Source organism: Euphorbia lathyris, chromosome 1, assembly GCF_963576675.1.
Source record: "Euphorbia lathyris chromosome 1, ddEupLath1.1, whole genome shotgun sequence".
Lineage (NCBI taxonomy): Eukaryota > Viridiplantae > Streptophyta > Magnoliopsida > Malpighiales > Euphorbiaceae > Euphorbia > Euphorbia lathyris.
The window spans coordinates 75,807,887-75,879,975 of NC_088910.1; the positions used below are offsets into that span (position 1 = coordinate 75,807,887).

Here is a 72,089-nt window from a genome sequence, read left to right on the forward strand (position 1 = left end):
TACCCATTCATTTGAGATACGCTTTCCTAGGCGAAGGCGATACTCTACCTATAATTATCTCTAACAAATTGACAAAAGAACAATAAGAAAAGTTAAAAGAGATTGTTATAAATAGGATAGGTAGTATAGGATGGCAAATTTCACACTTAAAAGGAATTAATCCTAGTATTGTAATGCACAAAATTCACTTAGAAGAAGGTAAGCCCCCTAAAGCGGATAGGCAAAGACGCATAAATCCGAACATGAAGGAAGTAGTCAAAAATGAGATTACTAAACTTTTAGATAATGGAATCATATATCCGATTTCGGATAGTGAATGGGTTAGTCCAATCCATTATGTACCTAAAAAAGGAGGCATGACTGTAGTAAGGAATGACGAAGGTGAATTAATACCTACACAAACCACCACAGGTTGGAGGGTTTGTATAGATTATAGGAACCTAAACAAGGCAACCAGGAAAGATCATTTTCCTCTACCTTTCATTGATCAAATGATCGAAAGGATAGCCGGTCATGCATTTTATTGTTTCCTAGACGGTTACTCCGGATTCTTTCAAATTTACATTTTTAAAAAATTGTGCACAATGCGCTTACATTATAAAGAAGAAAGGAAAATCACTACCCCACCCCGATGTGATTCGAACTCATGACCTCCCTAGTCATAGGTAAGCTCTCAACCACTAGGCTAAGAGCTTCACCACTACTACTTGATTTGATATTATTAATGAAAAAAAATTAATAAAAGAACATGAGCCTTTAGAAGCCGTTGATCCAAATTGAGTTGTCGAAGAACCCAGAGATCGGTTAAGGAGTTAAACATAGTACACCTCTATTCAACAAATATGCCTCCCTCATCGCATACCATATATCAACACAAAGCCAAATGACCGGAAAGTGGGATGTTTTCAGATTCGATTTCTACTTGCTTGTGTTGAATTAACCTTAATATGGTAAACATATTTAATCATTCAAATCAGTGAGGGAAAAAGAAGTTGAAAGAAAGGGAAGAGTGCCATTAATGGCTAATTAAGGAATGGCTCCTCATCAGAAAGTTAGTGAGAGGCTGCAACTGGGTTTAGAGAGATAAAGGAATTAAACAAAAATTGTAATCAAACTCCCATTGAAATGTGAAGGAGTTGTAGCAGATGGTTGGATTTGAAGAGAGAGAATGAAGGATCTAAAAAGTTAGAGAGAGAAAAATTTAATGATATGAAGTGAGGAATTTCATGGGAATAATGAAGGAGGGGAAAACCATAAAAGGGTATTTTAGTAATTGCACATATAGTGGGTCCACTTTTATTAATGAGTGGAATGAAAATTGATGAAGTGACGCATTGACCGATCATTTTTACCTGATATACATCATAGTGTGAGGTCATATGTAAAGTTGTACATTTTAGTATGACAAAATAAAGGTTATACACCAAAGTGTGAAATGAGGGAAACATTATACACCACGTATGAAGTTTACCCCTATTTTTCTTCTTTGAGTATGGAATTTCGAGAATTTCTTCTCACCCTACCCCTTCCTTAACCACTTTCTACTCTAAGCATAAACTTCAACAAACTACCAAATCCAAAATCAATTGTTTCTCTTACCACGATAAACTCATTAACAGTTTAAAAATATTCTCATTCGTGTTACCACTATTAGGAAGTAACACAAGTTTTAATGCAAAAGCTTCAAGGGAGTGGCAAAATCAAGATATAAATTGAAGCAGTAACAAATTTCTGATTATACATTAACTACGTACACAACAGAGGCAGCGTTATATGGCATGTCCAAGTCGGAGTCAAATTCAGTTTTTTAGCGAACCAACCTTTAATTCTCAAAGTAAGTTTTGTGAGATGCATATTATATCGTCTTTTTAAATTTCTAGATCACTTGGATCGGTATTAGTATTCAACGAATTCCCATCACGAATACCTCTGAAATCGAGCGAAGAAGAAGAAATCTGAGAGTAATTTTTGTGTAGAGTTGATACTATATTATTAACAATTTTTTAAACTAGCCATGCCACTATTGAACACATTTAGCAATGATTTTGAGATTATTTACAGCCATATAATTAACTAAATGTGAAAATCAACGATGTACACAAATTCAATTTTAGCATTGAGAGAATCCAAGTTCACTTTTAATAGTTGCACACTTCTCTAGAACTAGAATTTGATAACCATCCCTAAGTTTAGTGAAGATAGATGTGATAGTTTTTAGAGCCAAACTCATATAATATTTAGTCGACGTGATCTAAAATTGTGGGCAACGTTAGGATCAACCAACAAAAAGATGAGTATCCCATAAATGAGGACTTGAAGCTTCAAAGTGTCCGATAATTGCTTCATCTATAAGTGTGTATTTGAGAATGAAATCACGCCGTCAACAATAATTCCCTCTTATTGTGAACCAATAAGAAGAAAGAGAAATAGGAGAGAGGAAATTAGAGTTTAAACTTATTTTATATATATATATAGTTTGAAATTATAACTTCAAAAAATAAATATTGGCATAGATAAAATATATAACTTTATTAACACATATATAATGCTTGAAATTATGTACAAATGATGCGTTTACTTTTTTTCTAATGAGAATATGAAAGAATATTATAGCACCAAAACCAAATACAACCCAAAAAATGACAACTAAACCATGTTAACATATATACCACAAAATAAAAAATATGCCTACCATATCTACAATAACCCAAGAACTAAAAAGTCGCCCAAAAAACAAAACCAACAAGACAGAAGCAAAAAATATTGATGTTAATCAACCCACATCTAATAAACATTTGCATAAAAGTACGCCTCATTTGATAAACCACTAAATGACTTAAATTAAAATATTAAGTACTTATTTAATCTAAGGCCTTGTTTGGATGAAGTGTAATTAAAGTAAGGTAATGTAAGGTGAAGTAAATGGGGTGTATAAAATAATTTGTTGTATTTGGATGGAAGGTAAGATAGGTGATGGTTTAATAACGTAATTAAATATAAAATTACTCTCATATCCGTTCATTGGTATAAATAAAATAGAAGACAAAGGGTAACTTTGGACGAAAAAATATCAAAACCATGATTCTCCTCCAATTTGGGGTGTAAGGAAAATTAGTCAAAATTCACCTCACCTCACCTACCCTCACTCACTATACTCTTCAATTATACCGCAAAACAAACAAAGTTAGCTAATTACACTTACTATCACCTACCTCCAAATACAATCATCCATATATTTGATAAATGTTATTTCTCCATCAGTTAAATTATTCAATTAAGTTAAAAATTACTTATTTTGATAAGTCAAAATATTTAACTTAAAATTTTAAGTCAAACTTTATCAACTACTAATTTTTATATTCGTTTTTAATATTTATTAAACAGTTACATCATTTAATACTTTCAACACTTATGATATTTTCTTTTTTGAAAACCAACGAATTATATTAAAAAGAACATGAATAAAGCTTCAGAAATAAAAACATGAGGTTAAACAGACCAATCCATAGGTCTTGATATAGAATAGGTTGCTCGGGCTAAGAGATGAGCAACCTTATTCGCAAAACGACTGTCAAAACTGACCCTAACATCATTAAATGAGAAACAAAAACTTTTGCAATCATCTAACACAAGTCTGTAGGCTGATTGGAAAGAATTTTTTTAAGATGCTAAATGACCACTTATGTATCTGATTCAACCACAACATAATCAAACCCCTTACTCTTTAACCAACTAAGGGCCTCATGAATCTCTATTGCCTCACCTTCTTTTGGTAAAAAGGACTCTTACAGGAGACGAATGAAACCACCATAGAATGCCCTATTGTCATTACGAAGAATAGCTCCAATACCAAAATTATTCGACCTCGGTGTCTGTTGGGGATTAATCATCAAAATTCAACAAAATGCAATAGAATGCTACCGTTAAAATTTTCTATAATCTAGTTTGAACCGTGTTAGACTACCACATATTGAACCTCAAAAAAAAAATTTAGAACTAAGATGAGGAACTCACGGGTTTACCCTATCCTAGAGACGGCCGAAGAGTTCCACAAGTCGCAAGAATCTCTAAAGAGCTCGTGTACCAACCGTATAGGAACCAAACAGGTACTAGCCAAGATCCGGGAATGTAAAACGAAGAACAAGAACAATGTTTATAGGGGCTGGCCGAAATTTGCAGTGTCAAAAGGAGGCTAGGGTTTTAATTCTTTTAACCTGATCCTTAAATACCTTTCCTGGTTAGGCTTAGGTTAAGCGTGGTTAATTTCTAATTAGTCCCTTCCTGACCTCTAATCATAAATATAACCCTGCAGTTTATATTTAATCAATTAGGATCAATTAGGTCTAATTCAATTAACCCATAATTATTATTGAGTCCCTAAAGAATTAAATTGCATTACGGGTTAATTAATAATTTATCCCATGCAATTTAATTAATCCATTGATTAATTAATTAACTATAACCAAATTAAATACTAAATTGATTAACTTGTTACTTAACAAATAATCAATTAATCTCCCTTTAGTTATTAATTGACAATTAATTAACATGTTCCATTCTTACACATGAAACTCAATATATGATCTCTCAGTATCTCTTACCACTATGCCAAATAGCCTATCAGATGACGGTTAAAAATCGTCGTCCTGCAAGAAAAAAAACTATCATGAGGCTCGTGATAGGCATATAATTGTTCCTAAATAAACATACCTTATGTGAGATAAATGGGGCTAATTAAGGCTGATGATTGCATAAATTAAGGACTAAAAAGGGTTTTATGCAGATCTTGAATAGAAGAGTCAAAACAGCTGTCGTGCAACCTGTTTTGTAGGAAAAAGGCGAAAGCACCCATCGGACCAGCGGATAAAGGTGAGAACTGGCGAGGACAGTGAGGATAGGGAGCGGAAGCAGGAGTAGGCGGCCTAAAGCAACATGATGATATGAAGTTTCTAACCTTGAGTGTTCAAGTGTCAACAAGTAAACACCCATTTCTATGAAAGAACAATTCAACCTTTTTAAAGAATAATCCTTTTTTGTAATATTTTAGTTTATTTAATTCTCGGGGCCTCCCTCCTTTAAATAGAGAACAATGGAGGGAAGATAGACTTTTTTTGGATAATTTTGAGAGAGCCAAAAGCTCTCTAAGAACTTCAAGAACTCCATTGATGAAGTATCATTACTCGACTTCAGGTTGTTCACTCTTCGCCATGAGTGAGTAGTCATTTGAATGGGCTAGGCCGGCTAAGGGTTGGTACTGTAAGTTATCTTGGTCTTTTTATGAATGAATGATGTTATTGTATGTGGTGTTGAATGACGCTTTAAAATGCATGCTTTAGTATGTATATCTCAATGTTAATGAATGATGGGGAACTGCTTTCATTATCATGTATCTCTCATTAAACATGCAAAACTCGAAGTAGGGATACAAGGGGTTTGTATCAAGGGTTTTCTAAAAGATGAAATGTTGTTTCATGCTTAATGCAAGAAAGAACCAACTTTAAGGACGCTTGAAGCTGTAGTAAATCTTAGAATCTTAAGAACACACGGAAGTTGACTTAAGTGAATCTAAAGCAGAGACTTTGACCTCACCATATTTCATTCATGAATAAATAAACAAAAGTGGTACTTTCAGCAGCATGTTCCTGTCGTAGCTTAGCCTGTTCCACCTTTTTATAGAAACAAATCATCATATTCTGATTATACTTGTTAACGTCGTTCGCTTTTAGTCATTCTTAATCAATCACACGAAAACCATTTTCCAACCAAAGAAAGAAGTTACGTCACTACGAACACCCTATTCTATAAGGTTTTTCTGTTAAAATTATTCATCAATCCCTTAGGAGACGATACTTTACTTACTGAAATATTACTAGTATCTAGTGCACTTGCTAGAGTCTACTTTTAGGACAATAGCTCGCTGCTGTCTGATGGGCCTTCAAACGACGGTTGTGTTTTGTCATGTGAAGGCACATCACATGACATAGGTCTATTTGTAGGCTGTCATATTAGTCGTGTTACAATGACAGTTTATTTATTATTATTGTCACTTTTAGGTAGTGGCGGAGCCAGTAATTGACAGTTGGGGTGGGGGGCTAATTTTAGTCCGACGATTGGGAGTAATTTTTCGAAGTCTAGCCCGTTAGGGCTGGACAAATTTTTTTAAGCTTTCAACGCACTGAAACTTTGTCGTTTTGGTTTGTTGACTAAAAATTATAATATTTTCACACTTTTTTATTTTTAGCTATAAATTTTTTTATATTTTTTATAAAATTTAATTTAGAAATTAAGTTAATTGAGTATCAAAATTAAGAAGTTGGTTTTTTTATAGATAATAAATTATTAAAAAAATAGATATAATAAAAATAAGTTCAAATAAAACAATAAAGAGTCCAATTGAAAAAATAAAATTCAAATAAAACAAAAAAATGAGCTTATTGTGGTTTGAACCCATACATCTCACCTTAAAACAATACTTTTAACCAACTTAACCACTTCAAACTATTGAAATAATATTACATAGGTTAAACATATACCAATATTAGGGGGGCTACACGAGATAAAACTAACGGTACTTAAGGGCGGAGCCGGTGGCCGAGGGGGCTTCAGCCCCCGGGCTCTAGGTTGTCTCCGCCCCTGCCTTTAGGGTCATCGCATGACATCCTAATAATTAAAAATGTTAAGGAGATATATGGAAAATTGGCATGTTGGTATTTGCGATGATAATTTGTATAATAATTTATGTCATTGTAGCTTGTTTCAGATGGCATAGGTCTTAATCAATCATGTCAATGGTTTTGTTTTTAGATGACAGATTCGTTTATTTTAGTGTCTTCCTATTGTTGTTTAGATGACATTTTTTTAATTAGATGTTGCACTTTGCTTTCTTCTTCGGGTGAATTTCTGGTTTTTACCTAAATAATGAAAAATATTCAAATGAACATGAAATACGGTATATCATTGGTTTCAAATTAATTAGAGAATAATGCTCACAATCTGTTTACATTTGTACAAATAAATTCCTGGATGTGATTAATATAAAAAAAAGCAATACATGTCGAATTGGGAAACAATATCGAACTTGATCTGCATATATTAAAGTTATTATTAGTCCTATAATTCTCAAGTCTTGATATCTGCAAAACCAAATGCATTTCATTAATTACGTACAGATCATCTTCAAACCTAATAACTCATTTACCCTTTCCCCTTGCTAGACCTTTCACTTACCCACCCATAGTATAAAATAAAGCTTTTACCACATTCTTCAAAAGTCCATAACCTAAGTATATGTACCCTAGTTATACCAATCATGTCTGGTCTTAGGCGCCTCCATCATCGGGTTGAGTTGGAGTTGACCAAACTCTGGCAGGAGTCACCCATGTGGCTTCTCAATATCTCAGGTATGTATCATACTCACCCAGAAGTTGTGCATTGTTCTTCCTTCTCTATTTCTGCTAACTCACATACGCTTGTTGCTATATATATGCATGTTCTAAGAATGGCGACCATTTGAAATGGTCTATCGTGACCAAGGGCCCTCAATACACCCCTTATGAAGGAGGTGTATACAAAGTCGATATCCATTTCCATGTCTAGTTCCTCTTGACACCTCTAGTTGTAAGAACATAAACTTATTAATACATTGTAATCAGTTCATATATATATGCATATACACTCATGAAATTACTATTATCCTTGGTTCATATTCAGGACTAGGATTTATCATCCTAATATTAGTCCTTTGGGGAGGGTATCTCTTCCCCAGCTACTTGCTCGCCCTTTATTTCCTGTTGCCATGGTAAGATGCTGCTATTTATACATCAGTAACAGAGCAGGTTATGTTTCAACTGCCAAGAGATGGAATCAAGAGCAGGCAAGGGGGCATGATGTGTGAATAGCATGCAAGAGGGGCATGATGTGCGAATAACAACCAGGGAGGTCTGCATGCTAAACAAACATTGGAGTTGGATGGTGTGGAGTACTAAAGAGGCATGAAAGGCAGATTGAAGATCGATTTGATTACTAAATCAACTTGATCTTCAATTTGCCTTTCATGCCTCTCCAGTACTCCACACCATCCAACTCCAATGTTTGTTTAACATGCAGACCTTTTGGTTGCTATTCGCACATCATGCCCCTATTACATCATTTCCTTTTTTGTAACACAAAGTAAACAACTTATTACTATACATATGTATATTCAAATGACACAGAACATGATATATATCAAGTAGACAACTTATTCATATATATAAGTATATTCCTAAATTGATATAAAAGTTCACAATCCTTGATAACATGCTTCATACAAGTAGCACTAAGTAGGTTCTGTTGCTCCCTTGTAATGTGAGAACTAGTTTCTAAGGGGAGGGGGGGGGGGGTTAATGGAACTATTGAGAGTTTAAAAATTTAACTAAGTAAAAGTGCTTCTCATAGTTCAATAGCACGGTAAAGAGGGTGAATCTTAAAGATCGGAAGCAACTTTAGTTGACTAGCAACTAAGATTGTTCCTGCATTTGGTTCAGAAAGTAGCACCTCAGAGGGGCTTATGAACTTAGTACGTTTTAAAGGCAACTCTAACTAATTTAGATTTAATACTTCTAAAACCAAAAGGCAAGCAATAATAAAGAGTAAGAGTTAGAAAATGATACTCAACAATTTTATCCTGATTCAGCCTCCTGCCTACATCCAGTCCCCGTAATACCCTTTTTCGAGCTTTAATCCACTACTGAGCTCTTTGATGGTAGAGCACAAACCCTTACAACAAATATCGAGATATTATATAATACCTTCCTCTATAACCTACACTCAACTATTGATGCTCGTAAAGTATATAGCAATAAATAGGACAAGTGTATCCTATCGCAACAAGTAATACAGTGCTTAAGCACGAGATCGAACCACAAGGACTACTATCCTAATTAGTATATTTAATTGGTAATCTATCTATTTAACAGGGTTAGAAAGCAATTTGTTTTGTAAGCTATTAAAATAAATAACTAACCTAGGAAAGCAGTAAACAGAACTAGCTGCAGGGTGGATTGTGATTAATGGTAGTTACAACCTAGAAAGGGGAATCCATTGGTTAATTCCTATGAATGGGTTTATAGGGGTTCAGGTTTAAGTTCAACTAATGATTGAAGGTAATTGCCCTAAGTGAAAAACTAATGTGATCAGTATTGTCCTTCCTATTCACATGCATTCGGGTGATGGCTCGATTAGGCATATACCCTAGGTCATGCAAAGCATTAGGTTCTTTGGCAATTAAGGCTAAAGTCGTAGCCCAGCCACAAAGCCTCATTTCTAGTGGTCTCTAGCGAAGTCAGGTTAATGAAAATTCGGTATAGATGATTCCGTGGTCAGGATTTCATCTATCTATAATCCTATTTAATATCAGGGTCACAGGCATTAAGCAAATTATATACATAAACAGGCTAGTTGATCATTATCAATGCTCATTCTAGCATAAATCCTATTCCTAACATCATCTAGGCATAAAGCATGCGAATTCCTTAAACCCTAAACCCTAAACATTCATAATAATTCAACCAATTTCATCCCCATCCTAGATTGGATGGGGATTAATTCATAGACAAACTAATCATAATAAACATGCAATTGAGGATAAACGATAGCATTCTTGAATGAATGTAATAAAGATTAAGGGAAAGAGAAAAGAGATTCTAAAACCCGTTTGTCTGATTACAATGTAAACAAGGTAGATCCTCCACCCTTTGAGCTGTTCTTCAAAGAAATAAATCTAAACCTACAAACTGATTGAAACTAAAATGCTAAAATGGAATGTAAAGTTTGCTGGAAATATAATCTATGTAATCTCCCCGAAGAACTGAGTTAAGCTGCCTATTTATAGCCGCAGCCAGAAAACCTAGGTCTCCGGGGGTAAATATGTCTTTTCCTGCGCTAAAATATGTGTTCCAAAGGCTTAAATTCGAGATTCTAGCAGGGGAGACGCGTTTTTGCGGCCCTCCCGCCTCGTCTTGTCGAGACAGTCTAGTGTCTCGATAAGACAGTGCCTGTCTCAGCGAGACAGGCCTCTGTCTCGACGAGACAGTCATCCAGATAGTGCAAAAGAGCCGGTTTTTCTTCATTTTGGTCCTTAGGCTTCCGAATTTTGCTCTAATGGTCCGTGATGAATCCCAAAAGTGCTCTGACGGTCCCTGAATTGTCCGGAATTGCTCCAAAAGGTTCGGGTCTGGTTCGGGAATGCTCAAATAGGCCTAAAAACACCTGAAAACTCAGAAAACGCCATAAATACTAGAAATTACTTATTTTAACTAAAAGCTAGCAAAACTATACTAAAACTGAAAGGAAATAAAGCGAAAATGAACTAAAATAGGTCTAAAAACCCTATAGAAATGGGAGCTATCAACTATCCAACTCTATGTTTGCTTAATATTGAACAAATAGAGGAGCTTTTGAACTATTCTAATTGATAATTTTGTTCTGACTAAGAACACTATGAATGAGCTTAGAAATTGTTGCATAGATGATTACAATGATTGTGTAAATGCTTTTGTTTTGCTTTTCTTTGCTTGGGAACTTCAAGAATGATTCACTCAGAATTTCAACGTTGAAGATCAAGTTCTAAAGTTGCAAATGATGGGGCTTTTATAGTGACACTTCAAGACATGGATCATTTCGAATTTTGAAATAACCGAGAGAGGGAAATGGCTCTTTTGTCACTTTTACCCTCAAAGCCTAATGTCAAGAGCTAATGGTCTTCTATCTCTTTTTCGTTGATTTGTCTGTTTCACTGTGCTTCAGAGCTTGGTTAGAAGCAGAGTGGTTGTCTAACCAAATTAGGCAAAGTCTTCAGGTTGACCACGAGACAGACCATCTGGAGCTTCTGAATCTTTCCTTATTTGGTGAGGCTTTGTCAGTTGCACAGAGTCAACTCTTGATCTTGTCTCACGTGCCTTGATCCCTATCTTTCGAGTTTGTCTTATCTTTGAGACATCTATTCTTGTGCTTCTGGATCCTTCTAGCTGTTGGGCTGAAGTTGATCCAAGAGCCTTTGGCTTATTGGCTTTTGATTTAAGGCTTAAGGCCTTTTTCTCATTTCTTCGAACTTATATTTAATTCATCAACACACTTCAACAAAGACGTTAGTATAAATAAATCAACATTTAAATTTAATGTGTTACTAATTATGGAGATATTTATTTCATTTAATATTTTTGTCATAATCAAAATTAATGTGGAAATTGTGTTTCAACAAACTCCCTTATTTTGATGTTGGCAAAAATATAGAAATTCATAACACAATATTAAACTCCCCCACAATGGTTGAACTTAGGGATGGCAACGGGTAGGGTACCCGCAGGTAATGTCAATCCCAAACCCTTATCCTTTTATTTTTTAATTATTCGTACCCGTCCCATTATCCTAACGGGTATAGTTTTTGCATCCCATACCCGTCCCATTTAATTCGCGGATACCCTTACCCGTTAATAATCAATAAATAAAAAAATATTACAAATTTAACAGAGTATAAATTTAATAAATCATTTGTCTAAAAATTGAATAAATTAAACCTTAATTAATAAGAATAAAGTACCTTAGTGGTATTACTCAATGGTCGAAAAACAAAAGATTGCAGTTCAAATCTCACGCCTTACATCTAAAAAACAATGATATTTATCAATATATATAAAAAAATTATGGCGGGTAACGGGTACCGGGTACACTAGGGGGTGTTCCCATACCCATTCCATCACCCTAACGGGTAATGGTTTTGATCTCATACCCGTCTCATACCCTTTTATACAGGGTACAGGTAGACCCATTAGGGTCGGGTAGTGTCGGGTACCCGTGGGTATAGTACCCATTGCCATCCCTAGTTGAACTTACTCAGCTTCTGAGTTCTCCCCCGTGAGGGTTGAGCTACTGAAAAATAATTTTACTTTAAGAGAAAATAATCGTTAGACATTTTAAAGTTCAATAGTAAAAATTAAGTTCGGAGTCAGAAGCATGTTTGATCAGAGTGAAATACATCAAAGGAAGTACTGATACTTAGATATAATCTTTGTGAAACAAAAATTAAGGAAAAACAATATTCAGAGTTTTTTTGTTAACGTCCTTGGATTGATTCGTGTATTAGAGCTTTACGTGAATGATTCTTAGAGTCTTAAAGTGATTTAGTATTCAGAGCTTGTTCAATACTCAGAGGATCATATGTAGTATATTTATCTTTGATCTGTTTTTAGGTTAAGTGTTGATTGATTAGAGTCAACAACTTATGTGTTAAAGATAAGAAAGTGATATGATTGAGTATGTTATAGTGTTATGAGTAAATTGTTGGTCCCGTGTAATGTAATAGGATTAGTTCCAAGGAGGGGGGGGGGTTAGGAACTAATATAACTTTTTCGCTTAATAAGGCTGACTTAATTTAATGTTTGATAATTTAACTCAGCTTTAGGTCAGCAAGGCTGAGTGAAGTGTGAGACAGTTTTAATCAGACACTGACTAGAGCTGTTTCAATTGTGAGTTGAGATATAACACTTTAGGTCAGCTTCCAACTCAGCACTCTGATTACTCAGCGTCGGCTTATACAAATTATATACTGAGTAATTTAAGCAAGCAACACAAACATATATATATCAAGAGAAATGGTTAGAGATTACTCAGCAGACTTATCCTGGTTCGGCCTCACCGCCTACGTCCAGTCCCCAGAATCCTTTCGGGCTTTTTCAATCCACTACTGAGCTCTTTAAAGGCAGAGCACAAACCGTTTACAAAGCAATTGAGTATGCAAGAGTACCATCCTCTATTCGCCTACTCAATCCTACTGAGTGTTATAACCGAACACTCAGATTTTCTCTACTGCTGAGTACTAAAACCGAGTACTCAGCTCCACTCTTCTAACCTTTATAGTTGATACAAGATTATTCTCTCTAAATGAAGAACACTTTAGATAAATACAAATTCACTCTAGACTTTTACACAATGATTGGAAATTGGGTGTAAGAACTTGCTTTTTCTAATCAGACGGCTTCTTTTTTGGATCTTTTAACTTAGTGAAGATCTTGCTTGTCTTTTCTCTTTTTGTAATTCGGCAAAGGATCCAAGTGATGAACTTGTCCTTTTATAGCAAAATCTGAAGCTTCAATGATTTGAATTCGGACATATCCGTTGAATTCAAACGGTCTTCTTGCATCATTCATTGGCCAACATTCAAAATTGCAGGCCAATCATGTCGTCTGAATTTAGCAGGCGTCAGGCTTGCCAGTTTCGTCTTCTAGCGCCAGGTTCATCTTCTAGCGCCAGGTTCATCTTCTTACGCCAGGTTCATCTTCTAGCGTCTCGAAAAGGCCTCTTGGTGTAATTCCGAGGCTTCTGAATTGGTGCAGACCTTTGTCGGACTTTGTCTTCTAGTCAACGGATCATTGGCGCTATCCAGACAAATACTCAGCTTGATTGTTTGGCTTTGCCTTGGAGATTTCCTTTTTCGGGGCTGAGTTACGTTCTACTCAGCTTCTTCTGTCGGCTTCGCCTTCAAGCGTTATTCTGTAGAAGACTTTTCTTTTATAATGCTGAGTTTGTATTTCACTCAGCTTCTGTGACTTATGCTGACTTCGTTCTGTCTTACTTTTGGTTCCTGTTCTCGTTAATTAATATACTCAACATTGAACAAACACATTAGTACAATTAAACCAAAGCACTTAAATTTAATTGTCTTAATCATGGGATTAACTTAAATAATTTTGTCAAATCAAAATCTTGTGGAAAGGTGTTTCAACAAACTCCCCCATTTTGATGTTGGCAAAAGTATTTAATTATGGAACTCAGTGTTGAGTATCCCTCATGATTGTTTACCTTTCTTATTCTTCTGAGATTACTCCCCCATAAGGGTTGCATCTATTTACTTAATTCAACTTTAAACCTTCTAAGATCTAATCGAGTAAAATTAAGACATGCCTTTACCGACCCAGTTCAATTCTAGACCTTCCAAAATCTAATTCAGATGAGTCTAAGGTCAGTTTTCAGAAGTAGGTCAATGCTTGGAACATTTAGTTATTACTCAGGTTCAAATATAGGTGTCAGAGTTTATGCTGAGTATGTTTTACTTGTATATTCCTTATGTTCACAAGTTTTAATTTGTTGTTCAATGAATAGTTAAGTATGACAGATCAGCATATGAACATAGCAAGTAAGCATCGCATAAATATAGACAGTTTAGGATAGAAGATGCTTATATATAAGAGTACTCAGCTTAACATGAACATGCCATACAATATAAGTTACAAGCAAAAGACTATAGACTATTGCTAGTACTACTTCTTAATATTGGCTTGAACTTGATTTAACTTGGGTTTAGTTTGGGCAGTTCGGTGTTGGTGAGTGTTGGTGCTCGGGACAGCAAGAGTTGAACTAGGCTTCTGCCGAGTTTCGGCAGCTGGCATTTTGGCTTTACCTTTCTCCCCCATTTTCTGTTGAGTTCCACCAGCTTGCTTTGTTTGATCTTTCTCCCCCGTTTTGCCAGCATCATAATATGGAGGAGGAGGATAGAAAGTCCCTTGGAGAACAGCACGAGTCAGTATCGATGAATACTGCTGCATTTGGCTCGTACTTTCCCTTAGACCCTTAAAGACCTACACGCCATTGGCCATACTTGAGGCGGGAATTTTGATGTTGGCACTGAGCATGCTCAGCAAATACTCTAAAGATTTCCCGATCGAGGTTATCGATTAAGTCATACGTGCATAGGATTGATAGTACATCCTGAGCAGCGCAGTATCATAGGACTGACGTTGAACGTTCGTGTGCCGGACATGCGCAAGTGTGGATTGAGTGCATTGCAGAATCTCGTTAGTCTTGACTTGGTCAGTGTCCATTTCCTCTTTACTCAGGTTGAGTAGGCGAATTGCTTCACCAATCTGTTCGATGGAGCATTGAGAAGAAGAGGAGATGAGGTCACGAGCTCCGGTCGGCTCAGAGGACAGCTAGGAGAAAAGATGATTGACCTCAGTAGAGGTTGCAGATGTTGAGTTCGCAGCTGATAAGGCATTAAACTGACTTTGGATGGAGTTCATGTGATTTACCATCATCAGCTGGAGTTCAGGCAGCTTCACTATTGACTCTTGCTTGGGCTGTTGAGAGACGAAAGATGTCATGACACTCATCAGTTCTTTGAGACCCTTAATTTCGGTCAGAAGTTGAGTGACATAGGATAATTGGGTTGGCTCAGCAGGAATAGACCCAGCAGCATCGGCATGAGACTGATGAAGATCTTGAAGTAGAGCTTGAGCGGAGTCAATGATTTTCCTTCAAGACTTAGACGCATTCAGATAGGCGTAGGATTCATTAGTGTTATCCTCAGGGGCCGGAATTTTGTCAGCACCGAATGGAGGAGGTGTTTGGTGCTACCCAGAAGCGGAGGTGCCAGCTTGGTCAGCAGCTGCACTTTTATTCAGGCCAGTAGCATGTGCTGACTGGTTTTCATTCTGATTGGTAGGAGTAGGAAGAGGTGCATCAGTAGAGTTATTAACCTGCTCAGTGTCAGTCTGAGGCTAAGTAGAATTTGGAGGTTGAGGCAACTCAGAGCTGGCTTGAGCAGGAGGAGTTTCCTTTGCTAACTCGTTAGGTTGAGCAGCATGGACTTCGAGCACTTGCTCAGTGGAAAGATGAGCAGAAGTGTCGGCAGAAATTGGACCCTTAGAAGCTTTCGGGTCGGCTTGTTCCTCAGCTCGAGAAACAGACGCTTGCTTTTCCTTAACTTGGTCGGGAGAAGGTTCAACGATGTCTATGAAGAACTGGAATTGAAGCCTAGTGAGATCAGTGATAGGGTCCCTCAGCGGAGATTCATCCAATAAGTCTATGACTTGGGGTTTCAGAGCTTTGCGTTTGAACCGCTTTCTTGTGCTGTCCTTGTGAGTGTGAGTTTGAGGAGAAGGATCAGCAGCAATAGAGTCAAGGGACTCTGAGGAAGAGTTGAGTTCAAGGTCAGCATCAAGGCCTTCCACAACATTGTCCTTCACTGGTGACTCAGCTTGGTTCTCAACAGGTTGCTCAACAGCACCTGTGTTACTTGGCTCAGCAGAACCCATCTTGTCAGCTTGAGGCTGACCCTCAGTATCACCCTGTACTTCCTCTTGATCACACGGAGTCTTTTCCAGATCTATTTCTTGACTTCGCACGAAGTGTGATTCCTTTGTAATCACAAAGTCAAGTGGGTTAGCATCGATCGGCTGCAACCCAGAGGTTTTCTTCCTCTTCAAAGACTGATCAGGTGTTTCATCACTTTCTTCCTCAGGCTCAACTTGCCTTTTCTATTTCTCAGCTGACTTAGGTTCCCCTTGAGCTTGCTCAACAATAGCAGCTTTCTTCACACTGGATATTATCCTAAGCTTCTTCGGAGCTATGTTAATGTCTTTGGTAGAGGCTTGGTCAGTTTTCCTCTTTTTGTCCTGCCTAATGCGCTCAGCGGGTGCTTCTTCAACCCTAACTTTCTTCCCTTTCTTGGTCAGTGCATCCTGTGCACCTTCAACCATATTATCCCCTTCAACCATATTATCCCCTTCCATATCTTCCTCAGCGGTTTCTTCTTCAACCATAGCCCCCTTTCCTTTCTTAGGTTTTATAGGTTGGTTGTAGGCTAAGCCGAACAACACTACTGCGGTGATTTCCGTACCCGAAATCTCAATTTCTTCTATTAAGCTCACCTGGTGATCTTGAAGTATCTTTGTGATGAGAGAACCCATCCTGAGGGTCCCAGTATTGCGTTGGAAAGCGCCGATGAGAAAGACGGGCATGTTGAGCGGCTTGTAGTTCAGCATGTGCCAGATAAAACACTGCTCAAAATTGGAAGCTGGGGAGGAGGCGTTGATCTTGGGGAACAGGAAGTTGGTCAGAATATAGTGGGCCATTTTCTGAGCTTGACCCATGCAAGTACTGGCAATTTCTCCCTTGTGGTTCTTGGGTTTATAGAACTCAATAGGGTAATCAATGCGCAGGTAGTCGTTCGTGCACCTAAGTTCTGATCCTTTTGCCTTCAGTTTTAGCAGTTTAGCGAGATAAGACGGATTGATGACGATATCCTTGTTTTTGACCTTTGTAATCATGTAGTCATTATCATCATCGGCTACTCTGAGGTTAGTGTAGAACTCCCTCACTAACTGGGGGTAAGTGGTTCCAGGGAGAGAGAAGAGCTCGATCTAGCCATTTTTTGAGATCCACTCGCAAAAGGGCTTCTCCGCTTCTACGAATCCTTTGGAGAACCAGCGGGAACGGAAGACTTTAAGATTTTTTACGTTCTTGAAGACTGGGTAGAACGTCCTTTCCTTAGTTTTCTCCTTCTTCTTTTTCGATGGAGTTGCTTGGTCAGCTTTAGGGTTTTTACGAGGCATGCTGACCTCGGGAGAAGATTGGTCATGTTGACCGTGGGTTTGTTCTTGAGACTCTATAGAAGTCTCTGGATATTCTTGCTCAGCGGGAGAAGGAGGATTAATGTCGGAGCGATTATCATCGTATTACTCCTCGGACATATTTTGAGAATCGTTTGACATGATGTTCTTGAGAACTTGAGAAATGCAGAAGATTTGGGAATTTAGAGAGAGAGAAATCGAGTGCCAAAGATTTCAAGTGTAAAGAGAAGTTAGTGGGAAATCGTCCACTATTTATACTTGTTTTGAGTTGATCTGATAGGTTGGAATGGCAGTTTTCACCTCGAGTTAATCAATCGACCGTTATCTCTGGCATTAATGACACATTTGGCACATGGTTTTCTAATTATTACGCTTACGTCATCCTAAGTGGCTACTTAAATGCACGTGCTAACATTAATTGTGCAAGTGGATTTACTCAGTATCTAGAATATTAAACGTTTGAAGTTCTGAGTGCTCAGTTTTGCGTAGAGAGGATTTTTAGCATGCTTAGTAACTCAGCACATAGTAATCACTCAATATGTATGTCTACTCAGCATAAGGTGATTTTATATCATTCATATTAGCTCAGCATACGATAGTTACTCATTAAGCAATAATCACTCGGCATATTATAATCACTCAACATTCATTTAGCGCATAAAACTTATTAAAGAGGATTAGACATACCGATAGCTTCCTTTAGTATGTTAAACTGCTCACGAGCCAAGGGCTTCGTAAAGATATCCGCAAGCTGTTTATCCGTTGGAACATAGGTCAGCTTGATCTCACCCTTGAGTATATGGTCTCTGATGAAGTGATGCCTAATGCTGACATGCTTCATCCTGCTGTGTTGGATTGGATTTTTGGATAAGTCCATGGCACTTTTGTTGTCGCATTTGACTTCGATTGTCTTCGTTTGTACTCCAGAATCCTCCAGCTGTTGCTTAATCCATAGGACTTGAGCCACACAGCTTCTAGCAGTAATGTACTCAGCTTTAGTGGTTGACAGGGCAACTGACGACTGCTTCTTACTGAACCAAGACACTAGACAGCTTCTAAGGAAGTGACATCCTCATGAAGTGCTTTTACGCTCCAGCTTGTCTCGTCCATAGTCAGCATCAGTGTATCCAATGAGTGTGAAGTCATTTGTGTTTGGATACCATAAACCTGCATTTACTGAGCTCTGCAAATATCTAAAAATTCTTTTCACAGCTATATAGTGAGATTCCCTAGGGTTAGCTTGATATCTCGCACAGTAACATACTGAGTACTGAATGTCTGGCCTACTAGCAGTTAGATAAAGTAGAGAGCCAATCATACCTCGATATAACTCGCTGTCTACTGACTTACCTTTCTCATTAGCACAAAGCACAGTGTCAGTACCCATTGGGGTAGATATGGGCTTACATTCTTCCATATCAAATTTCTTCAATATTTCTTTGGCATACTTGGTCTGACTAATGAAGATGCCATTCTTTCCTTGTTTAATTTGAAGTCCAAGGAAGAAGTTGAGTTCGCCCTTCATTGACATTTCAAACTCAGTTTGCATCTGTTTGCTAAATTCCTTGTACATAGATTCATTAGTAGCCCCAAAGATAATATTATCTACGTATATTTGTGCCAGCAGGGTATCTTTACCCTTTTTCTTAATGAATAAGGTTGTGTCAGCTTTACCTCTAACATAGTTCTTGGTCAGCAGGAAACTAGTCAACCTTTCGTACCAAGCACGTGGTGCTTGTTTCAGGCCGTACATGGCCTTTTTAAGTTTATAAACATGGTTTGGAAATTTTGGATCTTCAAACCCTGGAGGCTGGCTAACATAAACCTCTTCGTTTATAATTCCATTAAGAAATGCACTTTTAACATCCATTTGGAACAACTTAAAGTTCATAAAGCTAGCATATGCACATAATATTCTTATTGCCTCTAATCTAGCTACGGGTGCAAAGGTCTCACCATAGTCAATGCCTTCCTGCTGGCTGTAACCTTGAGCTACAAGTTGGGCTTTGTTCCTGACTACGTTTCCCTATTCATCTAACTTATTTCGGAATACCCACTTTATTCCTATGGTCTTTTGATTCCTAGGTTTTGGCACTAAATCCCATACCTCATTTCTCTTGAATTGGGCAAACTCTTCCTGCATCACATTGATCCAGAATTCATCGTGCTCAGCTTCGGTGAAGTTCTTTGGTTCATGGACTGAGACGAATGCAACATTACTGAGATATCTCCTGAGTTGATTTCTGGTCATCAGGGTGTTCTCAGCAGCATCAAGAATGGACTTATCTGAGTGTCCTCTTAGAATTTTGATCTCTTTGGGCAGTGATGAGTTTTCAGGAGCAGGTGTTTCAACAATCTCTATAGTTTTAGATTGGTCAGCAAAGGTACTTTCAGGTTCATTTTTACCTTTGGTCACCCATTGTGGTAATGACTCAGCGGCTCCATGTTGGTCAGCGGAAGCTGAGCATGAGTCATCTTCGGCATACTGACTTGACTTTCCTGCAGGGTTAGTTTCATCGAACTCAATATGTACAGATTCTTCTAGAACCTAATTTCGTTTATTGAACACCCTCTATGCTTTACTGTTAGTTGAGTACCCTAGAAAGATCGCTTCGTCAGCTTTAGAGTCAAACTTAGCAAGGTTGTCTTTCGTATTGAGTATAAAACATTTACAACCAAAGGCACGAAAATATCCAATGTTGGGTTTTCGTCCTTTCCAAAGTTCATAGGGGGTTTTCTTAAGTATAGGTCTAACTAAAGCCCTATTGAGTATATAGCATGCTGCGTTGACAGCCTTACCCCAGAAATACTTTGGAAGCCTATTCTCACTCAACATTGTCCTAGCTATTTCGACTAAGGTTCTGTTCTTCCTTTCAACTACCTCATTTTATTGAGGAGTTCTAGGAGTAGAAAAATTGTGGTCAATGCTGCTGACTTCACAGAATTCATCGAACTGTTGGTTTTTGAATTTTCTGCCATTATCACTTCAGATGTGAGCTAGTTTTAGGTCTTTGTCATTTTCAAGTTTTCTAATCAGTGTTGAGAACATCTCAAAAGCTTCATCCTTGCTACTCAGCAAGATGACCCAAGTATACCGACAGAAATTATCTACAATGACTAAGGAAAATCTCTTACCACCCAAGCTCAGCGGTTGGATTGGTCCGAAAAGATCCAAGTGTAGTAATTCCAATGGGCGCTTGGTTGAGACTACATTTTTACTTTGAAAAGACTTTTTGGTTTGTTTACCTTGCTGACAAGCATTGCATAATTGATCCTTCTCAAATCTAAGTTTGGGCAAACCCTCAACTAATTGCTTTCTTGCTAATTTGGCAAGGAGGTCCATGCTTACATGACCAAGTCTCCTATGCCATAGCCAGGAATTATCTTCCTTTGACACTAAGCATATATTTTTCGAAAACTTCTTTTCTAAACTCAGTATGAAGACATTGTCAACATGAGGGGCAGTTAAAATTAAATCATTTGTTTTTCCCTCGAGTATCCGACACTCAGTGGCATCAAATACAACCTTTCTACCACTGTCACACAGTTAAGCAACGCTCAATAGGTTATATTTGAGACCCCTGACTAGGGAGACTGACTCAATAGTAGGATTTCCTCCAATAGTACCTGATCCCACTATCTTACCCTTTTTGTTGTCTCCAAAACTTACATTTCCACCTCGTTTATGCACAAGTGTGTTGAACTGAGTTTCATCACCAGTCATATGCCTCGAGCATGCGCTGTCAATGTACCATAGCTTTGACTTCTCCGCTCACCTCAGGCTCACCTGCAATTTAAACTAGTCATCTTTAGGTACCCAATTCTTTTTGGGTCCTCGTTGGTTAGCGTGAACAGGTGAAACATCACATTTTATTTTGTGATGGCATACATTTATGGTGTGGCCATCTTTACCACAATAGTTACAAAAAATTACCCTTTGAGGGTATTTCCACTTTTGGTCAGCACGATGGTGCTGAGCATACCAACACACTTTTATGGTGTGTCCTCTTTTTCCACAACAGTCACACTGACTGTTCTGCTGAGTGTACCGTCTATGCTGACCAGTACCTTGATACTCAGCATTTGGATAGAACCTTTTCTTAGCTGATGTACTCAGCTGGTTCTATATAGATGTGATGTCCTTTCTCAGCTTATTAGAGTCTGATTGGACTTTAGAGACAAACCCGTGCATGATTTTCAAGTTTTCATCTTGCCTGGTATTGTCCTGGAGCAGATGTCGGAGGTCACTGAGTTTGACCTCTTCAACCTCATCACATCGCCTGCTGAGTGCTCGTATTTTCTTATTACATTTTTTGGTCAGTGTATAGAGATCACCCAAGGCATTAACCATTTCATTTCTGAGCAAAAGAAGAGATGTTACCTCATTGGAGTGTTCCTCTTGGTCAGATCCATCTGAGAGGTTAGCTTGCTCAGATCGGCAGTGGTCAGCATATTCGTCAGCCATGAAACATATGTTTGCTGACTCAGTGGCATCAACTTCTGATGAGGTTGACTCATCACTATCACTCCATGTTGCCACCATTGCTTTTCTGCTGCCTTTATTTTCTTTCTTTAGAGTGGGACAGCTTGATTTAATATGCCCAGTTTGATGGCATTCAAAGCAAGTGACATGCTTCGAGCTATCCTTCTTGTATCTGCTGTCGCTGGACTCAGCTTTGTATTTATCGCTTCTTTTGAATGGCCTTTTGTTGTTTTTGTCATTCTTTCTAAACAGCTTCTTCATCTTTCTGGTGAACATGGCCATCTCCTCATCATCTGAAGAGTCAGCTTCCGTTGAGTCAGCTTTCATGACAAGAGATTTTTGCTTCTAGTCCTCAGACTTTTATTTAGCCTCAAAATTCTTCATGGAGATCTCGTGGGTCAGCAGAGATCCAATCAGCTCATCATATTTGTACGCGGTCAGGACCTGAGCTTCTTCCACAACTGTCTTCTTAGCTTGCTAGCTCTTGGGGAGACTTCTTAAGATTTTCTTCACTTGTTATTCTTCTGTGAAGTTCTTGCCGAGTCTCTTAAGCTCGTTTATGATATTGGTGAACCTTGAGTTCATCTCAGAGATGTCTTCATTTTTGTTCATCTCAAACAGCTTGTATAGTCTCATGTTTTGATTCACCTTGGACTCCTTGACCTTGCTGGTTCCTTCATAGGTCACCTCCAGCTTCTTCCAGATTTCCTGTGTTGACTCACAATCTGAAATTTTGTTGTACTCTACAGCATCTAACGCACAGTGAAGCATATTGATAGCCGAACATTATTTTGCAATTTTTTAAGGTCATCCTCGACCACTTAGACTCACTCTTGATAGACTTTACTCCGTCAATAATTTCATAGGGAACAAACGGGCCTTGGACTATTGCCAACCATGCACTCATGTTTGTTGCCTGAATGAAGTTTTTCTTCCTGTTCTTCCAAAATGTATAATTTGACCCGAAGAACAAGGGAGGCTGACTAATAGATAATCCCTCAGGGAGTATCTGTGTTGTTTGATTTCCTGTAAGGAAATGAGTGCTGTTCTCAACCATTTACAGGGATCAACTCAAGATATTTTTATCTTGAATAGTGAGCTACTAAGCTCTGATACCACTTGTTGGTCCCGTGTAATGTAATAGGATTAGTTCCAAGGGGGGGGGGGTAGGAACTGATATAACTTTTTCGCTTAATAAGGCTGAATTAATTTAATGTTTGATAATTTAACTCAATTTTAGGTCAGCAAGACTGAGTGAAGTGTGAGACAGCTTTAATCAGACATTGACTAGAGCTGTTTCGATTGTGAGTTGGGAGATAACACTTTAGGTCAGCTTCCAACTCAACACTCTAATTACTCAGCGTCGGCTTATACAAATTATATACTGAGTAATTTAAGCAAGCAACACATACATACATATATATATATATCAAGAGAAAGGGTTAGAGATTACTCAGCAGACTTATCCTGGTTCGGCCTCACCCCTACGTCCAGTCCCCAGAATCCTTCCGGGCTTTTTCAATCCACTACTGAGCTCTTTAAAGGTAGAGCACAAACCGTTTACAAAGAAATTGAGTATGCAAGAGTACCGTCCTCTATTCGTCTACTCAATCCTACTGAGTGCTATAACCGAACACTCAGATTTTCTCTACCGCTGAGTACTAAAACCGAGTACTCAGCTCCACTCTTATAACATTTACAGTTTATACAAGATTGTTCTCTCTAAATGAAGAATACTTTAGATGAATACAAATTCACTCTAGACTTTTACACAATGATTGGAAATTGGGTGTAAGAACTTGCTTTTTCTAATCCGACAGCTTCTTTTTTGGATCTTTTAACTTAGTGAAGATCTTGCTTGTCTTTTCTCTTTTTGTAATTCGGCAAAGGATCCAAGTGATGAACTTGTCCTTTTATAGCAAAATCTGAAGCTTCAATGATTTGAATTCGGACATATCCGTTGAGTTCAAACGGTCTTCTGGCGTCATTCATTGGTCAGCATTCAGAATTGCAGGCCAATCATGTCCTCTGAATTTAGCAGGCGTCAGGCTTGCCAGTTTCGTCTTCTTGCGCCAGGTTCATCTTCTAGCGCCAAGTTTGTCTTCTTGCCAATTGACAGGCGATCCATGCGTCTCGAAAAGGCGTCTTGGTGTAATTCTGAGGCTTCTGAATTGGTGCAGACCTTTGTCAGACTTTGTCTTCTAGTCAACGGATCATTGGCGTTGTCCTGAAAAATCTCAACTTGATTGTTTGGCTTTGCCTTGGAGATTTCCTTTGTCGGGGCTGAGTTACGTTCTACTCAGCTTCTTCGGTCGGCTTCGCCTTCAAGCGTTATTCTATAAAAGACTTTTCTTTTATAATGTTGAGTTTGTATTTCACTCAGCTTTTGTGACTTATGCTGACTTCATTCTGTCTTACTTTTGGTTCCTCTTCTCGTTAATTAATATACTCAACACTGAACAAACACATTAGTACAATTAAACCAAAGCACTTAAATTTAATTGTCTTAATAATGGGATTAACTTAAATAATTTTGTCAAATCAAAATCATGTGGAAAGGTGTTTCAATATAAATGTGGCATGTTGAGCTTGTGCACATAATGAAACTGGATAATGGTTGGATTATAAATGAATATGAGCTTGCTTAGATGGATATGTGAAATGGTCCTAGTTGAGAGTGCTACCCGAATATTGTGAGCCAGAAGCACATGTGTTGAGATATACGAGTACGTGAGTTGAGTTTAACTCCTCCGTAGCATAGATGATTGTATTCCGAATTTAGTGAGCCGAGATACAGATTGGGCCCAAAGACCATTTTATATATATTGTCTAAGTACAGCAAGGCCTTACTTACTAAAATAAGTATTACTATAATAAGTGAAACAAGTGAATATCTTTCTATTGAAAATTCTAACTTGGTACCGATGATATATTTTGATCTGTGTTCTTTACAGCTCTTTTGTATACATATATGCGTAATATGTTTATTGAGTAGGCAGCTCACTCATTGACAACATGTTTTACAGGTTAGGTGGAGTTCTTCTTGTTTAAGGTCGCACCGGCAGTGTCAGTCCATTCTCGCCTAGGCATTTTGGAGTATTTTGATGTACTTTGTTTTGTAAATCATTGTAAACGCTTTTTCTTATGTATAATATGTAAAGTTTATATGAGATTGAAGTTTATATGATTGAGACTTGAAAGCATGTCTGTAACTGGTGTTGTGTGATATATCATGTGATCCTAGTGAGGGGGTTACAGCCTTTCATGGTTTGGTTGTCAAATTAAATGGTATTTGCAATCCATTACTGATAATTCCATTTTGTGCTATATTTTTATGTTGAACAATGTTCCATAAAAAAAGATTATAGAAGAAAAGTTTTTTTTTCTATTTACATTGTTCCTGTTTCGTTTGTCTTTTCAAACTAACAGAATATAATTTTTTCCAAAGCGATGTACAGAAAAACCTTAATGGATTATCTTGACGAACAAAGTATAATGGAAATATTATATTGGGATAGATTGAAGGACAGCTTTATATATATAGTTTATATTTTGTTGTGAATTATTTATTGTGTATCTATTTGTTTAAATAGATTATAATTTTCTGATTCTAACTTGGTTTGTTTGGAATTTCAGGAAAAAAAGTTGACAATTACTGTATTGTTTCTGTTTGTTTAAAAAGATTAATTGCCTTTTGGCATATGTTGGTACATGTGTTAATTCAAGATGAATCCGGTTTTAAGAATACGGTCACTTCAAAGGCTCTAGGCCTACTTGTACCAGTGGCAACGTGTAAGCCACACTAAAAGTCTAGGAAAATTCATTAGTATGAATTTTAAAGACTTTGTGATAAAAGAAAATATGTTTTCTATAGAGATGATAATGATATGTGAAAATTCCATATTTGATATTATTGCGTGTAACGGTGGATTTACATCAGAAATGCGAAATGTCATAAATTGACAAATATGAGTAGTGATGTTATCTAGCCGAGTTAGACGTTGGTAGATGAACATTAGTTGGTTAGATTTAATTTATGAAAGTCACTAAAAATGTAGAAATCAAATCGGCTTAAAGTAAGTACGTCACAATGATGGAATCGAAGAAAAATATCATATCAATTGGTGAATATGTGGTATAAAAAGCTTCCGAATGATGAACTCAGGTAGAAAAGCTTCCGTGTGATAACACCGTTAGTCAATTGATCTCAACGAGTGTCATTCTAATTGATTTTGTAGAATCAATGGATAACACAGCGGATCCACTAACCTAGAAGTTAAACCGAGATCAAATTAAAAAATCATCGAAAGGAATGAGACTAAAGCCCATTAGAAGAGGCGTTATGTGAAGGAAACCCCTACCTAGTTGACTAGAGATCCTAAGATCTAGGTTCAAAGGGACAACCTCATTGCATAAACCTTGCACGTTCACTGTGGGGGTTAAACCCGAAGTCCATTCCTAGATGTAAATAGTGACACAAACGGGAAAAGGTTAAGCTATATGCTTTTAATGATACATTGTGCGTCAGAAATGCTGAGCAAATCAATCATCTATGTTAGAGTGAAGTAGGATCGCTTCGATGGAGACTAATGGGGCCTAGTTCTCTTGAACTCTCGCAGAACTAGGCGATGTTCATGACCATAACAAACATAACCATAAGAACCATACCGTGTTATGTTGATATCTGTGTGGGGTATATCATTGTTTACACAAACGGTATAATAGTTCAAAGACATCGCGTCTATTAGTCAGCTAGTAAAGTAAATATACTTTCACAAGGGAATGTTCAAGGCACATTAGCTACCTATCCTATGCAGATATCTCCTGTAGAAAGTTATCACCACATCGTAATCGTCTCGTTTCTAATTTTATTCATGTGGGGGATTGTTGGAAAATTTTGAATAAAATTACATATTAATTTAAATACCAACAAACACCTCCTTTCATGAATAGTCGTGTCCATCGTGAACATTCGTGTTTGTACGTAAAGTCGTGTCTGTCCGTGTACAGTCGTATTCGTTAGTGAAAAGACATATCCTTTCGAGTTCTATTTATATAGAATGAATTGTCATATACACAAGTGGTTGTAAAGTTGTTGATAAAATAAATATTCTCTGATTGTTTATGTTATCTACTTGTTCATAGTGTTCTTGTTTTTCCTACTCCGATGATAACGAGACTACACAGGGTTTGAGTTCGCTTGGGTAATATGTTGTATCCTGGGAGACGATCGTCAATAGCGACGACATCTGTCTTAAGGAAACTGCTAATACATGCCTCAGATTTGTCTAACTCTTTCCTTTTAATTTTCTGTTTTTATTGTTCGTATATTTTCTATTTTCTTTTTGTTTTTTGGTTAATCACATCCAACATTCTTAAGACAAATGTAATTGTTTGTCTAACAAAACCGAGCAAAGAAAAATAACAAAGAACATGATAGAGATAACCAGAAATCTCTAGTGAGTGGGATATGTTGGTCTTTAAACCAATAATGTTTTGATACCATGAAAGAACTTTATTATTGAAATAATCCAAACTTACCAATTCCTCAAAGACATACGCAAATATATACATCAGGATACCTAAAGCCATTACAACTTTGAATAGGATTCAAAACCTAAACCTAAACAACTCTAATTAGGTAAGGCTGAATCCTATACACATTATAATTACAATAATCGTGTGGTATAGGTTAATTAGGAACATGCAGGTAGTTCCTAATCCGACTAGGACAAGTAGTTCCTAATCCGACTACAACATCCTTATAAAAAAATGCTTAAACACGCTGATTGGTTACTTGTAGGTCAAAAGTACTATATTGTCCAATTATCTTAAGTTGAGGTATTTTTTTTTATGAAAATGAAGTCCAAGTACCGAAATGGAAAAGAGAGTAAAGTTCAAGTACCATGGTTGTATGTAGTTTACCCTAAAAACAACAGATAAAGGAATATGAAAATCCTCTACAACATCAATCAAAGCTTTCTCATTTGTAATCACTAGGATAAAAAGAAGTGGATGTTTCATCGACAATGGAAGGAAGATTGAAACAAACTTTCTTAATATGCTTTGCCATTGATAAAAAAAACTTTAAAATCCAGATAATTCAACATAACAAATAGCAGGAAAAAAAATAATCGAACAAAAAAGAAAAAAAAAAAACTTGATAATAAATAAAAAATCAAATAAAATTCAATAGAAAACAAGAAAATCTAAGAAAATAACATATTAAACAACAGAAGATAAAATTAAGGTACGTGCAACAATGAGAGAATAATGAGAGAATTACGCAGCAGAGTTCCTTTTCAAAATTTAGGGATAAGGTGCAAAAATACCACTAACGTTTAAAGTGAGGAGCAATTTTACGCAATTTTACCCCTAACATTGGCAGACAAAACCAATTTTACTTCTAATGTTGGCAAGTTGGATCAATTTCAGATATTATTATAAAACACAAATATTTTATTCATTATTCTGCACCAATTGCATATCGGTTCGTTTTAAAAAAAGATTTCATATTTTCTGTGAATTAATAATAGAATTAAAGATTAACATTTATAAATTCGGTGAAAATTTTGAATTTTTTTGTCCAAATCGTACAATAGATAGTATATTTTGTAATTTTAATTTTTTTTTCACGTTTAATTACATGTTTATGATCTGTTATTAATGAGTGATAAAATGACGCACATGTGAAGTGTAAATGATAAAATTTATGATCGAGAAGAAAATTTGATGTATTATTTCTCAAAATAGATCCAACTTGACAACATTAAAGGTAAATTTGCTCTTGGTTGCTAACATTAAAGGTAAAATTATACCATTTTAAACGTTAGAAATAAAATTACTTCTGATGGGTATTTTTACACCTTAACCCCAAAATCTACCTAAATTCCTCTAGGTTCGTGGTATCGATGGGCCTGAGACAATAAACATGGATGAGGAAAAGCGATCCACAATGTAAAAGGTCGGGTTAACACAACTCGGGCTGAGTTACAGGTAACAATTATAGCCCCCGAAACCCCAACTCCGATGTCATTGCCACTCTCCTCTTTTCTAGCTTGAAACTGCAAAGACCACTATTGAAATCTTTTCAGCTTTTCCACTGCTACTCTTCTCATTGTCTTTCTCCATTTCAAGGTTTCCGCAGAAAATGGAGAACCTAAACATGGCGTTACTCTCCTCATACTCATCTTCTTCGCCGAAATTGGTTGTGGGCTATCCTACTTCTCTCAACAATCTTACTTCTCCTCAATTATCAAGAACCAGACTCCTTCCTTTCTCCGTTCGCAATTACAGGATCGTCCCTCGCAACTCCACTCTTTCCATCTCTGCTAATTCCCTTTCTCGCTCTACCAATGGTCCTCCAAGAGTTTTCCAAAATAGTATGTTCTCCCTCACTCTCTTCTCTAGCTCTGAACTTGTTCATGACGATTGACTTTCTGTAATTATTTCAATGTTCGATTGACATTTTATACAGGAAGAGTAGGTGCTGAACGTATGGCGAGCATTTCTTCATCTAGCGGCCAGCAAACGTCTTCAGTTGGGGTTAATCCACTTCCGGTGCCCTCCCCTTCTTCCCAATTGTAAGAGTCATAATTGCATGCCATGTTAGATAGAAATTTTACGATATTAATCTCCTTTTGAAACTTGGATGATTGTAATTTATTTTTCTTTGTGTAGTGGATCACCTTTGTTCTGGGTAGGAGTTGGTGTTGCTCTATCTGCAGTTTTTTCATGGGTGAGAATAATAGCCATTTACTGCTGCTTGGTTCACTTTTATGCTTTGTACTCATTTATTTCCTTCCAGAATTACATCAGTATTTTTTGTATACAATTGCAGGTGGCTACATATTTAAAGGTGAGTGTCAGTCTACTGCAAGGTACAAATATCTGTGAGTTCTTTTTTATTTCATTATCGATAGGATTTACTATTCCAAGAAAATCATTTTCTTTCATCAAGGAAACCTCTTTATTGATTACAGATGACATAGTTACTTCAAAGATAGAGTCACTTTTAAAGTTACTCTCGAGCTTATCTATTGGTTTGCTTGGGGTCTATTTGAAATTTTGTTGAATTAGTTGTCTGATTTGCACCTTTACTTGCAATTTGACTCTAGTCAACATTTTCAAACTAGCCGGAGTTGGTTAAGTTGATCCTTTTCCTTTCATTAGGCTTTGCCTGAGCTCAAGCTTATAATTAGTTGTTGCATTATTTAAGCGATGTTTTTACTAGTCACTTACGGCCAGCCTTCCTTTTCTTTGCTGTTACTTGGATCTGCTTGCTTTTCGGCAATGTTGCATCTATTGGTTTGAGTTGATCAAACCATGTTCACCTGACCTCAACTTTTCCTTAGCTGCTGTCTCCTTCATCTGTTTTTGGGTTTACGTACTTCTTTTGTGGCTCAAAATGTAATTCTATATATCGATTATGTATTCTAGGATTTATATTTCAATCATTTTTTGATTTTCCTACCATGCTTTTTAAGAATTGAATTGTTTTTTGTGCAAACATCGTTGAATAGGTTAGGAGCAATTTTGTTAAGATTAAATTGTGAGTCCTTGATAGGCAAACTGAAGCTTGGATCTAGCCTTGTATTGGAGAAAGATAGTAACTGAGTCATTGCATTGGAGAAAGATAGTAACTGAGTCATTGCATTGAACTTGACTGATGAGTGAGAATGAGAGAGTTTATATTTTTCAGTCTCTCCTATGATTTGTTTTGAACTTGTTTTTACTCTTTCTATTGTGTCAACCTTTCCTTCTACACATGATGCTATATGAGTTGTATAAGCTTTCTATAGGTGGGATCTGTAATGCTATCTGATCATAGTTATTAAAGGTGCACTAAGGTGCAAGACTCAGGCGTGCGCCTGCGGGGCACAAGGTGCACTAACAGAAAACTTGGACAGGTAGAGGGGAGGGGAGCTTAGAAGTTTTGTGCACTAAGCTTAGGAATATGTTTATTTGCTAATATGATGTCCAGTCATAGTTTAGTAAAGATTTTCGGTGGATTCGCTTGGACAATGCTATGTATGAATGATCTTTTCTATGTCACAGGGGATCTAAAACCATAAATGATAAAATATTTAAAATATAAGAAATGATAAATTCTAAAATCAAAATGCAATAAAAACTAAATCATGATGATGTTCTTAATCATAATTTCTAACATGCAATAAAATAAACCTCATACTTTAAAGTTCAAGTGTTCAACTAAATAGTAAATCCTAAGTTGACTAATAGCTACTTCTCATCAAAAGTCTCCAAATTCATCACTCTTCACCATCACTCTCCTCATCTCCAACATCATCAAATTCTTCTTCAAGGTTTTGATCCTCTTCATCCTCATCATACTCATCTACGAAGACAGTTTCCCGTTGTGTATCTACATCTCTTCATAGTCTTCCGTTCTTTTTGCTGTTGTTTAGTTTGGACACTAGATGTGTCTAATCCAGTGGTGGAAATTAGAACCCTAAAAAAACCCATGTGACATATAGGCGCGCCTTCTTCAAGGATTTGATCCTCTTCATCCTCATCATACTCATCTACAAAGTCAGTTTCCCTTGTGTATCCACATCTCTTCATCGTCTTCTGTTCTTTTTGTTGTTTTTTGGACACTAGATGTGTCTAATCCAATTGTGGAAATTAAAACCCTAAAAAAACCCATGTGACATATAGGCGCGCCATCGTATAACCACTGCCAGGTGCACAAAGGCATGCCTTGGCTACAGTGCACACCTTAGGGTAAGGTGTTCGGTCTAGAGCCTTGTGTGCCTGGAGCCTCAGGGCGCACCTTTAACAACTATGTATCTAATGTAGTCATATACAGCAGTGAACTCTTCTATTCAGGAAGTAATGAATTTCAGTATTGACAGATGCATTGCATGTGTATAACCACAGTAGCACACCAGCACATTCAAATAACATTTATTGTTTGATTTGCCTGTGGAATTTTGGACATTCATTGAAATCTATGTGGAGGCAGAGATACTGGTGGCATATTTTTTATGAGTTGTGCTTCTTTCTATATGTTTTTCTTACTATTTTCCTTTTAAAGCTGAAAAAAGCATTTGGAAACTACATATTTGTTAAAATGATAAAAGAATTATTTCATGAAATCTGAAGATTTTGTTACACTCAAGACTTAGCTTAAAATACCGTTAGTTCCATTTAGAAAAATTCTGTTGAACTTAAATCAATAGTAACTAGAAAATTACATTTACTTTTGGGTTAAGGTGCAAAAATACCCCTAACGTTTTGGGTCTGGAGCAATTTTACCCCTAACGTCTAAAATGGTGCAATTTTACCCTTTAACGTTTGTAGCCAAGAGCAATTTTACCCCTAACGTTGATAAATTGGATCAATTTCAGAAATAATTCATCAAACTGTCTTCTCGGTCATGAATCTTATCATCTACACTTCATATATGCGTCATTTTATCAGTAACAAATCATAAACATATGCTGGGATGTGAAAAAAATAAAAAAATATATTGTCTTTTGTATGAATTAGATAAAAAAAAAAATTCAAAAAATTCACCGAATTTGTAAATATTAATCTCCAATTCTATTATTAAATTACAAAAAAACATGAAATTCTTTTTTTAGGATGAATTGATATGAAATTGGTGCAAAATAATGAATAAAAATATATGTGTTTTATAATAATATCTGAAATTGACCCAAATTACCAACGTTAGGGGTAAAATTGCTCTTGGCTACAAACGTTAGGGGCAAAATTGCACCATTTTAGACGTTAGGGGTAAAATTGCTCCTGACCCAAAACGTTAGGGGTATTTTTGCACCTTAACCCTTTACTTTTTGTTATTGAGGGTGTTAACATTCATGTATTTGGAGGCAGAGATACTGGTGGTATATTTCTGATGAGTTGTGCTTCTTTCTATATGTTTTTCTTACTACTTTCTAAAGCTGAAAACAAAATATTAAGATTGTTACACTCAAGACTTAGCTGCAAATATTATTAATTCCATTTAGAAAAATTCTGCTGAACTTAAATCAATTGTAACTAGAAATTTGCTTTTTGTTGTTGAGGATGTGAACCTTCATTTTAAATATGTGCAAAGTGCTAAGCTATGCATTTGATATATTTTGCTTGTCCTGAAATGATCATGATCACTCAAATTGATATGGTCCAATGCCGTTTCTTAAAAACAGCTAAGCATCTTATGCTGTTTTTGTTGACAACCATTCTGTAATAGTACTTCAAAATCAATACAGGAATTCAATTTGACAAGTGTCTTTTGATTGTGCTGATGAAAAGGTGAATTCATGACACCATGATGGCCCAAAGGATACTTTTTATCTTTAAATTGTATTCCAATTCAAATTTTGTCAGTTTTAGTAACGTTGGCAACAATCTGTCAATATAGAAATTAAAAATGAAAATGCACATGTAAACCCCATGTATCTTATATTGATCAGAATCTTTTTATTAATTTTTCTTTTTCCTTGATGATAGTTTAAATATTTTTTCTTTTAAAAGATGATTTATATTGACTTTTTTCCTTGGAAGTTATAAATAAGAAGTATAAATTCTTTTGGAAAGGAGGAACAAATTATTAATACTATGAAAAGAAATGATAGACAAAGGATTTTACTGTACATATGAGTCAAAATTTGATAAATTCAAAAAATTAATTGGCATTGGCATTGCAAATGTATTGATAAATTTTGAAAGAACTGGATTAAACTATGAAGCTGTACCATGTTCAGTGTCTTCTTTTTTCCTTTTCCTTTTTTTTTTTTTATAAATCTGTTCTAGCATTAGCCTTTTATGATTCTAACTTAACAGTTGAGAATTGTTTTTGGAATTAAACTTCGTGTAAAATTGCATGTTATCTAATTACTCATGATTGAGGCATCTAATGATATGCTTATAGGTCTTTTTGGCTGTTTGTTTATGCGTATGATGTGATACTATTAGAGCATCTCCAATAATGGTTGCTCCAAAGAGTGCCAAAAATTGACACATCATACTAAAATATAATATTTTATTAATTTAGTAATCCACATCACTTTTGGCAACTTTTATTTAAAAATGCTCCAATAGTAAAGCAACTTTAAAAGTTGCCACAATAACCCCACAAATCATTACTTAATATATACTTTATTTAATTATAAATATTGTCAACCAATAGTGAAATGAGAGATAAAATCATAAAAAAGGTGAACCAATAGTATTCAAGTAAATCATTTTTTTATATTAAAAAAATGCTTGGCAACCTTGAAGCAAGGTTGCCAAAAATTGGCAACCTTTTGGCAACTTTTTTGGCACCCACCATCACTCCAATAGTAGGCACCATTTAAAAGTTGCCAAACTAGATGCCACATCAGCTGGCACTCTTTTGGGCACCCTCTATTGGAGATGCTCTTACAGTTCCATATAACTACTGACAGAGACAAATAAATTGTATATATTTGCCTGGGTGAACGTGTGATCTTCTTTTCCTATCTGGACGTGCTAAGTACTTTTCCCCGAGAATATCAACAAATACTATTTCCATGTTTACACTTCATATCTCCATTCAATTTCTGAATATATTTATAACTGCATTAGAAGAAACCCTTTTGGTTACACTTGACTTTGTCACAATTTAGGTCTAATGTGTCATATTGGTTTTGTTCACTTAACTAGAAAAGTTGTTCCTGTTTACCTTGGGGCTCTTAATTTTGTTTATTTCAGCTATAAATTTCATTGCCCCAGTTTTGCTTAATGTGTCATATTGATTTTGTTCACTTAACTAGAAAGTTGTTTTGATTGTCCGTCTTTCCTTGGTGAAGTCACCGCTTCATTTGTCGGGATTGGGGAATTCTAGTGTTATTAAGTGAAATATGTTGTTGCTTTGATGGGATGGACTTATTTGTGATTAACTTCGTGGTCCTTGCTCTTTCATGTATTCTTGTTAAGTTTGTTCTATATACTTTATTTTTGAACATTCATTTATTTGGTATCCAATTTCATGATTTACAATTTTGACATGCTGTTGGCTCCTTCAAAGCTGGAATCAAGTCAAACATCATTTCTCCATGAGTATGGTGAAACTTCTGGTGATTTAGGGGTTTCCTATGAGCTGGTACCTAGTCCGTATGGTTTAATTCTTTGGAAAAGGATGTAACAATTATCATTGCTTTCTAGGATCAACTTTCCAATAATTTTACCTGATATGTTTGCTTTCTGTTCCCTTGAAGTCATGTTTGTTCCTTCAAATTCGTTTGTTAGGTTATCTTTGGTTTGGCTTATTCTTCTTACTTTGTTATGTATTTGTTTTCACCTTTTCTTCTTTAGTCTTGTCAGATAAAACAATATACCTGTTGTTTCTCTTATAACTTTGCTATAACATAGACTTCCTTTGTAGTAATGTTATATCCTGGTTGAGGTATGTCTAAGTATATCCATCATTGTAATTAGCTATAACTTTGTCATGGAACAGAATCAACTTCTAATTTTTATGACTGTATCTTTTTTTCTTTCAGAAATATGCCATGCAGCAAGCTTTCCAGACTATGATGAACCAGATGAACACACAAAATACTCAATTCAGCAATCCTGCATTTCCATCGGGTTCTCCCTTTCCCTTTCCAACACCACCGGCATCAGGGTCTGCTGGCACATCTCCATTTTCACCAACATCTGGGCCTACTACCTTTCCTTCATATCCAACATCATCACCATCAACTACCTCCCCTTCTGCAGTGGCTGCTAAACCCCCAATCACAGTTGATGTTCCTGCTGCTGAAGTAGAAATGTCTACAGTCATTGATTTCAAAGACAAAACAGAGACACAGAAGGAACCTAAGAAATATGGTAAGCAAATCTCTACACATGTCTAAGCAGATCTTGTATCCACTACCATGAAGGCATGAACCTTTTTGTCGTCATACTTCAGTTTGGCTTATTATGTCTGCAATGAGCAAGCGCTCAGCTTCAGTCTTTTGGATGTGCCGTAGAATTTTCCAATATTAGTTATTTATCATAACTCAACTTCAGTCTTTTGGGATGTACTGTAGAATTTTCTAGTATTAGTTATTTGTGATTACATCATAAAATAGGTTAGGGATGCTTATCTGTGTCAAAAAGTTTTGGTTATACGCTTCAAATGTGGTTGGTTCATAATGTCTATGCGTGTATATAGAGTATATGTAAAATGTTTCAACTGACCCATCATCTTCGATTTTATTCTAATTCCTTATATATATTTTTCCCAATTTCATGTGTACCCCACGTATCAGTTCTGTTCCCTCTCAATTTTGACTGGGAATATATTGATGATGTAGTAGCGGTGTCTAGAAAGAGTGATAGATTTATGAGTGTTAAGCTCGTGATAGGGGATGAGGTTGTGAATGTCATAAGTGCATATGCGCCACAAATAGGATTAGATGTCTCTATAAGACAAGCTTATTGGGAGGACTTGGAGGAAGTGGTGCAACAGGTTCCTAGGGATGAAAAGATGGTACTGGGTGGTGATCTCAATGGACACGTGGGTTCTAGGCGAGATGGGTTTGAGAGTGTTCATGGAGGGTATGGTTTTGGAGATAAAAATGAAACTGGAAATGATATTTTGGAATTCGCATCAGCCTATGACTTGAATATAATGAACACATGGTTTGTGAAAAGAACATCCCACTTAGTGACTTATTGGAGTGGCGGTAATGCGAGCTAAATTGACTTCTTCCTAGTAAGGAGTGCTTGGAGAAAGAGTTATATTAATTGTAAGGTGATCCCTGGTGAGAGTACGACAACCCAACATAGAGTAGTGGTGCTTGATTTTCGAAGTAGATGTATAAGAAAACGAACACCACAAGTGGAAACTAAGATTAAGTGGTGGAAATTGCAAGGAGAGAATCAACAAAAATTTGTGGATGAGATGGCCAAAAAAGATATTTGGACTTATAATATGGATCTAGATATAGATTCGATATGGACTAAGATGGAGCATAGTATAAGGGAAGTAGCGAAGGAAGTTCTAGGGGAATCTAAAGGTAGCATGCCACCGGGTAAGGACACATCTTGGTGGACAGAAGAAGTACGACAACGACAAGCAGTTAAAAGTAAGCGAGAATCCTATAAAATATTGGGGAAATGCAGGAGTGATGAGAACTACGAGAAGTACAAAGAGGCTAAAAGGGAAGTAAAGGTCATACGAGAGGCTAGAGCAAAGGTGAATCAGGATCTATATACAAGGCTGGATACGAAGGAAGGGGAAAGAGACATATATAGAATTGCTCGGATGAGAGATAGGAAGACGCGGGATCTCGGAAAAGTTAAATGTGTGAAGGATGTGGACCAAAAAGTCCTAGTTGGAGATAAGGATATCAAGGAACGATGGAGGTCCTATTTTGATGACTTATTTAATGGAGATCGCGGACAAGATGTTGGAGATATAAGTATCCCTCACGATATGATAAATCGTGACTGCATGCGGAGAATTCAAAAGGGTGAAGTCAAAATGACATTAAATAAGATGAGATTGAAGAAAGCAGTAGGACCTGATGTCATCCCTATTGAGATTTGGAGATGTTCGGGAGAGAGAGGAATCGAATGGTTGACGACGTTCTTCAACGAAATTTGGAGAAACAATAAGATGCCATCAGAATGAAGGAAAAGTATCCTAATCCCTTTGTATAAGAACAAAGGCGATGTCCAAGATTGTGCCAACTATCGAGGAATCAAATTAATGAGTCACACTATGAAACTTTGGGAGCGAGTGATCGAACAAAGGCTAAGGAGGATAGTGAAGATCTCGGAAAACCAGTTTGGCTTTATGCCGGGAAGATCAACTATGGAAGCCATCCATCTAATGAGACAATTAATGGAGCACTATCGAAATAAGAAGAAAGATTTGCATATGGTTTTCATTGACTTGGAGAAGACATATGATAAGGTACCAAGGGAAGTACTTTGGTGGGCCTTAATACGGAAAGACATTTCGCGGAAATATATTGACATCATAAAGAACATGTATGAGGGAGCATGCACAAGTGTATGTACCAGTGTTGGGAAGACTGAAGAGTTCCCTATTGCGATTGGAGTGCATCAAGGTTCCGCACTAAACCCATTTTTTTTTGCCATCGTTATGGATGAACTAACGAGTTCACTTCAAGATGGTATACCATGGTGCATGTTGTTTGCAGATGATATTGTGTTGGTTGATGAGACGAAAGAAGGTGTGGAGAGGAAGTTGGAGCTATGGAGACAAACTTTAGAATCTAGAGGCTTTAAGTTGAGCCGAAGTAAGACAGAATATTTGGAGTGTAAATTTAGCGACGATAGGAGTAGGGAGACAGGGACAATCATCCTAGATGTTAGAGTTGTTCAGGCCTCGGATTGCTTCCGGTATTTAGGATCTATTATCCAAACGGATGGAGAAGTAGATGGAGATGTTGCTCATAGGATTAAATCTGGTTGGACAAAGTGGAAGAGTGCTACGAGTTTCCTTTGTGACCCCGACATGCCTAATAAATTGAAGGGAAAATTCTACCGCACGGCAATCAGACCATCATTGTTATATGGTACGAAGTGTGTCACATTCATAAGATGTAGGTGGCGGAGATGCGTATGTTGAGATGGATGTGTGGTAATACGAGAAAGGATTGGGTGAGTAATGAAATATTTAGGACAAAAGTAGGGGGTTACATCTATTGAGAATAAAATGAGGGAAAACCGTCTAAGGTGGTTTGACCATGTAAGACGAAGAGCGCTTGATGCGTCGGTTAGGAGGACTGAAGAGTGGCAAAGGGATGTAGTGGTGAGGGGTAGGGGAAGACCTAAGCAAACTTGGAGGAGGGTGATCGAGAGTGATATGAGTTTATTAGGGATTGAGGAGAATATGGTAGTGGATAGGACAGAGTGGAGGGAGAGAATTTGTGTTGCTGACACGACTTGATTGCACGGTTTTATATGATAGTTCATGTTAGCCGACTCCGAATCATTTCAGGACTAAGGCTTTGTTGTTGTTGTTGAATAATTTCTCTCTTCTCCATTTAATTTTCAACTATTGAGGCATTTATTCAAAATCATCTTTTTCCTGTCTAAATTCTTTCCTTCAAACTTGTGCAGATTCACCTTTCTGAGTTTTGAGTCTCCTCTTTCTTAGATTGTTCATATTGACATAGCTAATTTCTTAAGTATTTCAATACTATATTTTTTTAACCCTCCTTTTTAAAAAAAATGTTAAATTTCTGGACAAGGCAAGGGACGTATTAGTATTGTTTCTACAACATTTTTTTCCTTATGAAAATGTTTTCATGGATGTTGGTTTTGATTATTTGGTCATCTTTTCATTAGAGATTTGAAGTTTCTTCTAAGAAAATTTGATGATTGGAAGTGCCAGAAGTGGAATTTGGCGAGAACAAAATAATTCTAAGTTATCAGTGAATCTAGTAAAGCAGAATAACTGAGCTTTCTGTTAATTGTTGGTATTGTATTGGTTTTGGTTCAATTATATGGCGAAGTTTAATTACCTGTTTGTTTCCAAAAATATGCTTATGGTTAAACTGCAAAACCCTGAGTTTGGAGGAGGTATATGGGAGAATGAGTTTGCAAGTTTCCTATTTGAAACATTTTTTTTTTTTTGTTGTTGTGAATTACCATATCTTGGACAACATTTTTAGACTAGGTAAGTGAATTTGATGTTATTTTCGTGCACTTCAATTGATGTTTTACAAAATGGTTTTAAAGAGGAAAAATGCTAAAGTTGGTTATCTCTTCCAGTGCGTGTAGAAGGTGCTGGCAGGTGAAGTCTACGATGATTAGACATTTCTGGAGAATCTTGTTCTGTCATATGACAAACTTAAGAAAAAAAACTATCCAAATGCATGCATTGTTATTTGGATGCTATTTTACTGGATATTAATTATATAAACGGTTTCTTTGCTGCATGTTCAGTAATTCGCTTAATCTAGCTGATGCTTGCACGGAAATGTTTATTGTGGCGGCTTGCATATAGACTGTATTTTGTGATGACATGAATTGTTATCTTCCTTGATGGTTTATATTATGTTGCCGTTAAAAAATGCAAACGTTTTAATCAGTTGGCCTTTTATTTTGACTGAATGGGAGTTTTTTTAATGACTATTTTTCAGATGTCTTCTTGAAGAAATTATAATACATCTTATTCTTGCAGCTTTTGTTGACGTGTCTCCAGAGGAAACTTTCCCAAAGAGTCCTTTTAGCAATGATGAAGACATTTCAGAAACAAGTTCGCCTAAAAATACTCAATTTGTCCAAGAAGTAGCTCTCTTCCCATTTTGCTGTATTTTTTTTTAGGGTAATTAATTTATTAGTCCTTATATTTTGACAAAACACACCGTTTAGTCTGTATTTTTAAAAACATACAGTAAAATCCCTAACGTTTTTCTCAGTGAACTGTTTAGTCCCTAACGTTTTTCTCAGTGGACTGTTTAGTCCCTGCCGTTAGACTCTCATGAAGATTCTGTTAGCCAATTTGGATTTGCGTTATTCTTTTCCTTTAAACTCTAATGCATCTGAAATCAACTTTGAATGTTCTTCTTCTTGATTTTCTTCTTAATCGTTCAAATTCGTAAGCATTGGGTCTGTTCTTTTTCTTGTTCTCCATACAAATAGCTTCTTCTATTAAATTGGATTTCCTCTTCTGAAGTTAGAAGGTAAATAGTAAATGCTAATTTAGTCATTTCCGAAGCCATAAACGGTAAAAAATCTAACAAACAGACGGAAGGACTAAACAATTCACTGAGAAAAAGGTTAGGGACCTTACCATGTGTTTTTGAAAATACAATGACTAAACAGTATGTTTTATCAAAATATAGGGACTAATAAATTAATTACCCTTTTTTTTATATTCTCTGGACGATGATAGTAGTTTAGTTCATAATGTTTGGATTTGACTTCATATGAAAGGTTTCTCAAAATGGAGCTGCATCTACTCAGGGTCCTAGCGCTTCTGAGGGTTCTCAATCTACTCGTAAGTAAAAATTCAATTTCAATATTTCATCATGGTCTGTGCTCATACTTTTATGTGTTAGTGAATTATGAATGTGGGATTTCTTGGACAATATTTGTCCAGGTTGATTCTATTGCGAGATTAGATTCATATACAAATTCAGATTTGGAGAGTGAGGAAGTTGACAGATAATAATGTGCGAAGAGAATGAAGCATCTTGCAATCAAAGGACCTAATACCCTTTGTTTAAGGTTTGACATATAAAAGATGTAAATATTGGGATGTAGGTGTACAAAAACTAATTCGAATATGTAATGGTTCTAGTTAATATCTGACAGACAGACAAAAAATGTAAGTATTGGCAGGCCGGCATGCAAAAACTAATTTGAATACGCAATGATTCTAGTTAATAGTTGAAAGCCACAAGTGACATTTATATCAACCTTTGAAGTTTGTTGTGTATTACATGATTACAGTAGAGCATCATAACTTATTTATGTGGGTGCCGGCAGAAGTAAGTTTGTTTGACAATTATGTGTATTCATTTAGTATATTTGTTGTGGTTGACCAAAATATCAAACCTGGATCAAGTTCTTTTGGTGCTTCACTTTAGACTGATTTCATAAAAATGATACAGAGCATTCTTATTTTTGTATCTATTTAATTAGATATCATGTAGCTTCCCATTATAATCTTTGATGAAACTTGTGTGTTGATGCATAAATAAGAGATACATAAAAATTGTCTATGTGCCTCTTGGGTCAGTTTAGGAAATTTTGCATACATGTTAAAAAAATCCAATCAAATTTTGATTTTTTTTTTTCAATCCTATCTATGTACTCTTTATATATATATATATGACACATAAAAATAGGAAACTTTTCAGAAATCACCAATTTTTGAATGTCTTTTGAAAACAATTATTACCATGAAGTTTGCTTAAAAGGTTTGCTAAAATTGTCAGTTCTCATCCTATTTGAAGAAAAAAAGTTAATTGGAATTTACCGAGGAACCAATTGACCTAAAATCTTAAGCTGATAGGTAGGCCCAAGAATAGCTTTCATATATTACCTTTTTTTTTGCCAAACCACGAGGTAATCCTGGAGGATCTGCACCACTGCGGTGGCACCTTAAGCATGTCCACATCCATCTAATTCCCCGCTGGTTGGTAGCACCTCATATGGGTGGGACAGTTGGCTCAAGGATCTAAGTGTGCTCCATGCCCAAAGTGAGGTTCGAACTCTCACTTCTTGGTTAAGGGTGGAAGAGCCCCTACCGACCGACCACATCCCTTGCATATAAAGAAGTGCAACCTATTTAACATTATTACTTATTCATCTTATAAGGAAAAGGGTTATTGCTTATTTCTCCTACTTACTATTTATCTATATCAATGAAATAATAATAACAACTAGAAAACAATAAATAAAGTTAACTCTTAGAGTCTTGCACCTACATTATTTTATTTTTAATTTTTAATTATCTTATTTCAAACTTGATTTGTTTGATGTTAACTTAGTTCATGTTTGTCACTAGAGTTGTATTTCTATTTTTTTTAATAAATTTTAGATGATTTGCACCTTGGTTCGCTCAGTCTATCGTTTTTTTTTTCCTCGCCTTGTGCCTAAGGCTATACAAGAATCTGTCGCGTCAGTTGTGCCTTGTGCCTTTAACTATATTGACTTATGCTAATGGAAAAGAGTCACAGTATAAGTAATAAACCACTTATTCATAGGCAAACAAGAGCAATAGCTTTTTTTTTTTTTTTTTTTTTTTAATTATTTAAAACTTTAAAGTTGATGAGAAGAGATGTTAGCAACTTACTCACCAGAAAAAGCAATTGAAATTCCAATGATACTAAAAAAAAGAAATTTAAATGAAGGTCTAAACAGAAAAGGATAAGGGTCAAAATTATTCCTAAAGTTGGCAGTTAGTATCAATTTAGCCCAAATCCAATTTAAGGTGTCAACGCGGGCCCTCAAGTTGGAAAATTTTGACAAATTGACCCAAATACAGTCAGTTTTAATACCTAAAATTTGGACTAATTTGTCAATTTGCCAACTTATGTGCTGAGTGAGTTGATACCTAAAATTCGATTTGGATTAAGTTGATCATGGCTCCCAACTTTTGGGGGTCATTTTGACCCTTAATTCAAACAGAAAACACAATAACTATTAACTAAATCTCTTGTGACTAAATACACAGGGGATTGTCTTAAACATATGTCCAAGCTTTCCATCACAATTTTTCATTAGCATCCTTTAAGCCTGTTGATATGGAGAAGTTTACAAAGTCCTGAGCACCTGAATAAATAAACTGTTGATCTGGTAGGTTATACATACAGTTGTATGATTTCTGTTAGGAGCTTTCCAATATAAGTAGGACTGAGTTTAGGGCTGTCTGACTTGTATTATATGGCTAGGATAGTTACTATTTTGCTGTTGTTTTTTGTTATATTAGCTAATTCTATCTTTGTAAACATTATATGCAGACAACATATTATTTGTCCATTCCAATGTTCCTTTTTTCCCTTGTTCTTCATAGTTATATAGATATTATAGACATCTGCTGTTACTTGAAAGTTTTCTAAAAGAGTTCAATCTTTTCATGAACAGAAAAAGCAGGTTTATCTGTCGAGGCTTTGGAGAAAATGATGGAAGATCCAACAGTACAGAAGATGGTTTATCCGTAATGCAGCTTCTTTATAGTGATCCTTTTGCATGCTATTCTATTGTGATAGTATTCTGATGAATGCTCCACTCTTCTTAGAAGTCATTTGGTTCAGGGTTTTTCCATCCAGGAATGGATGGAAACAATTATTGAATAGGGATCACATTCCCCCATGTGTGGGAATTGTTGATTCTCCTCCTTCCCCCATTAAGCATTCCCATTCCTATTCCCTTCCATTCTCTTTTCTTTTTAATTAATATTTTATTGTTTATATAAGCGGCCTCTTGCCAATTAAATTGGCAAGGGAAGGCTTGCCCCCAATACACCCTTGTGGTGGGACCCCTCCCCGGACCCTCGCTCAGCGGGGACGCGTAATGCGACCGGGCCGCCGATATAATTATATATTATCCCATCATTATTATTATTATTATTAGTTGTTGATAAATTTAATTTAGTGAAATCGTTACCGCCATGGAACCAACTGAACTAGAAGTTTAAGCTGATAGTTAAGGTAAATATTAATTTCTGACACCCCCCCACATGTGAATGCTCTATGGGCTTGAAGCGTGTACAAGAAACGGGGTTGCTAGGATTTGAACCCTCCAGTCTAAGAGGCTCTGATACCATGTCATGGAATCAACTGAACTAAAAACTTAAGCTGATAGTTAAGGCGCAATAATATTTTTCATATTAATATCTGACAGTTACTAGTTCTGATTCCTGGATGAACCAAACAGTGATTATAAATAACCGTTTTGAATAAATTGTGTTTCCTATTCCAATATCTGAACCAAACATCCCCTTATATTTCCTAGTTTTGTTATCAGTCTTGTCAGTTATATTAGCTTTCTTCTCATATATTGTGTGTGAATATAATGATGCCATTTCTTTTTTCAAATATATCTTTCTTTTTTAAAAAATGAAGAAGAAGAAGTCGTATATGCTTGTAGTGTTTTACTCTGATTAATTATGTATACATCCTTGCAGATATTTACCTGAAGAGATGAGGAACCCTACTACTTTCAAATGTAAGTTGGACCATTAAGAACTTAGTCTTAGGCATTGTTTGATAACCCACTTAATTACTTAAATTAAAATGTTAAACACTTATTTAATTTAAGTTTGTTTGATAATGGTTATTTCTCCACCACTTAAAATCGTCAATTAAGTTAAAAATCACTTATTTTGATAAGTCAAAATATTTAACTTAACATTTTAATTTTTTTTTTTCAAAACATTAACTCAACTAATATATTTTATTTTTAGTATTTAACAAATATTTACATCATTTAATACTTTCAACACTTATAATATTCAACACTTAAAATTCATTACTTATTTTTTCAGCACTTAATTTTTAGTTTTATCAAACAACACCTTAGTCTTAAAATGCCAATTGATAATAAATTGGATCTAAATGATTACGATTGTGCTATACCTTTTACCAATTTGTGTTCTCATAGTGCTGCTATATAGAAATTTCAATGCGTGAAATGTGTTTGAGGTGGCTTACATGGTCTTTCAAGCACTTAAAATGTTACTTAAACAAAATGCTATTTTTGATACAATGTTTATTATGTACTAGGGATGCTACAAAATCCACAATACCGACAGCAACTGGAAGACATGTTGTAAGATCCTTAACCATCTTTTCTATGCTTCTAAGTTTGTTTGAAGGTTCTTGCTACTTCTGTTCTTTATTACTTAATTTCAGTATCAATCAGTTCAGTAATTTATCATTACTTATTATAATTATAATTATTTTTTATAATAATAATAATAATTATTATTAGACCATTATTATTTTTATAAGATTTTTATTTTAATTATTGCTATTTTTAAAGGATTATATTATTATTTCAGTTTCAGTAGCATTCAGTTCAGTTTTTTTCAGTCATAAAGAGCAGAGACGTGTAACTTCTTCATGTGAAAATGCTGTGGTTTTACTTCTTGAGTAGCATATGCGAGGATATAATTTTTTTAAAATATTCACTGTGTTGCCATGAGGGCGAGCCTTGGCGCAACGGTAAACGTTGTTGTCGTGTGACCAAGAGGTCACGGGTTCGAGTCTTAGGAGCGGCCTCTTGCCAAATAAATTGGCAGGGGAAGGCTTGCCCCCAGTACACCCTTGTGGTGGGACCCCTCCCCGGACCCTCGCTCAGCGGGGACGCGTAGTGCGACCGGGCCGCTCTTTTTTTATTCACTGTGTTGCCATCCCTTGACACTTTTGGAGTAACTCTAGTTTGCATTGTTGAGTATTGAATTATATAGTCGTTTCCTTCTGCGATGAATGTCAGTTGGAGAGCCTGAGAATGATTATTATCCACAGTTGGAGTCTACATTTCTGTTTGTATATGATTAGCCTGATATTCGCTTTGCACATATTTGTCTATAGAGATCTTTTATTTTTGTTATGATTGCATATTTGGTTCTTGTTCAATGGTTTGTTGGCCCCTTAAACTGTATCTCCTTTGATATTGTAATAGTTGCATGTCCACCCCCAACCACATCCCTACACATGTTCCTGCTGGGATTACTTCTGCCTATTTGATTCTGTGCTGATGTTGGGACTACGTTCATCTTTGAACTGATTTTCAGTTGGGAAGCATGCTTTTCCTTTTATTTTATAGCCTAGCTTCCATATCTTTATTCATCTTAAAGTTTCAGAAATCACTCTAGGTTAAAGTAGGATTGCAGATTCTGGGGCTTAATACACATTTTAATCTTCTTTATGCTTAATGTTTCATCATTGTAAACATATGATCTTTAAATAAGATCCCAGTTTTCTGATTGATTTTTTATGACACTTTTAGTACTTGTAAACTGAGGGTCAGCTGAATGAATCTAAGAGCTTTTTTTTTTTTTTTTTTTTTTTTTTGTTTCTCCTCTTTTTGTTTTCTCAGAAATAATATGGGTGGAAGTGGTGAATGGGACAACCGGATGATGGACTCCTTGAAAAATTTTGATCTCAGCAGTCCTGAAGTGAAACAGCAATTTGGTGAGTTGAACAGATTTTTATTTTTACACTGGGAAATTAGCAAATTATGGATTTCAGAATTTGAGTATTGTGATTCTTTCATTTGAAAAGACTTATTTCCCATGGTACCTTTCTATGTTCCTTTTCCAGTTTGCAAGTGCTAGTGCTTGTTTATTCTCTCTCTCTCTATATATATATATAGAGAGAGAGAGAGGGAGAGAGAGGGAGAGAGCTAAAATTATGCAGACATAAGAATATTTGGTTTTTAGTGTACCATTTTACTATCGAACTTGAATAGATTCCCGGTCTCAGTCACTCTACCTTTCTTGTATATTGTTTAACCAATCCTAACTGAATTAGTTGAATTTTCTTGATTTTGCATTGTTTTGAATGGCAATACTGATGATCCAAAAAATTGCATTGGATGCTGAAGATTTAAGTTAGCTTTAGCCTTGAATGACAACTATTTTAGTAGAATGATTCTTTGAGAGTATAGTTTAGTATTCTTTGGGAGAATATTTGGGCCATGGTTTCTGGAAGTCCACTTGGGCAATGAATGTTTAAATGTTGAGGATGTAAGATCAACATTCAAGTTACATTAGAACGCTATTTCCTATATTGTGTCAATGCTCATGATTCATATCAAATTCATTGTTATGTTCCAAATTATTTCTTAAATATGTATGCTTTGTCCTTTTTCTTTGGGGGTTCATTATACTTATCATTGGAGATAAAGTCATCATTGATGACAAGATGATAAATTTGAAGTACTTGTGAAGCTGACATAATATTGTATTCTCAGAAGATATGGTTATAAAACTTTATTTCCCTCAACTCCAAATGTTGAGTTCTGAAATTTTATTGCCTTCCCTTGCGATATATTCATGCAATTCAAATAACAGCGTGGATTTATTCAGATTTCTCATCCCTATGTGTATTATTACCTAAACTAATTGAGTTTGGATACATTGCTTCTTATTTTTTGTTGATATCCGACATTTTTGCAGATCAAATTGGCCTTACACCTGAAGAAGTAATCTCAAAAATCATGGCCAATCCTGATGTAGCCATGGCATTTCAAAATCCAAGAGTTCAACAAGCGATCATGGATGTATGTCCTGGCTGATTTATGATTGAGTGCCACTCTTAAACGTGAACATGCTAATGTATTGTTTTTTTACAGTGTTCTCAGAATCCTCTTAGCATTGCCAAATATCAGAATGACAAGGAGGTAATACCCATACTCTTGTATTTTATGATTCAAATTATATTGACATGCCAGTTTCTATTTGGCCTCTTTTTTGCTTTTGTGGTTAGGTTTAATATATGAAGCACCGATTCGGGTGCGGACACGGGTGCGGGTGCGGCAAACTGTATTTTAGAAAAATATAAGACACAGGTGTGGCGGGACACGGCAAATTTTTATATAATTAATTATATATATATATATTACATATAAAAAGACATAAATAACCACTAAAACCCAATAATAACCAAAAACATTCCTCTAACCCAACAATAACCACTGAAACACCAACTAAAACAATTACAGTTTTTTCAAACCCAACAATTCCACTGAAACCCAACAATAACCACTAAAACACCGCAGCTAAAAGAGTAGCAGCTTTTAGAAAAAAAGAAAAAGAAAAGAGTAGCAGTCGCAATAGAGTTAGAGAAAGAAAGAGTAGCATGTCGGATTAGAGAAATTACTGCAGCAGTCACGGTGAAGGAGAGAAGAGAAGCAATCGGTATCACAGAATCGATCGCAGTGAAGGACAGAAGATTAGGTTTGGTAAATTGGTAGATCGATCGCACCTGCCTCATGAATCACAGTGAAGGAGAGAAGATTAGGTTTTGGTAAATCGATCGCACCGTTCCAAACTACCGACTCAAGGTTTGGGATTTAAATTCTTTCGAAAACCCCCTAAACTTATGAACGCCGAGTCCTTCTGTGTCCTCGCTGTGTATGATTTCTAGACCAAAAAAAAAAAAAACGTCGACAACACGCTTTTGCCGTGTCGGGTGTGAATCCGGCCGAGTCCCTGTGTCCGGCGAGTCTGACACCGCCACGCCAACCCCAAGGAAGAGTCGGTGCTTCATAGGGTTTAATATATTCTGTTTTATTGCCAATATATGCGATTCTCATTAAAGATTAGTTGAAATGATGCTCTCCTGATTATTTTACTTCACAAGATTGTAAATTTATTTTGAGTTTTGTCCTAACACCTTTGATGGGGATTTCCTTGCCTCCTTGACCATGTTTTTTGGTTTGCAATGAATTGTTGGGTCTATTAGGGTAACTTCCACACATAACAGACCATTAAATACCTGAAGACGAAGTAGGTGAATGTGAGAAATTCTGTTTTCCTTTCAGGTTATGGATGTCTTCAACAAAATATCAGAACTCTTCCCTGGGGTTACAGGTTCACCTTAATCTCACTATTTCATGCGATATGAACTAAACTCAAGGGCGGATTTGTGGTGGGTGAGCAATGGGCAATAGCGTCTACTAGCAAGCAGATCTGCTGAGAGCGAACAAGACATTAGCGCCTTTTGAATTCCCATTATCTGATGTGAGAAGTATTAAAAGTTTTGGATATGGTTATTGTTAAGAGTCTTTGGTGCTAATAGGCGGTAGTTTCAGTTTAAATTGTGTTCTTGTACAAAAGAAACTAATAGGTAGCATTCCTTTTATTTTAGAATCCCTGGTGCATCTTGATTTTCTTTCCCTCTTAATTAGAATGGCATGGAGTTGTTAGACTCTTTTCATGAAATCAACATTTTCACTGAAAAGAAGCTAGATTAATGTTATAATGATAAAATTCAAATAACTTGCTAAACAAGAAATTGGAAGCAAACACTTACTGGAAGAGATTTCTTCCTAAACTGGTAAAAAGAAGTTTCCTACTCTCTGCCTATCTCTATTTTCCGTTGAAAAAAGCAAAAATCATGATTATGATGTTATCACTGGGAGTGTGAACAGGTCGGAAGAAGATAGATAAATAGAAGACCTTAAGAAAGTTTTCAGTAAGCGGTCGTAAACATGTAATGCTGAGAAAGCGAAGTTGAAGATGAAAAGTCCTCATCATGGGAGTTGAAGAAGAATGCGGTTAATCAATTGCGACCGAGGAGAAAGGCTCCAAATGCATGTTTTGTTACAACATTTACAAATCAGTGGAACTTATTGTATATAAAGTTTCTAACATTTACATTTACAAAATTCAATGTTAATATTTTGGAGGCATTAAAATGTAAATAAATATAACTTGATTGATATAGTGGAGGTTTAATATACATAGCAACTAGTCTTAGATTTGAACATAAAACCTCAAGGAAGACAATATAATTACGATTTCAACAAACAAATGATTAATATTTATTTGTTGAAATATGCAGAAAGAAGACAAATAATGTGTTTGTTGAGGAAAAAGGAGAATTATAATCTGTCCAAAATGTGGTTGTAGGCCAGAACAATGTTTCCATAGCATTGCCATACACGGGAGGCATCTTTGTCTCTAGCCGCATAATCTAGCTGCAAATGAAATTTGAACATAGCATATTATGAGTAAGTGTGAGCAAATTGAAGCTTAAGAACTGTTAGACTTACTCTGGTAACATTATTGAAGAGATTGAAATAGAGGTGCCTGAGCAGAGGCCTCTCATTTCCAGGTTTAGTTTGGATTAGAGTATAGAGATCTAGCTTCAAATTTGATGAGCTTTTCCTCAACAGTTTTTGAGCTTCCTTCCAAGATTGTGTCTCCAAGAAAGCTTTAACATCTGATAAACTATCACCATACCCTTTGATTCTGTTCTGTGTCTCTTCAATTGTCTGTTCCATTTCCAGTTCCATAGCATATGCATATCTGATTTGAGGTATCGCCAATAGAGCTGAACCAACTGTTACAATTGCTCCTATTCTCCTGCTCACATTACACTGCAAAGTCATTTGAGGCTGCTTCCCTTTGGGTTGAACACATGCTTCCACCCACCATATTTGCCTTTGGACGAATAACTGTCTTGATGCCATCTCTTTACCCTGTCTACATCTAATCTTGTTACTAAACTAAATCTTATCTATAAGCAAAGACAGATCCAGAGTTTTTAGACGGCGGGGTAAACTATATATATACAAAATTGTATAGAAAAAAAAAAGTCAATAACATAAATACTAAATTGGAAATCCTAAAATCAAACTAAATTGAAAATCAAACTTAGGCTAAATTGCTTCGATTCCTTAGGAATCCTAAAATCAAAATTGGATTAGTTAAATGTTAAATAGAAAATTAAACTTTTACTAAATTACTTCGATTTCTAAAAAAACTAATTTGCTAAATTAGAAATACTAAATAGCTAAATTACAACTAATTACAATTTACAAATACTTCGAAAAAAGAAGTACATAAATTAAAACTGGGAGGAAGGAAATAGAAAAAAAAAACATCAAACAAAATAGTACATAAATTAAAACGGAGGAAACAGCAAAAAAAAGAAATATAAAAAAACAAAAACAAAATTAGCAAACCTTATGATACATGAATCATAATAAACAATTAATAATTAAATAATAAATTAACAGCAGCAAGCTTCTGGTTCAAGTGAGAGAGAAGAGAGAGACCGAGAACCAAAATTAACAGCAACCTTCGTTCCTACTGCTATTCGTTCGAATCGAAGTGAGAGGAAACTTCGCGTCCTTCTGGTTCGTAGGGGGAGAGAGAAGAAGAAGAAGCAGATTTGGAGTTAGGGTTTGGTGAATTCGAAGGCTTCTGTTGCTGCGGGAGGAAGATATTAGGAGATTTAGGTTTTTTTGCCCTTTCTAATTGCACAAAACGACGTCATTCCACTTTTTGTGCAATTAGAATCAGAAAAAAATCAAACCTAAATTACCTTCTTCTTCTTCGTTGCGCTGCGCCTGTACAAAACGAGAAGCTTCTCTAGTCTGTCAATGGAGTCTTCTGGGCAAGCTTCAAAACTCAAAGTAGATCCTTCCTTAAAGGAATATTTTCAAACACAGACTAAAAAGAAGAGCCAATCCTACCATTTCTTTCTATTATATACATTATTATGAGGTTTAAATCAACAAAATATACACAAAACAAACTGAATTCAACAAGAGAGAAAATAATACCAAGAACAATTTCTGGGCACCGCATAGATGTCAGAATTCTTCACTGGAAAGCGTATTCCCAGATTGCCTTGACGTTATCCTTTTTTGTGGTCCAAAAACGAAATTATTATTTTTTATTTTTATTTGAATAAATGTAATTATTCTCTCAAATACAAAGACAATACATTATTATTTTTCTCATAGGGTTATCCAATTGGTAATTTTATAAATTTCTATTTCTATGCAAGGATATTTTTATAATTTCCTTTAATTATAATTTTCTACGTTGAAAATTAGTAACTAAAAGAAAATGATATTTATAGAAGTGACAAAGGTGGGAAGAAGTGCTACGCTAAACGGAGAATCCCCATACCCGTCCCACGAAACAAACAATGATAAAATCCATTCCCATTTCCGCCCCGCGGGTATCACCATTTACCCATTTAAAGTTTAAAAGAATATATGAAAAAAGAAATAAAGGAAAAAAATAGAGAAAATAAGAAAGAAAATAAGAGAATATGCTGAACAAATAGATATATAGGTAAAACATTTGGACCAGATAATCATAGGTTCAAGTTTTTCTATGCGTATTTTTTATTTTTTATGATTAATAATATATTATCGGGGATTAAATGGGTAATCCGTCAGGAATCCCGCAGTGCACAATACGGGTTCGGGGATCCCCGAGGGGCGGGGATACCCTTTCCCTTCCCCGCCCTATAATAAAACAGAGTGGGGCCCTATCGGGGACGGGTAATCCCTGCCCCATTTACATCTCTAGCTAAAACATATTTAAAGAAGGTGAAGAAAAGTTAAAGCTTATCCCTTATCACTTTCGCTCTTATTTTATATCAAAGCCAAAAAGTATTTTCAAAATCAAGGTTTAGTTGCAACATTAAGAAGTATTTATGTATCGAATTTTGTTGGAAGTCAAAATAGTGTGTAATTTTATTGGAATCCTCTGAATTCAATTTTCAATTTATTTTATTTTCACGTTTGAAAAAGCATTCTCATAATCAATTTTTTTTGGTGTTGTTAACCTTTATATTTAAAGCAAAACAAAAATCAGACAGGTATTCTTAGAATTAATTTCTGCATGTTTGAGAACAAGTACGAATTCTCTGGCGCGCTCGCAAACACCTTTAACAAAAAAAAAAAATACAGAAAGAGATTCTGACACGCACAGTGGGACTATCTTAGTAGTCTTTCAAAAACATTTCCAAACTAGTCTTTTTTAGCGACGAGTTTTCATAAGTGTACCAAATTGCACTTTGTTTCTGACACCTAGTGTATCCAACTTTTATCATTTCATTTTCACAATCACTAAAAGTAGTTCCTAGCAAATTAGAAACAACTTTTGGCACATGCAGTGAAATCTCTACAGTTTTTCACTAGTGTAGAATTTGTTTTTCTCTCTAACATTTGACATCTTGTATGTCTAACTCAGGTCGATCTCAACAATAAATTTTTTAACACAAACATAACCAGTTTTTGTACCTCAACATGTCAACCGAACATGCAAGAGACAAAGACAGCCTTAATACATCTCAGAATGCAGAAAATGTACATGTTAACCCATGCCAACTAGCCGACATCGTGTAACACTTTGAAGGAGGCAACACCAACTCCACTTCAGGACCAACTGTTGACACCATCCGTCCTCTATGACAAGATGGATAAAATGCACCTATGTATGGACAACTCTCATGAGAATGAAGGCTTATAATTGCTCGAAGAGATGAAAAAGATGTTGGTGAATCACTTGGACAGTAAAATGGAATAATAAATGCATGTTGCTACATGAGGCAGTAAGAAGGAGACACCTGAACCTAACACCGACTCCAACAATATGTCATATTCAGCCATAGTAGAAGAACACCATACTTAAAGGCACTGGCGAACCTGAATCTGCTGAAACTAGGGCAATAGTCAATATTGAGAAATCCCAAGTCCCTCCTAAAAGGGGAAATACTACTATAAAGCCATAAAATAGTGGAACTAATGGTCGTTCTTAATTGAGAAACAGTCTGAGTGCTGATGTTCATATTCAGGGTCATACAAGACCTGATACTCAACGAAGTGCTTACAATTTGGAAGGAGAATCAAAGCCCGTGTAAGGCACGAGAGGCATTGATAAAGGTAAAAAACTCCTATTAGTACGGTTTTAGGGATTATTTTGTATCTTTTATTGTCTGTTATGTTACTTTAATAGTAATTTATCATTGTTCTATCAATTTTAGGCTTTTAATTACTTTTTTAGTATTTTATTAAATATTCCTAACTTTTGTCAAGTATTTTGTCAATTTTAATAAATTAATCTTCTATATGTTATTTTGAATTTAATCTGTACTCAAAATTAAGAAATTAACCTACCAAAAATAAATCAGCTTTGACTTGGTAATCAAAAAAGATTTTTGGTAGGATAATTAATTAATTTTGGATGAATTATCTAAAAGCAAAAGCTAACGGACGTTCCCGGGGCGCTTGATAAGAAATATATTTTATTATTATTTATATAATATACATTAAGTGGTTTGACATAAATTAATTAATTAAAGACAAAAGTTTAAATAATTGTGTTAGATATATATTGTATTTATGATAATTATCCTATAATTATGCTAATAATTAGCATAATTATAGGATAATTATCATAAATACAATATATATCTAATAAATTGTGCCAAAATTAATTAAATTAATTCCCCTACTTGATTTTCTAATTTTTGAAAGCAAAATGCTTGATTTGAATGTCTTCCCATCCAATGAAAACATAGTTGCCTTCATAGGGGAAGATCCGAATTTGGAAAATTCAGAAGAAACTCATGATCCGAATTTTTGGGTTATTATTTACACAATCTCCAATTCTTAATTTCCTTTAATTTTAATACTTGGTTTTCTAATTTTTTAGAGCACAAGTGCATGATTTGAATGATAACTAAATTAATTAAAGAAGAAGAAAAAAGGAACTGATATTAGAGAAAAGTAAACGTCAGATTTGTAGAGAGAGAGACAAGATGAAAAAGAAGAAGTGGTATAAATGATAGCTAAATTACCATTAAATAGACTACCCAACTACAACCATATTTAATGCATAGAGTTTGACTAATTACAATGCAAATAATTTAATACGTGTTATATAAAAAATAATAAAATATATTTCTTATCTAGCGCCCTGGGACGCCCGTTAGCGGACTCGTTATCTAAATAATATTTTGTGAGATTATGTACAGATTTGTAGAGATAAATGTGGAAATTTTTAAGGTTCAGAATCATGATCATTTCTAACCAGATTCATTGGACTCAACCTTTCTGACTAGATTCATTGAACCTACTCAAGAGTTCAAATTCAAATAAAAATCATGGAGATATACTTTAGCAGATTTTTAGGTATTATCTTTAGGCTTTCTGTATTTAAATAAGGGAAAAGTACAAAAATAAACCTTGTGGTTACATTCATTTTCGAACAACACCCATGTGGTTTAAAAGTTTGCAAAGTGGTACCATGTACTTCATTCCGTTAGCAAACACATAACAAATTGACTAACGGTGTTAAAAGTCAAAGGGAAAAGAGTTAATTTGATCCTTATATTTATTTATTTTTATAAATTGACTCCCTTATTATCTAATTATCACAAACAAACCTCAAAATAAAAAATAAAGATCAAATATACCATCTTCTCCAACTCTCTTTAATTTCTTAATTTTTTTCTTCTTTCTCTCTCCTCTCTCTTAATTTCTCTCTCTAAAATAAAGTTATCACCGTCAACACTTTCAAAATTTCTATATATATACATTTATTAATCTCCCCTTCAAACACTTACATACATTTAGTCAATAATCAAACTGGACTACAAATGATAGGCTGCTTGGATTTGGGCCGGAACAGTTGCATCGATCTGCATAGTTTTAATTTTCAACCGGAAAAGAGATGGGAGCTAAAAATCAGTAAGATGTAAAAGAAAGCTCGATCTCTAAAAAATGGCCGTCAATTGAACTAAGTAGGAAGACAGGTTAATGTTACATGTATTTATAGACGAAGAAGATTATGAAATTCCAAAAGCACCCTTCATTTTCTACTTACAACTCGTTCAGGTTCTCTATCCGCGTAACAAGCGAGATCGTATTTTAGCTTAAAATAAATAAATCGTGTTTTATGTCTGCTATTAAGTGATTAATTGAAAATTTGGAGATTAACAAAACCTTCATAAGTCTGCTGTAGATTGACAAAAGGCTGTTGCTTTTTATTATTATTTGGGATAATTACTAATCTGACCCAATCAAGTACCCCAATTTACATATCTAGCCCACCTTGCCTCAAAGTTACCAAATTAGACACTTTCACCCATTTTGGACAAAACTAACCTTAGTTCTATTCGATCAATCGATCGATCTTCTTCTTCCTCCTCCGCTTCTTCTTCTTGTTGTTCTTCTTCTTCTCCATTTCAACTTCTTATTCGGTTCAGATTCTTCAATTTTTGATACCAATTGTTAGCGATTTTTGACATATTATGTTCAATTTCCCGTACAAATGGTATATTTTTAGCTTATACGCTTGCTTTTCTCGTTGGTTTTGCCTCTTTCTTCATCTGTAATGGTATCGTTTCAATTTCCTCTATTTTCCATAATTTTTTCCCATTTTTCTCCATTATTGTCGCATTTGTGACGAAATTGTCGCATTTCGTAACAAATGCGACAAGAGTTGTCGCATTTCGTAGCAAATGCGACAACTCTTGTCGCATTTGCGACGAATGCGATAATTCTTGTCGCATTTGCGACGAAATGCGACAATTCTTGTCGCATTTGCGACGAAATGCGACAATTCTTGTCGCATTTGTGCCGAAATGCGATAATTTCGTCACAAATGCGACAACAATGGAGGAAAATGGAAAAAAATTATGGAAAATTGAGGAAATTGAAACGATACCAATACGGATGAAGAAAGAGGCAAAACCAACAAGAAAAGCAAGCGTATAAGCTAAAAATATACCATTTGTACGGGAAATTGAACATAATATGCCAAAAATCTCAAAAATCGCTATCGATTGGTATCAGAAATTGAAGAAGATGAACCGAAGAAGACACTACACCATAGATGGTCTTTTGCAACCTAAAACACATGTGTTGCCCCTAAAGTGTTGCAATTTATAGGATTAAATTCGATCTATTGCAACATTATTTAGAAAGTGTTGCCAAAGATATGTTAAACTAACTTTACTATGGTATTTTCGAACACTATATATGAAGTGTTGCAAGAGATATATATCATAAACAAAATGGTAGAAGTTAATCCCAATCTCAACATTGATATTGAGGATATATATGGTGGCATTTCAAATGAAAATGAGAATGCTACTGTCTTTTCTAAGGAATTTGAAGGATAGGTTACATTATTATGACTTTATTATAGTTTTTATTATGTGTTTTGGATCATTTGAGAATTTTAAATTTTATTGTTAATATATTGGCCTATTATGGATTTGTAATTGCAATTAAGGGTTTTTTTTTATGCTATTATTTAAATTCAAAAATTCCTTTTAATTTTTTTAGTGTTGCACAAGTTAAAGATTATGTTGCATATATTATAGTGTTACATTAAAAATCGTTAAAATTTCAAACAAAAGCTATGAACATAATATAAAAAAGTTGCTAAAAAAATGTTAAATTAAAAAGTGTTAAATTAAAGAGTTGCTTAAAAAGTGTTACATTAAAAAATGTTGCAAATTGTATACGAAAGAGTTGCTTGAAACAAAAAAATGTTAAATAAAAAAGTATTGCAATTCTATATAAAAAGAGTTGCAACTAAAAAACAATGTTGCATAAAAACTTGTTGCAAGAAAGTTCAAAAGTGTTGCTTATAATTTTATTCGATAATAGTGTTACCACTTCTATGATATAGGCAACGCTTTCATTTAAGTTGCTATAGGATAGGAAAGTGTTGCCACAAATACGTGTAGCAACATTTGTATCGATGTTGCTAAAAATGTGAAAAAATGTTGCTTAAGACATCTTTAGCAACGTGCGAAAAAGCAACTCTCTTTTCTGACAAAAACTGTTGCCAAAACTTCTTTAGCAACACAATAACGACTTTAGCCAACACTTGCTTGGTGTTGCAACAGACCATCTATGGTGTAGTGAAGAAGTTGAAACGGAGAAGAAGAAGAAGAAGAAGAAGAAGAAGAAGCGTATGAAGCGGAAGAAGAAGAAGAAGAAGAAGAAGAAGAAGAAGAAGAGAAGGAGTAGATCGATCGATTGATCGAATAGAACTAAGGTTAGTTTTGTCCAAAATGGGTGAAAGTGTCTAATTTGGTAACTTTGAGGCAATGTGGGTTAGATATGTAAATTGGAATTCTTGATTGGGTCAGATTAGTAATTATCCCTTATTATTTGGTGGTTAATGACTTTATTTAATTAAGTGATTATGTAGGCAACTCAGGATCCATAATCAAACGAAAACACACACACACTTGATCTTCATTTGTAGTTGAGTTTGATTATTGACTCAATGTATGTAAGTGTTTGAAGGGGAGATTCATGAATGTATATATATATATATATATATAGAAGTTTTGAAAGTGTTGATGGGGATAGCTTTATTTAAGAGAGATGAGAGAGAAAGAAGAAAAAAAAATTAAGAAATTAAAGAGGGTTGGAGAAGATAGTATATTTGATTTTTATTTTTTATTTTGGGGTTTGTTTGTGATAATTAGATAATAAAGGGGTCAATTTATAAAAATAAATAAATATAAGGACCAAATTAACTCTTTTCCCTTTGACTTTTAACACCGTTAGTCAATTTGGTATGTGTTTGCTAACGGAATGAAGTACATGGTGCCACTTTGAAAACTTTTAAACCACATAGGTGTTGTTCGAAAATGAGTGTAACCACAAGGTTTATTTTTGTACTTTTCCCTTTAAATAATTGGGTTTTCCATCCCTATCAATTAATAAGTTTTTTAGATAAGTTTTGAGAGTTAGGTGTTGTTTGATAAAACTAAAAATTAAGTGCTGAAAAAATAATAAGTACTGAATTTTAAGTGCTGAAAGTATTGAATGATGTAACTTTTATAAAAGTATTTGTTGATAATATTTAACTTATCAAAATAAGGGGTAAATTTCAACAATAGTGTACAAACTCTGTCCTATTTCACACTTTGGTGTACAACCTTCAATTTGTCTCACTAATATGTACGACCTTATAGGTGACCTCCCACTATGGTGTACAGCAGGTAAAATGACCGGTCAACGCTCAGTCAATGCGCCACCTCAGCTTTGACCAGTCAAAAAGTAAAAAAAAATTATAAATTACTTAAATACCCTTATTTAGCTTTTTTTTATTATTAATTTCCTTTCTCTTTCTTTAAGTTTCCTTTCTCTCTCTCTCCTTTTTTTTTCTCTCTCCTCCCTTTCTCTCTCTGCGATAATAAATTTGCAAGGTTGTGGACTGGGAAAATCAATTCTAAAGAGAAGGGAGGATGATCCTGATTTAGTAAATTAAAATTGAAAATAAGGATTATAATTAATAATGGATCTTCACTGTCCGATTTAGAATGATCATGACAGTGGATATGAAGAAAAAAAGTTATTTGTTTCTTTCTTTTGTTTTATTTTTTAGTTGAAAAGAAAGTATAGGTTGAAAAAGGTTTGAATATGAAGTGCTAATCCTAAACAAGACATTTGGAGAAATTAGTTGTTGAAAAAGCAAAATAGAGATTTGGTGTCCACAATAATAGCATATAAGAGCACAGCAGCTGGTGCTTTTATTTATCTTGTATTCCAACTACAAACGCAACACTTTGTTAGAACAAAAAGACGAAGAAGATGGCAGGAGGAGGCTCTATTGAACTGGCTGGCGTGGCCAAGGAGAGAACAGAACAACATCAGAGGAGGCTCTACTAGTTTCAATTTCAATCTTACTCCTTCCGATTGCAGAATTTCTGAGAGCAATTCGCAATTTTATAATCCTAGAGAGAGAAAGAAAGAAAGAGAGGAGAGAGAGAAAGGAAACTTAAAGAAAGAGAAAGGAAATTAATAATAAAAAAAAGAAATCTTAAATAAGGGTATATAAGTAATTTATGAACTTTTTTTCACTTTTTGACCGGTCAAAGCTGAGGTGGCGTATTGACTGAGCGTTGACCGGTCATTTTTACCTGCTGTACACCATAGTGGGAGGTCACCTATAAGGTCGTACATATTAGTGAGACAAATTGAAGGTTGTACACCAAAGTGTGAAATGAGACAAAGGTTGTACACCATTGATGAAATTTACCCTCAAAATAAGTGATTTTTAACTTAATTAACTAATTTAAGTGGTGGAGAAACAACCGTTATCAAACATACTTAAATTAAATAAGTGCTTAATATTTTAATTTAAGTGATTAAGTTGGTTATCAAATAAGACCTTAGTTTTTCATTAATTATTCTTTCATTAGAATAGTTTTTCATTAATTAGTCTTTCATTAGAATAACTTTTCATTAATTAGTTTTCATTATAAATAGTTGGAAAAAGTACAAAAATAAACCATGTGGTTACACCTTTTTTTGATCGGCACCCTTGAGTTTAAAAATTTATAAAATGGTACCTTGAAGTTCATTCCGTGAGCAAACACAAGCCAAATTGACTAACGGTGTTAAAAAAATGAAAAGTCAAAGGAAAAAGAGTTAATTTTATCCTTAAATTTATTTATTTTATAAATTAACCTCTCTTATTATCTAATTATCACAAACAAACCACAAAATAAAAAATAAAAATCAATTACAACATCTTCTCCATCTCTTTTTAATTTCTTATTTTTCTTCTACTTTCCATCTCTTCTCTTTATTAATTTTTCTCTCTCCAGAATCAATTCAACATAGGAACAAGGGATGTATGTGTTCAGGTATACCGAAAACTCAACTTCCCAAATTCATTAAAATCTATCGCACCATCTCCGTTTTCATCAAAATTTATGATCATTCTCCTGCAATTTTCAACATCAGTTCGTTCTTTTAATCCCAATAAACGAATCACTCTCTGCAACTCCTCTGCATCAATAAAAGTCATCTCTATTGACATCAAAAACATCAAATGCTTCCTTAACTTCCTCTAAACTAGGCTCCTTTTCATGAAACAACTTTGAAAGTTCATCGAAATCCATTGATTCTCTAAGTTTCTCGCTTTCTCTGATGCAAAAAATTCCTAATCTTACCATCACCATCTCTACTTCTTCTCTTCCGATCACTCTCTCATTAAGGAATTCAGGTGATGATGATGATTAATGTTGCTTCTTGTTCTGTTATTCTTCTGGTACATTGAAGCTAATTTGACAGCGGAGGGAAAACCATAATTTAGAGAACAATTTCTGAATGTTAACTACTTTGTTGAAGAATGATCCGAATAATATAGAACATCAAATACCATGTACAATATCTCAGTTTTCTGCATCTTTAAGCCTTTTTTTTTACAAAAGGAGTTTTCGGTATACCTGAACACATACATCCATTGCTCTTATGTTGAATTGATTCTAGAGAGAGAAATTAATAAAGAGAAGAGAGATAAAGTAGAAGAAAAATAACAAATTAAAGAGAGATAGAGAAGATTGTGTAATTGATTTTTATTTTTTATTTTGGGGTTTTTGTTTGTGATAATTAGATAATAAGGGAGTTAATCTATAAAATAAATAAATATAAGGATAAAATTAACTCTTTTCCCTTTGACTTTTGACTTTTTTCTAACACCGTTAGTCAATTTAGCATGTGTTTGCTAACGGAATGAACCTCAAGGTACCATTTTGTAAATTTTTAAACCACAAGGGTGACGATCGAAAACAGGTGTAACCACAAGGTTTACTTTTATACTTTTTCCTAAATAGTTTCACTAGTTAGTTTTTCAGAATCAGTTTTTATTTTTAGAATAAGCAGAGAATAAATTAGTTTTTAGAAGATCTTTTGCTTATGTAAAATAACATACCCCTACATTGAGAATCCTCCTTCCTTCCTCCGTCTGCCATTGAAGAACTCCTCCGAGTTCCAAGGATTCATCAAGGTTGTTCATCCTTCAGTCCTAGGAAGACGATTGCTTGGTCGACAGGTTCCCTGACGATTGCTTTAGATATTTCCTATGTATCCTAGGTTGATTGTAAACTTGTGACAACAATACTCTTTTCATCTTTGATATATATTTTCAGTATTAATTTCTCCATTGATTGTTATTTCTTTTTGTTTATGCTTTACCTAATTAGTTTAAATCATTCAATAATCCAAATATCGTCTAGGTTCATATTGCGAGTCGAATTTGATTAACCCTAATCGAAGAACCTATGAGATTGACCACCTCATAGTTGGTAAGACCCAAATTCCTGAACCTTAGAGTTAGTTCGGCCTATAACAAAGGAGTAGCGGACTAGGAACCCTAGAAGGATAAGTATGTTTGATCGTTTTAGGCCTAAGCAACTCAGATTAGATTAACAATTAAGTGATAAATTAGGTTGAAAATAGTGTTATCGTATCATTCCATTCACCTTCAGGTTAAATTACCTTGCTTAAGATCACTTAGGAGTAGAATTAACTTGGATAAAACTCAATCTAAACCCCCCTATCGCCTAGATAACATTAGAAGTCTAGTAGTTTGGTACTTGCGATATAAATCCAGTGGATTCGATACCTGGACTTGTCTAGATTTATTACTTAATAACAACAAGGTACACTTATCCCTTAGTGAGCCTTTGAGTGACAGCTCGGGGCGCATCAGGCATCTCAGAGGAAGTGTTGATTCTAACAAAACACTAATGGCAAATACCAACCCCTATCCATATGCCCCAACGGCACCAGTCTATATTCAACAACCAAACACCAACCAAGTGAATTTGGAACCCATTATAGAGATGGTGCAAGAACTTTATGGCCCATGTCTGAAGCAAATCAAAAGGTTGGAGTTTCACAAGTTGTACCCTCTAGGGATCAATCGAGGGGATCCTTATCCTCGTGGAGTGAGGATTTCTGATTTCAGTTTATTCTCAAGAGAAGATAGACAATCACCATTCAGTTTGGAGACTTAACAAATTGGTCCAATTTCAACAACCTAGACTTGCACCTTTTCCCAAATTCCTTCACTAGTATGGCCTTCTTATGGTATTCTGCTTTGCCTAGATACTCTATTTATTCTTAGCAAGATATGGAAAGAAAGTTCCACACATAGTTCTTCCAAGCCGAATCGAAGGTTTATATAGCGGAGTTGTCTAGAGTCACTCAAAGAAGCGAAGAACCAGTAAATGCTTACATAGCTCGATTTTCAAGAGAATGAGGAGCAAATATAAACTTTTTTTACTGTCTCAGCAAATTCAGTTTATGGAAGGGACAATCCCTATCATTTGATGGCCGTCTCATGCTTATTAAATCTTCTTTGACTAGTGCACTGGTGCACTCGTTCCTAGTTTACAAATGGACATGTGCTCTCATTGCTCGAGTCAACAAGGTTGTTCGCAACTTTCTCTGGATCGGGGATAGAGATAGAAGGAAGCTCATCACTGTTCCTTGGAATATCTGCTGTCAGCAAACAGGCTTTGGTGGCTTAGGTATTAAGGATTTTCAACTTTTCAACTCTTCCTTGATTGCAAAATTTAGTTGGGATCTATTACAGGGCCAGAGCTTCATCACCTCGCTGCTCCGGCGTCGTTTCCTAGAAAACTCAGGTTTGGGGAAAAAATACATTGCAAATTCCTCTATTTGGACCTCTTCGAGATTGACTTTTGAAACTGTCAGGAATGAGACTATTTGGTGGTTTGAGGAAGATTCTAAACTGAACTTCTGGACTGATCGATGGATTGTCCCTCCTGTTGCAGACCACTTGGGTATTCCGAAAAAATCGCAAGCTAATCTCTACAATCCTACCCATGAGTACAGATTGAATGGCAATTGGGCCAATTTGCAGGAGCTACCAAATCAGATTCAGAATAATATTAGAGATATTGAGGTTTTTGGGGAGTCTGACAGTTGTATATGGCAGCCGTCTGACATAGGGATGCTTTCGGTTAAATGCTTTTATCTCGAGCTTCAACCGGGGACCCTTATGAACTGGTGCAATTTCTTGTGGAATTCGTTTGTGCCTCCTAGGCAGGCATCGACCTACTGGATGTTATTACACGGTAAGATGGCGATGCAAGCACAGCTGCAGCGTCGAGGGTTCTCGATAGCTCAGCGATGTGAGCTTTGCCGTGCTGACGGTGAATCCATTGAGCACCTATTCGTTAATTGCAGGGTGGTCGCGGACTTGTGGATGATGGTATGCAATATCTACGGGGTTAGCTGTTGTCCTGGTTCTGGTTTCGTCGAGTTCTTCAACGGTTTAAAAGCTGTTCGCGTGAGTAAGAGCTTGAGGAAAGGTTGGATTTTCTCGGTTATTACCTGCATCTGGTTCATTTGGTTCATCCGCAACAGGGCTGTCTTCGATAATGAGCTCCCTTCAATCCAAAACTATCAACATTCTTTACTGCACTTTATCAGTGAGGGAGCTACTGCCGCTACTGCCCGTACTCGACCTCCGCCCGTGCCGTATTTTGCAATAGTCCGTTGGATCCCGCTGCTGACTAACTGGATAAAGGTAAACACTAACGGGGCTTCGAGTTCGAATGGCAGCGCCGGGGCAGGAGGGATTTTTAGGAATTATAGAGGCTTCGTGAGGGGATGCTTTGCGTTTCCTATTCATAACTCGCCTGCACATATTGCTGAGCTGAAAGCTATTATCTATGCGGTTAACGCTGCCTGGGAAAGAAACTGGAGGAACCTATGGATTGAATCCGACTCATCATATGTCGTGCATCTCCTTAATATTTATTCAAGTGGTGTCCCTTGGAAAATAAAGAAAGATTGGCATTCCTGCTTAGCAAGACTTTCTGGCATGAATTGGAAAGCCACACACATTTTTAGAGAAGGTCACCAGGCTGCTGATAGGCTGGCTATAATGGGGCAAATGACTGACTCTTCTTTTTGGTGGCACTCTGCGCCACATTTTGTCAGGCTTTTGTTTTTGATGATTTGTGTAACGTAGCTCACATTAGATTTCTGTAACTTTCTTTTTCTTCTTTCTGTCTCTTTCTCCCTCTTATGTACTTTTTTCCTTTATTAATAATATTCGGGTTGTTGGCTGTGCTGGAGGTGCCAACCTAGTTGGGATGTCTGGCCTGCCTTCGCGTCCCAACCTTTCATTCAAAAAAATAAACTTTTTTACTGAAAAATGAGTCTGTTAGAATGGCATAAAGAGGTATCACTACAAGAATTCAAGCTTATTGCGACAATTTAATTTGTCAAAATAAGTTATATTTTTGTCATAAGAAACTTCTTGTTACAAAGTTTTTTGTCACCATCCTAGTCACAATAAGTCCGTCTTAATAAGTTTTTAGTGACAAAATTGTATTACCTCATAATTAGTTTTTAATTATTGTTACAACTATAATTTGTCATTAATCTAGCTATTATGACAAAATTTAAATAACCGTGAAATATGATTTATTGTGACTACATAATGTAGTAAGAAAAATGTTATATACACACCCCCATACGCAAATGCTCATTGGGCTTGCAGCTTGTGCAACACAGGTCCAACCCGCTAAATCGTATATCTTATATTAATCGCAAATACCCATTGAGCTTGCAGCGTGTACAACACAGGCCCAACCCGCCATGTATTTTTAATTCTACAAATTTATGAGGTTGCCAGGACTCGAACCCTCGACCGTTTGGTCCAAGCAACTCTAATACCATGTCATGGAACCGTTTGAACTAAAAGCTCAAGATTATTAAGGCTTAATCGTATATCTTATATTAATCTCTGACACATTCTGATCCCCAAATAAATATGAAAATTTGTAAATTGATTTCCGAAACAATAGATTAGTCTAATTTGATAAATATTACTGTCATAATTTGGTTTTGTTTTTTCATTTTTTTACTAATTGTAATTTTGTCATAATAAGTACATTAATTGCGAAAACAGTTATTTTATCGTATGAATGTTTCGTTACATCTTTATACATTTATGACAAAAATGACGTGGCAATTTGTTTTTATCATAATATGTATTAAGTTCTACTTTCTTGTGATAAATATTTCGACAAAATATTTTTTTCTCACGATTTCTTTTGGTTTTTTTACCTTTTCTTACTAATTATTATTTGATCACAATAAATACATTAGTTGTGATAAAAAAATTATTTTTACGTATGAATTTTTGTCACAACCCTATGTATTTATGACAAAAATGTGTGACAATTTTTTTTGTCATAATATTGATTGACTGGTGCTTTATTGTGATAAATATTTGGACGAAACATTATTTTATCATAATTTTGTTTGGAATTTTCACATTTTTTTACTAATTATGTTTTGTCACAATAAGTACATTAATTGTGACAAAAATTATTTTGTCAGACGAATTTTCGTCACAATATTGGATATTTGTTGTAGTGTATAGACATCGAACTCACAGAGAAATCCTAAGGCATGAAGTTTCTTGATTTCTATGAGCTAGCAGCTAACATGTCAGAATATGAAGACTTACTTCGGAACGAGAACTAGAGAAGGAAGACATCTATGTGATCCTACTTTTAAGACCTCACTGGTCTGGAGATAGTAGTTATAGAGATCTCAGAAATGGGATCTAAAATTTACCCATTGTTACTCAGGAAGACCAAAGAGTCAAAGACAAAGAAGGATTCAACCAACTATACATTTGGCATTTCTAAGATTGAAGAAATATTTGACTTCTTAGTCAAGGAAAAGTTGACCTATACAAAATTTTATCATTTGGCCCCTGACCTATTATTTGGTCACATTTGGCCCATGAACTATCCAAATTGGTGAAAGTTCACCCTATGTGGATGGATATATTGACAAAACCGTTACTCCCCTGATATGTGGTAATATTTTGACAGCTGACTTGACACGTGGCACGTCTTAAAATTATTTTCCATGTAGATTTTCTAATGTGAAAATAATTAATTAGATTAAAAAATAATAAAAATAAAAACAAATCCTTAAAATAAACTTTATCAAGTCTAAGTGTCAAATATCGTTACGTGTCAATAGGATAACAATTCTGTTGATTCTCCATTCAAATTGGGTGAAATTTCACCAATTAGGATAGGTCAGGGGCCAAATGTGACCAAATAATAGGTTAAGGGCCAAATGGTAAAATTTTGTATAGATCGAGGGCCAAATAGAGGTTTAAGCATTACTTGCCCGCAAGTCACAAGATGCTGAGCAACGAAGATATCACAGGTAAATCCTACTGCAGGTTTCATGACTCTTTGAATCATGCGACTAATCTATGTCGGGTGTTTCAGAATATGGTGCTAAATCGTACAGAGCGAGGAATTCCGAAGTCTCCAGGTAAGAAAGATTCTATGTTGATTGATTAGGATCCATTTCACTCGATTACATTAGTAAACAAAGCTTTTGTAGACCTAAGGCAAGTGCTAAGCCAAAGGAGGACTAAAGGAGTACTAAGCTTGTACTCAATGAGTACTAAGGATGGACATAACAACGTATTCAAGAGGTTACAACTCTTGAAAGGTGATAATTCTAAGTCCCAAGCCTAGAAGTTCAGCAGGAGCCATCCATGCTTTGTCTTATCACCAACTTTGAAGCCAACTAAAGAATGGCAAGTGGTACGACACAAAAGGTTTCCAACTCCTCTCTCCCGTACATAGAAGAGGCTCTTACAACAAAAGAAGCTGGCCCAAAAAAACAAAGAGGCCGCTAAAGAAGAAAACGACAAAGAAGTTCAAGAAACACAACAAAATGAGGAAAAAGTTTCGAAGTTAAAACACAAATCCAAGAAGAAAAAGAACACAACTCCAGCTCATCGGGTTCAAAAAGTGAAGATATGAGACATTATTGTTCCTATTAATGTTACCACAATTACTTTGCCATTTGATTTTCAGATAGAAGAGGAAGATGAAGAAGTGGAGGAGATAGAAATGGATATGAGCTTTGATGAATATGATGATCATCGGGAGCCTATCAAATTATGCAGTAAGGTGGTGATTCAAGCTAACAAAGTTGGAGGAGCAAAATGTGTGGTGTTTGAGAAGCTATCCGAAAGCGTGTATCAGACGCTCTAGGTTATGATATTGACAATTGTTTTAGGATATAAGTATTTTAAATGAATTGTTTTTTATATCATTTGTTTTAATAAGATATAGTATGTTTAACTATATAAAGACATTCATCTTTTAGAACTAATTAAGTCAAATAAAAGAAAATCCCGAAGTGTATTTAAAGTGATTATAAAGTGTTCATACAAGCATGGAGTGAGACCAAACCTTATAATAAACTAATAAACTTAAAACCACCCCAAGTCAAGTAATATGTTTATATAGGGATTAACATAATACTGTTGAGACTTGCATGTAATAGTGTCTTCTGTTATGAACAGAAAGCTGATCTCACAAGCTTTAGATATGGAGATATCTAGACAGTTACATGGATCCGGTGAAGGAGTTTATTAGGATTGGGGACCCGACTTGAGATAACATGATGGATGGATTTATCCTATGTCACATGTTTATCACATTGGGATTCATAGGTATAAGTAATCCTCAGACTCAAATAAATATTAATTAGTGATTCTGGATAATGGAGTGTGATGCTTTGACTCTGTTCAAACACGATCCATAACAAGAAGGATCTTGGGGTGTGTGCGGGCAGGCGTTGGGTATCACACAAAGTAATTGCAGAATAGTTAATATTAGATTGAGCATTCATCACTCCTGGTAAATGGGAGATGTATCCATGATCGCTTGTGGAGACGTGACTCTAAATCCTACACTTGCTAGTCCTCTTCTCTCAATCAGCCCCCAGCACTTCCCACTGCGTTCCCTACTTAAGCCACAACCAAGATACCAGCTTCAACCTCCTCAATATGTTGAGAATCTCCTAAGGCGCCACTGAAACACTTGTCATTTTGGGGATTATGGTTCTTAGACCAAATTTGTAGTTCAATTGTCTCAATAAAATTATGCCTTTTCTCTTTTGAAGCATTTTTTGCTTCCCCCATGACGGGAATTCTAGCCCCCACTAACTCATTTGCCTCTGCAGCAGCTTGAGCTTCGATATTAACTTCTTCTGAGGTAGGAAACACCTCATCCTCATTCAACACAATTTCTGAAGTGGGCTCAATAGAAGCCTCACCAAAGCCTATAGGCTCAAAATAGGAAATGGGGACTGTTGAAACACCTTTCCACATGATTTTGATTTGACAAAATCATTTAAGTTAATCCATGATTAAGGGACAATTAAATTTAAGTGCTTTGATTTAATTATACTAATATGTTTGTTCAATGTTGAGTATAAATATAAATACAAATAGAAATAAAAAGTAAGACAGGACGAAGTCAGTATAAGTTCACAGCAGAAGCTGAGTAGAGTGGAACTCTACGTAAGTGAAAATAAGTCATCTTCAGAACAGAAGCTTAAAGATCAAGAAACTGAGTGGAACGAAAACTCAGTATCAAAAGTAGAAAAGTCTTCCGAGAACTATGTCTTGCAGAACGAAGCTGACCATGGAAGCTGAGTAAAAGAGAACTCAGTATCTGAATTGGCAACAATCAAAGACAACAGACATCAAAGTCAAGCTGAGTAATCTTCAGGACAGCATGAATGATCCGTTAGCTAAAAGACAAGTCCGACTACTGTCTGCACCAATAATAGAAACCCTGGAATTACGCAAAAGCCAATTTCGAGATGCATGGGTCAACTGTTCCGTTGCTAAAAGACAAACTTACACAAAAAGATGAAACCTGCTAGAAGAAGACAAACCTGACGACTGTAGAATTCAGACGATAGGATTGGCCTGCATATCTGAAGCTGACCAGAACATTGTCCCCAAAAGAGCTGTTTTGGATTCAACGGGCAAATCAAATTCAAATGATTTGATCTTCAGATTGCAACTATAAAGGGACAAGTATACCTCTTGGATTATTGCCGAATAACAGAAAATACAAGAGAGAAAAATACAATCAAAAAGCACATCAAAACAAAAAGAGATCTTACACCAATTTTCTATTCTTGTGTGAAAGCTAGAGTGATTCCTTTTTGTAATCATCTAAAGTGTTCTTTGTCTGAAAAAGAACAAGTCTGTATCAATTGTATTATTGAGAGAACTGTGATGAGTACTCGGTGTTGAGTGCTTAGTGGTAGAGAAACCTAAGTGTTCGGTTATAGCACTTAGTAGGAGTTGAGTAGACGAATAAAGGAAGGTACTCTTGCATATTCAACTACCTTGTAAACGGTTTGTGCTCTACCTTGAAAGAGCTTAGTATTGGATTTCATAAGCCCGGAGGGACTCTGGGGACTGGACGTAGGCAAAGAGGCCGAACCAGGATAAGTCATGCTGAGTAATCTCTAAACTCTCTCAATATATATATATATATATATATATATATATATATCTGTATGCGTTGCTTGTTATATTTGGTATCGGAGCCTAAGCTCACTACTCAAAGATATAACTATCTTGAGCAGATCCCATAAATGGGTGAGAACAGCACTCGTTTCCTTCCAGGGAACCAAACAACACAGATACTCCCTGAGGGATTATCAATCACTAGGCCTCCCCTATTCTTTGGATCTAATTATACATTCTGGAAGAATAGGATGAAAAACTTTATTCAAGCCACAAACATGAGTGCATGGCTTGCAATTGTTCAAGGTCCACATGTGCCATATAAAACTGTTAACAATGAGAAAATTGTTAAGAGCGAAGCTGAGTGGACAGAGGATGACCTCAGAAAATTACAAAATAATGCCTCGACTATAAATATGCTTCACTGTGCTTTAGATGCTGCAGAATACAATAAGATTTCAGGTTGTGAGTCAGCACAGGAGATTTGGAAAAAGCTTGAAGTGACATATGAAGGCACCAGTAAGGTTAAGGAGTCCAAAGTCAATCAGCATATGAGACTCTACGAGCTGTTCGAGATGAACGAAAACGAAGACATCTCAGAAATGAACTCAAGATTCACCAACATCATAAATGAGCTCAAAAGACTTGGAAAGAACTTCACTGAAGAGGAACAGGTGAAGAAAATCCTGAGAAGTCTACCTAAGAGCTGGCAAGCAAAGAAAACAGCTGTAGAAGAAGCTCAGGACTTGACTACCTACAAATATGATGAGCTGATCGGATCCTTGCTGACCCATGAGATCTCTATGAAGAACTTTGAAGCTAAAGAAAAGTCCGAAGATAAGAAACAGAAATCACTAGTGATGAAAGCTGACTCCACAGAAGCTGAGTCAACTGATGATGAGGAAATGGCTATGTTCACTAGAAAGATGAAGAAATTGTTCAGAAGAAGTGACAGAAACAGCAAAAGGCCATACAAGAAAGGTGATAGGTACAAAGCTGAGTCCAATGACAAATATAAGAAGGACAGCTCCAAGTCCGTCACATGTTTTGAGTGCCACCAAACTGGGCACATCAAGTCAAGCTACCCAAACCTAAAAAGAGATAAAAAGGGAAACAAGAAGGCAATGGTAGCAATATGGAGTGACAGTGATGAGTCAACATCATCCGAAGCTGATGCAAATGAAACGACAAACATATGCTTCATGGCCGATGATGCTGATCACTCTCAATCTGAGCAAGCTGACCTCTCTGATGAAACTGACCAGGAGGAACACAACAATGAGGTAACATCCCTACTTTTGCTTAGAAACGAAATGGTAAATGCCTTGAGTGATTTATACACACTAACTAAAAAGTGTAACAAGAAAATCAAATCACTCAGCAGGCGGTGTGATGAGATTGAAGAGGTCAAGCTGAGTGACCTCAGATATCTCCTCCAAGACAATGCAGATTTACATAACAATATTCAAATAATGCATAAGTTTGTCACGGAGGTCCAATCTGAGTCAAAGAAACTTAGAAAGGATGTTACAACCTTACAGAGTCAAATAAAAGGCTCGAATAGAAATAAACCCCATGCTGAGTACACAAGTACTAGCCAGCATAAGCAGTTCACTCAATGTGAATGCTGTGGAAAAAGGGGGCACACAAAAGAAGTGTGTTGGCATAACAAGCGAGTTGTCCAATGTGACTTCTGCGGAAGAAAAGGACATTCCACAAAGATATGCTGGCATGCTCAGCACAACAATGCTGACCGCACTCAGTATAACCCTCAAAGGGTAAAATTTTGTGACTTTTATGGTAAGCCAGGCCACACTATAAAAGTATGTCGTCACAAATTAAAGTATGATTTTGCACCTGTTTACAATAACAAGAAAGGACCCAAAAAGAATTGGGTACCTAAAAATGAATAGTTTCAAATGCAGGTTAGCTTGACATGCGTAGAGAAGTCAAAGTTGTGGTATATAGACAGCGCATGCTCAAGGCACATGACAGGTGATGAAACACAATTCATCACACTAGAGCTTAAACGAGGAGGAAGTGTAAAGTTCGGAGACAATAAGAAGGGTAAGATAGTCGGCTCAGGTACTATCGGAGGTAACCCAACTATTGAGTCAGTCTCCCTAGTTAAAGGTCTCAAATACAATCTGCT

General features: G+C 35.7%; 2 protein-coding genes across 2 annotated transcripts; one reads left to right on the forward strand and one right to left on the reverse strand.

Annotated features, from left to right (window-relative positions):
• The first annotated feature begins 28,851 nt into the window (after positions 1–28,851).
• Positions 28,852–49,177, forward strand: LOC136202401 (protein TIC 40, chloroplastic). The gene is made up of 14 exons (XM_065992994.1): positions 28,852–29,249; positions 29,345–29,450; positions 29,548–29,605; positions 29,708–29,725; positions 35,361–35,691; positions 40,010–40,116; positions 40,765–40,828; positions 43,423–43,495; positions 44,465–44,505; positions 45,063–45,108; positions 46,381–46,475; positions 47,462–47,565; positions 47,638–47,685; positions 48,829–49,177. The coding sequence occupies exons 1-14, from the start codon at positions 29,018–29,020 to the stop codon at positions 48,886–48,888; spliced, it is 1,383 nt and encodes a 460-aa protein (XP_065849066.1). The 5' UTR covers positions 28,852–29,017; the 3' UTR covers positions 48,889–49,177.
• Positions 49,178–49,704: 527 nt separating this feature from the next.
• LOC136202405 (psbQ-like protein 3, chloroplastic) lies at positions 49,705–51,450 on the reverse strand. The gene is made up of 3 exons (XM_065993007.1): positions 51,339–51,450; positions 50,062–50,490; positions 49,705–49,986 (listed from the first exon to the last, which is right to left on the reverse strand). The coding sequence occupies exons 2-3, from the start codon at positions 50,479–50,481 to the stop codon at positions 49,891–49,893; spliced, it is 516 nt and encodes a 171-aa protein (XP_065849079.1). The 5' UTR covers positions 50,482–50,490; positions 51,339–51,450; the 3' UTR covers positions 49,705–49,890.
• Positions 51,451–72,089: the final 20,639 nt, after the last annotated feature.

Bases quoted from the DNA above. Each gene is read 5' to 3' on its own strand.
- LOC136202405 (XM_065993007.1), bottom strand. From the start codon at position 50,481: ATGGCATCAAGACAGTTATTCGTCCAAAGGCAAATATGGTGGGTGGAA. The intron at 49,987-50,061 runs GTAAGTCTAACA...TTTCATTTGCAG, and splicing joins TCTTCAATAATGTTACCAGA to CTAGATTATGCGGCTAGAGA.
- LOC136202401 (XM_065992994.1), top strand. From the start codon at position 29,018: ATGGAGAACCTAAACATGGCGTTACTCTCCTCATACTCATCTTCTTCG. The intron at 46,476-47,461 runs GTGAGTTGAACA...ACATTTTTGCAG, and splicing joins TGAAGTGAAACAGCAATTTG to ATCAAATTGGCCTTACACCT. The intron at 47,566-47,637 runs GTATGTCCTGGC...GTTTTTTTACAG, and splicing joins TTCAACAAGCGATCATGGAT to TGTTCTCAGAATCCTCTTAG.